The 53,110-nt window shown below is 45.7% G+C and overlaps 1 protein-coding gene across 1 annotated transcript; it reads right to left on the reverse strand.

Annotated features, from left to right (window-relative positions):
• Positions 1–11,749: 11,749 nt before the first annotated feature.
• Positions 11,750–37,694, reverse strand: LOC149328909 (venom metalloproteinase antarease-like TpachMP_A). Its single transcript, XM_089559135.1, has 9 exons — positions 37,614–37,694; positions 35,613–35,684; positions 34,141–34,262; positions 30,898–31,010; positions 27,978–28,086; positions 25,781–25,948; positions 21,403–21,538; positions 12,953–13,084; positions 11,750–11,980 (listed from the first exon to the last, which is right to left on the reverse strand). Exons 1-9 carry the CDS (start codon positions 37,692–37,694, stop codon positions 11,879–11,881), a joined length of 1,035 nt encoding a protein of 344 aa, XP_089415261.1. The 3' UTR covers positions 11,750–11,878.
• Between the last annotated feature and the right edge of the window lie 15,416 nt (positions 37,695–53,110).

The following is a 53,110-nucleotide window of genomic DNA, read 5'->3' on the forward strand; positions in this document are numbered from 1 at the left end:
CTCGACCTTCTCAAAAGAAGGATTTGGAGGCGCCACAGGGTAGAGTATACCAGGCGCATGCCTACCAGGTAGGCATATTTGGCAATGAGACGTTCTGATTGGTGGCGTGTGATAAAGGCCGTGCTCAAGTTTTTGTGTGAAACAGGCCTGGATACTCGTCTGTGACCGCCTGTGCACTACCTACATGGTTAATGACATTATCGGTGTTTGTGTTGCAGACACCAGTTTTATGTGCGTCTACTAACCGCGATGCGAGTGCCAGCGTGTGTGTGTGTGTGTGTGTGTGTGTGTGTGAGTGCGTGTGCGTGTGCGTGTGTGTGCGTGTCTGTGTGCGTGTCTGTGTGTGTGTGTGTGTGTGCGTGTGTGTGTGTGTGCGTGTGCGTGTGCGTGTGCGTGTGCGCGCGCGCGTGTGTGTGTGTGTGTGTGTGTGTGTGTGTGTAGACATCACCCGTGACACTCATTGTAGAGTATTATGCCTTCATCAACCTTCATTCACACTTTCCTTTTCCCCTGTGTCGAGTAGCAGGCCAGGGCCATGTTACCACCGGCCGACCTCTCCACCTTTTCCTCATTAAAATTCCTTTCTCTCTTTGACCATTTAGATTATTCATTTGAATAGTAACGTATTCCATATTTGATTCGATCCAAATACTTGGTATCCGGAAATTCGAAGCATTTTCTAGAATGATTAGCGTTTCTGGATTAGTTGCTGCGTGTGATTTCGGTTAAGGGTACCCCCTCCGGTATGGCACCTCGGCACGCGCCGCATGCTTGTGCTCGCACGGTTAAGCCGGAGCCGGTCTGCACATGCTCGCGGCAACAGACGCCAGCAGTCTGAAAAGCGACGGACATGCTTCGGTACGGCGGCGTAAATGAGTAGACAGAATTAGCATAGCACGACCCGATTCTGCGCGCCGCCAGTGCGCAAACGCTGACTGGTCTCAACGAGGCAGGCGTGCGAACAGCTGACCGCCGCCTTGTGGCGTTGTCAAGGAGATTTGCGCATGCGCAGCAGCTCACCGCAGACGCTTATTGTGCTATGCTAATCTCTCTAATCGGAAGACGCGCGCCTCTTTTGAGTTCCGCGGAACGAGTCTTTGCTGATTGCAGATAGCTTAGCTGCCCTTCCCAGCATGAAGTTCACTAAACAAGCGCTACGGCACGAGCATGCAGGGAGCTAGCATGAGACACATTGAGATGGGTGCCCATTTCCGACCCCTGACGCGGGGTTGCACTGGGCATGGAGTCATGGAGTCTCTGCTTTAAAGCAACAGCCGCGCAATGACGCCATTTCAGTTAAGAGCTGTACTTAGAGGCCCCACAAGTAGATCTCATACCCCACAGACACGTCGTATCTAGTGAAGCAGCGCAACGGCACAGGGCCAAGAGAAGAAAGGGACAAACACAGCGCTGAACTGAAAACCAATGTTTATTCCGGATGCTAACAGCATATATATACACTTTAGCACGTCAGAAGAAACAAAAGAGACCGAGAAGAGCGTAAAGTTTCAAACCCAGTCACTATGCGCATGGAGCTGTATTAAGTGCACATCGACCATTTGATATCAGGTAGTTGTGCTCTTTCACCGAGATGGCAACGGAAGGAGTGCTGGTGCGAATTTTATCAGCACTCCTTCCGTTGCCATCTCCTTCCGTTGCCACAGAATTTCTCCTCCAAAGAAATTCAACCGCCGCGGCCGGGTTCGAACCCGCGTCTTTCGGGTCAGCAGCCGAATAGGAAAACGATTAACTTAAAAGCAAAGCTTGCCCAGATAACATCCTAAAATAAAAAAAAAACAAATTTTACGTCCGATACTTCAATGGGATGTCCGATTCAGGCTTTGCTTTAAGCCCTGTTTAGTGAAGGATACACACTGTGCATGTAGCATTAAACACAGCGCATGGACTAGCGGAGCTGTTTGTGCGCCGAGGTGTTTGCGCAAGTAAATATCATCTGTTTACTTCATGAACTTATATGTGACGTTGTACGTGACATTTCGCTTGGCTGAAAATAGCAAAGGTATAGAAGATCTGATCACAGGCAGGAGTCGTTCTAGACTTATTACTTAAGGATTGTCTATTGTTCTCTTCGCGAGAACTGGAACCGGCAATCTGTTAAAGTCACTCGAGACCAGCACAGAAGAAACGCCAGAGCGCTGAGAATGACAACTGATGATGGAATATCCGCCAAAAAGTAAACAAATATACGGGCTCGTGGCAAGCTCTTCTCTGGAATAAAAATTCGCGTACGTTAAAACTAGTGGGAGGAGAGAGAATTGTATTGCTTGCTGTCACCAGCATTGGTGGAAAAGCATTCATAATTTAATCATATGCAGGAAGGCTCGCACAACTTAGCAGGGGAAGCATGCTGCGTCTGGTGTTTTTCGGCTTCATGGCACAGGTTTTGAAATCGGCTGTGTACCAAATCTTCATCATCATCATCATCATCATCATCATCATCAGACTACGCCCACTGCCGGGCAAAGGCTACTCCCATGTCTCTCCAAACAAACCTGTCCGTTTCCAGTTGTAGCCCCCTTAACCCCGCAAACCTCTTAACCTCCTTCGCTCAGCTAACATTCTGCCACCCCCCTTCCCCCCGCTTGGCTTGCCTTTTCTTGGAATGCATTCCATTACCATTAATGACAACCGATTATCTTGCCTTCGCATTACATACCCGGCCAAAGCCCGTGTTTTGCTCTTGATTTCGAGTAGGATGTCATTAACCCGCGTTTGTTCCCTCACACGCGGGAACAAACGCGGGCTTTCCATCGCTCGTCACGTTTCCTTGTCTTAAACTGAACCCTCTTCGTTAGCCTATAGGTTTCTACCCCATAGCTGAGTACTTGTAAGATACAGCTGTTGTATACTTTACTCTTGAGGTGTATAGGTAAACTTCCATACTTGATCTCTGAGAACCTGCCATATGCGGTGCACCCCATTCCTTAGGTGTCACACGTACGCGAGGCTCTCACATTAGCAAGAAGCATTTCCACACTTGGACTATAATCATAATGCACACCTCGGCAACATATTCCAGTCGCCGTTTTCAGCGATGGATAAGTGTATGCGGTGATATTGCTTGACTGTTTAGAATGTCGCGCTTCTAACGGAACTCATTTTACATAACACAGAAGTTGCTGTTCAGAAGATATGGCAGTTTTATTGCTCAACTGTCTTGTAGAACGAAAGAGGAAAAAGGTTCACCCCCAAGGAGTCTGTGTGAGAAAATCTTCAGATGAGATGGACGCTTACGTAGTCTTTACTCTTAAGATGATCAGGTATATTTCTTGTTACCCAACATAAAAATTCTGCAATAAATTGGCGCGATCTTCTAACTTTGAAGCTTCTAACCTATGAGCTAAAGAAATCATCAGCCCTGACGATTTAACGTTGGACGACGGAAAAACACTCAAATATCTGGCATTACAACTATGCCAATTGTTTACCAAGACCTCACTAGAATTCCTTTTAATGTAATCTCCTTCACTTATCATTTACACAAGGCGTGGTATAAGTGCTGTTTACACTCTTGAAATTTTTTATTATATTCATCCCTGACATTAATTGATGGACCTGTGTTGCTAGATGACTCATCGAAATATTTTACCATACCCAACGATTCTGGATAAAAGCATTCTTGAGCGGGAAAAATAGATTAGCGCAATTTCTTCGTATATTGTAACCTTTGACCATAAGAACAAATAAATCCGCTGATCTGCCATGTGCAGGCTTAATTTTTTTTTTGCTGTGAACGTTTTTGTTCCCGTCAAAAGCGTTCCCCATTTCTTTTCTATGACAGTCTTAACTGCTCGATGTGTGCGATTGACACATAATAAAAGAAATATTTTCTTAGATACCGAAAGAAACAACTATTACTTCAACTATTCTTGTGCTATTATCTTAAAGTTTTTCAATTCTTCGAAAATTTTGATCATCAATGTTAGACATGTACAGGAATCTGCTCGATTATATTACAGACCTTTAGGACCTTCAGGCAATTCTTTAAAGTGAATCAGAGGAGACCGCGTGGAATTTCATTGTGCCAACTGTCCGTGTAATCGCCTGCAGGCTAGTGCTTCACTAAGCGGCCCCGCAATCGAAGAAACGATTGAGCCGCTTACACTCTATCACTCAGCATGCAACCTAGCCTTACTCAGTTCGGAAAAAGCAGAAAAAATACCTTTTCTGTGCATTTCCAAGGAAAAAAAAAATAGAATCATGAATGTGGGAAGGATTGTAATCTACGCGCGAGGGCACTATCCAGTACATTTAGCAAAGCGTGTTGCCGGGTTGGTTGAGCTTTACTTCTCAACGCGACGAATGATTCAGTTAAAGCACGAGACAGTTGTACATGCGCACGCTCAATCGTCTGCCTTTCCTTGCTAGACCCCAGTCGATGCTTGGCGGTGCTTACCAAGAGTTGTTTATGTGTCATCTGTGTGTTATATCTACAGGTTGCCGACGCCGCACCTTCCACTATTCAAGGGCGCTTGTTCATGTGTTGCAGTAGTGCGAGCGAGCGCGCGGAAAAGGGAAACCTAGATATTTCCCACCAAGGCACAGTAATCCCTCTAGCTGCAAGTGTCTCTTCTCCGTATGTGGCCTGCATTCGGAGGTAGGGTCTTCGCAGTCCTTGTCAGGAGTTCGCGAGTTTCACCAGAATCGACAACTCCGTAACCCTTCCTGCATCTAACAAAAACCAAGGTATGAGTGGTGAAAAGGGTAAGTATAATCGGCCAACAGTTTGTTGGTTGGTTTAGGTTGGTTTATGGGGTTTAACGTCCCAAAGCGACTAAGGCTATGAGAGACGCCGCAGTGGAGGGCTCCGGAAATTTCGACCACCTGGGGTTCTTTAACGTGCACTGACATCGCACAATACACGGGCCTCTAGAATTTCTCCTCCAAAGAAATTCAGCCGCCGCGGCCGGGATCGAACCCGCGTCTTTCGGGCCAGCAGCCGAGCACCATAGCCACTGAGCCACCGCGGCGGCGCGGCCAACAGTTTGTGATGCTCCAGCTATTACTGCGGTCAGTCGTGCAACAGTATCGTCTACCCCCCCTCCCCCCCCCCCCTTTCTCTTAAGTCTAGTGGAGGTACACTCCATGAAGTACTTCTGGTTGAAAATAACGGAATGCACCATCACGTCCTGCAGTACACCCCTCCGAACTAACAAGATATCCATTGTTCAGTCTACAGAACTACGTGGCTGGTTGAGTTGAAAGACAATCTTTCTCCTCATTCAGAGCGGCTCGAAATGGATCGAAGTGCTCATCGCATCATTCACCTCCCCTTCTCTCTTCTTGAAGGAGCTGAGAAGAATTTTTGCCGCTCAGGGAATACCGCATGATGCTCTGTGACAACAAACCCGACTTCGTGTTTGATAATTTGTAGCTTTTTCTTTATCGTAACAAGATTTTTCAAGCTTAAATTGCACCTTTTAACCCAATGTGAGGTCATGTATTTGGCGTGTTCAATAAACGACAAAAACCCTACAACGGTTAGGTGAAGATGACGTAGAAGTGAGCCTCTCACGCTTCCTTTTGCTGGGATATTTTCTTCCAAGCACTCATACAGGAAGGTCCATCAGAGCTTATGTTCGGATGAAAGCTAAATATGAAGTCAACCTATTGCACCCGGAAGAGTTTGAGGGGCTGTTAAACAGGCAATTCGCAACCACAATGACGGAAAGAAAACAGCGCGCTTTTTAGCCCGCAGACAGCGTCGCTATAAGAAACGTTGCCCACGAAGGGTATGCTGGTTATCTGGAGTAGCCGCTGTTAACTATGAATTTTTGTTACAGGAAATGAAGAGAGCTAACGGCTAACTCTGGAAGAGACAAGTGGAGCTTATCATGAAGAGCCCTTAAGACCTGGAGAACCTACCTGCTTCATCATACTGCCGTCACTACCAATCGACTCCGGTTTTGATGCACACGGGAGCTAGTGATATTGGACGCCCAACTGCTGCCGCATCGTCGAAACAAAATACATGTGAGGCAATCAGTTAGGCTAATTCTCCTTTATCTTCTGTACCTCTGTGCTATAAATTAGCCACCTAGAGCACGAAATGTTCAACAATGGCCACTGTAACCACTGATAACTTAACAAGCCTATCATCACTAGAACCCAGTCTCTATCAAACGTCATTAAATGCCATTTTAAAGTTGCTATCATTAAGTTGTTTCATTAGGAATGTGCTTTATTCTAGCCAAAGTATCCTGACAGCCGGTCTTTCATTATAGAGAGTGGTTTGCTCTATCCGAAGATGTAGTAGGTGGTAGGTGGAAAGCTCTCGCTGCGCCTACACCCCCCGTCACCTGGCTTCGTTTCCATGTGGAGGCTTCACACAGACGAACATATCTGAAATTTTTCGCATTCATGGCCCAGCCTCCTAATGCTCTCGTTTATGCATTAGGCAAACAGCCCTCGGAAGGAAACCGTTCAAAGGTAGTGTTTTTGCGGATTTCACTTCGGGGCCATTGGTGTGCCCTATACTTTCTAGCCTTTCTATAGATGGACCCTAATTTGACTCCGTTGGTGATAGTGCAAAAAAAAATGTTCTTTTTTTGCACAATATATGATGCGCTGTTCGCTGCGCGAAAGGGTCAGCCTCCAGACATTTTCATATGATTTAACTTTAATCACACGTAAATGTGCGTTCCTAACTTTTCCTAACTGTAGAGTTTTACGTGTCCTCCTCATCGAATTTAAACGAATGGTCAAAATATCTAAATATAAGAGGAAATATTAAGAAGCAACTTCGCCGAGTGGCGCGCACCGTTTTAGTATGCTATCTCGCCTCAGTTCAGTGGCACGCAATCCACTGCTACACTTGGCGCTAGCCATGACCCATTGGTGATCAGTCCAGAAACGTGAATTTTACACTGGGTTTCGCCTCTCTGACGACTACCATGACTTCAGAAGAGACTTTTATTTAAATAAAAGCCGCTCGTCCACCTCTCCTCGCTTGCGAGTGTCCTGCTGGCAAAAGGCAAGCACAAGGGCCTGTTTAGCCACTCGACAAAGTATATTGTGCCACCGCAGATGAAAAGAAGTTACACAGGTGCTCAGAGCTTTGACGAGAAAGTAACACGGGACATAAGCATACCGCATGTCGATTGTGCTCATCCTTCTCTGCGGGATCAATAAGTGAAGCCTTTTCGACACACAACGACCCGCATGTGTAGCAAGGTTTGTACGTGTGTGGTATGCGATATAGCAAGACTAGAAGTGCTCGTCGTTTGCTAAAGCTTTTGATCTTCGTTTCTTTTTTCATTGTTACTAAAGTTGTCTTGTTGTCTGCGACATGGCATTCTTTCTGAGCTCTCTCCATTAGGAGCATTCACACTGGTACCTTCAGCAAACGGCTGTGGAATTTTTGTCCTAACGAGCCACGAAGCAATGTTTGTGATGATGAATTTGGCCTTCATTCCCGCATGCTTCATGCATTTGCTTGTTTTTTGTAGTGAAAGGTTGGAATGCAGAACTGCCTAATCTGTACGAGTTCTCAACTTCAAAATGAGGGCAGTCTTACAGAAATAAGCCAGAATAGCACTCTGTTTCAGTTAGCACTACTCGCAGAAGCCTTTTCAGCAATGTCCATCCTAGTCGCAGAACGAAACAACAACGGCAAAGAGACGTTACACAGAACAATCGTCATAAGAGGGCTGCAATTGACAGGGAGAGCTATGGGACGTTTCGTGCCTCAAGGACGTGCTGTTAACGACACCGCTCAGTATTGTTTTTCTATGATAGTCTGCAGCGCACGATGCCAGAGGCAACAGTGATATGTGCTAGTGAAGCATGCTACAACATACATAAAATGTTTTATTATACAAAGTTTAGTGCCTTTTAACATTTTATTCTGTGATCGCGGGAATGGCCTTGTGATGATGCATGTACTAGTCAGAAGGGGTGCAGGGGAGGTGCAAGGAATAGTGTGACAGCACATTGCTCCGTCTGCTTAAGCGTTTCTCTCTTGCTACTGCCGACCGTCGGTCGGAGCGCAAACAGCGCGTACGTGGCCTGTCATAATGACGTAATGGTTACAGTGATTGGCGATGCGGGACCAAAATCATGTCACTGGCGGCCCCGTTTCTTGGGGCCATGTAAAACACGACCGTCTGCAATGCGTTATCCGTTGAAGTAGTGAATTTCTGGTGGCCGTAATTAACCTGAAGCACTTAAACGGATGATCTTTTCTTTCACAGCCATCTGGGCCCCTTCTTTCATTGTGCGATAGTGAAGCTCTAACTGTGGCTTTCCATTTCTCAAGCAAGTTGCTTGCGCATCATTAGAACATCAAGATCAAAACTGCGAGACGGTGGCCATTGGGTCTCATGCGGAACGGACGGCTTTTGCGAGGTGTTGTTGAAGAGAAACAAAAGAAGGCGGCGCTTGTGTCTGTTCTGTCAATATTTCGCAATGAGCGCTGTAACTAACAGATGAGCATTTTTAGCTCTGCCGAAAGGACCTCTAATGTGCAATAGTTATCGCCCCTCATGAATACCAGTGACGTTGCCAGTAAAAAAAAATTGGAAGTAGGCTACAGAAAACAACCCTTGTGAGTTTCTTGCTGCCTCATTTTCTCCATATACGTGCATGTAAATAGCTTTAGAGAATTGTGGAGCCGTATATCGGTTTTACACAGATGTACTGCTCAAAACAAGAGAACATGCCCGTGGCGGATTGAAAGTTGAAAATCTGATGCCAGGACGTTGCAGAGTTGCAATCCAAGATGTTCAATAGTTCATCAGTAGCTAACCACACGTATGCATGATCTGGTTATTACGCACAACTGCGTCGCAAAACTCCAAGATATTAAGCCTGGCTCATCCGGTGGGACTGATGGAATTTATTCCTATGTCCTGCGGGCATGCTTCGATATGATTGCCCATTATTTGGTTATTTTGTTTAATAAATCACTAAGGACAAGCGTTGTTCCTGATGAGTGGAAACTAGCGAACGTACTTCCGATTCACCAAGGTGGCTCAAGAAATAGTGTCGCGAATTACAGGCCTATCTCGGTCATGTGTAGTTGTAAAATAATGAAGCACATGATCTACAGTTCACTCATTAAGCACTTAGAATATAATAAATTCTTTACAGACTCCCAACATGGTTTTAGGGCTGGCCGTTCATCCACAACATAGTTAATTAAATTGAGCCATATCTTTTCTGTCACTTCGACTACCACGAGCAGATAGACTGCATTTTCCTGGATTTCAAAAAGGCATTTGATACAGTTCATCACTTCCTGTTGCTCCATAAACTCTCCTTTCTTTGTATAACAAACGATGTATGTAAATGGATTAAAAATTGTCTTGAAGGGCGCAAGCCAAGCGTCTTGGTCAACGGTTGTCACCGTGTATGGCGACAGTCACTTCTGGAGTTCCGCAGGGGTCTGTGTTAGGGCCATTGCTGTTTTAATTTATGTCCATGACATAGTAGAGATGCTAATTGCCGGGTGCGGTTGTACGCCGATGACTGTGTTTTGTATCACTGAATTAAAACGTCATGTGACAAAGATTACCTTCAACAAAACCTAGACCGCATTCAACAATGGTGCGATAAATGGAGCATGTCTTTGAATGGGGCTAAATGCTACTGTGTTTCCTTTACGCGCAGGCGCCCTCCAATTGACTCGGAGTATGTTTTAAATGAGCAGCTTTTATCTAAAATGTCGGATTATAATTATGTTGGTATTTACTTTTCGGTTTACCTTACCTGGAGAAAACGGGTTGGACACATAGCAACAAAGGCATGGAGAATGTTAACTTTTTAAAAAACAATTTTAGGGATGCTCCTCAAGAGGTTAAAGAGCTTTTATGATCAGTAACTTGAGATAAATCATGGAGTATGCCTGTTCTGTATGTGACCCTCATGCCAGAACTCATTGTGCTATTCCGGAGCGAGTTCAAAATCGTGCAGCGCGGTTTGTTAAAAACAGCTATAGTTTTGATGTTCTTAGTAGGAACATTAAGCAGGATTTGGAGTGTAACTCCCTGAAATTACATGTTAAACTAGAATTTCTCTACCACATTTATTGCAATAAAACGGCCACAAACCCTAAAACATATTTGCTGCCAACCTATTTGCGATCATCAATAGAAAAAACGCGAGACGCAATGTCGCAGTGGTGCTTTCAAGCACTCTTTTTTTGCGCATACCACCAATATATAGAATAAGCTGCATCATGCTTTTGTTCGATGTCGGTCTGGGAATACTTTTCGATAACGATTGCGTTATATTTGGATGACAAGACTTACGCTATGCTTCCCGCTACTTTAGAATTCGACGGTTAGGTGCGAGGTCAAATGTTTATTTGTCAGGTTTAAGGAGCTGAAATACAGCCGATTGCACTTCCACTGATATTGTGAATCTTTATGTGCTCTGTGATAAGCACTGAAAGATCTGATATTTGTATGTATTTTAATGTTCACAGCGCCTGCACCATTCATGGTAGTACTCTCATTGCGCACCTATTGTTAAGTACAGTCGGAGCTCTTCATGAAAATACCTGACGTTATTCGCTCAACAGCTAAACTAAGCCCAGAAGGCAATATTTGCCTTCTAGCTGAACGTTTGTCCAAGCACATTGGAAACTCCTAACGTCATACTGTTTGGATAGGCGCTGTTTACAACAAGAGACACAAGCAGAGAATCAAGGAGAAAAATATTTGAAACAGGCCAAGAGTTTTTTTTATGCGTTGATTGGGCACTTGTTAATCGCTTGTTCATCCCTTCTTTTCCGCGTGTTTCAAACAGCAAGGCCCACTCTATAAGAGGCACTCATCAGCGGCCATCTGTTTCGCACGAGATTGATGTAAGCTGATACGATGCATATCGGAGCTCTTGTGTACGCACTAGTGTCGCGTGTCAGTTGAGGTATGCCACATATGTAATAAGTCCATACAAGTCACATTTCCGTAGCGCGTGAACTACTGTATATGCAGCACATGTGTTCATCCGTGACATCTGTGACGCGTATGACCTCGTACGCAGCCTATACGCGTTCATGCGAGACATTTGTGACGCATATGAACTCGTATGAAGCATATGTGCTGATACGAGGCGCATTTGTCGACACATATGGCTCATATGATGCCCATATGAGTCCATACGAGGCACATATGTGGCACATATGAAATCGTATGAAGCCTATATGTGTTCATATGAGGCACATATACTGACACATGTAACTCATATGGGCTGCATACGAGTTCATATGAGGCACATATACTGACACATATAACTCATATGGGCTGCATACGAGTTCATACGAGACACATATCTGACACATATAGCTCGTATGTAACACATTTGGAATGATACGAGACACATACGAATTCATATGAGATTTTTCGATAGGGTATATTTAAAAATCGTGTAAAATTTTAGGTAAAAAGCCCTGTACTGTGGAGGCCCGAGGGCATTATTTGGTCAAACAAGAAGCCTTCCTCATTTTGAACGGAAAAATATCTGATGGTGTACGGATGAAGGCGAAACTCTTTTTAATGGAGCGTTGCAAAACATATGTCACTGCCGGTAAGGCTTACAACAACGCTGCCGCCCAAGCCAGGAACGGCCACCAAAGAGCCGCGCTCTAAAACAAGGGCTGGAGGGAAAGTAGTGGAAACAATGATTATCAAATTAGAAAAAATTTGCGTGTTATTATTTGTTGACGACTTTATTAATTATGATCATTTCTGGCGTTTGTAATTGTAACACTGGGAGTAGGGCAACATCATCATACGTTGATCCACTGCTAGCTGTCATTTACGTATATTTTGCAAGTTCGTCTGTAGCACTGACAAAGAATGTGATGATGTATTTCAGGATTTTATGCTTTTTGTTCGATGATACATTGCTCATTTTAGGGCAGAGCTATGTCGTGTTGTTCTGCCCTCTGGAGCTTCTTCAGAAACCGCGCTGTTGTGTTCCATTCATGACTGGCACAGACACCACGCCTGCATGTCTGTGGAGAAGAAAGAAGAGTAAATAGATTTCGTTAGTTTTATACGTATGGAACGAAAATGTCCTAACATATATCTTGTAAAACTAGCCAGGTACTCGCGAGAAAAAAAAATGACTGTTAGAACCGGCTCAGCTTACGTTCAATGCAATAGAAAAAAAGAGAGGTTTGTATTTTAGCGTAGTGGTAAATGGTTCGACGGATGGGTGGTAGTTTCCTTACTGAGCAAGGACCGCTGGAGCGAGAAGAAGCAAGGTGATCCTTTCATTATTCCATGTTTCGAGCCTGGCCGCGGCGGCCGCGTTTCGATGGAGGCGAAACGCGAAGGTGCCTTGTGCTTTGTCATGTCAGTGCACTCTAAAAATCCCTCATAGCCGAAATGATACGGAGTCCTCCTACACGGCACCGCTTTCTTCTTTCACTTCCACTTTTCTTCATTCTCTTACGGCGCGGATCAGGTGTCCACCGTGATGCTAGACACTTACTGAGCAATTTCCTTTCCCTAGAAACCATTTAAAAACTAATTTTTCTTTGCGTTATAACTACAATCTCCATTGCTGGTCAAAATAGAGGGTGGCCTCCTCTGTACAGGTCTGACCTCATACTCGGCATATCGAAAAAAAAAAACAAAAACATGTGTTGATGATGAATTCTGCCGCTGAGGTCATGAAAACAATCCGAAACAAAGCAATCAGGAAAGAATCCACGTTCCCGCCATTACTTCCAGCCGTTAGCGTAGTTTATTTAACTTCGATTTTTGACAGGGGCAGATCGCTAGATTTTATTGCACGGTTTCTTTGAGAGATAACCCGACTCGTGGGATCAGAGTTCTTTTCGTCAGGCAGGTAGCCGGCTGGCTACATTTAGAGCGTCCGTTCGCGCCGTTTTTCATTACAAAACCTGCTTCAGAACAGCACAGAAACCGCTACTAGAAAACGCTGATAGAAAACGTGAGAACAGTCAACTGAGGCTCACTTTTCCACGCTCGCATGGTAGTCCATCCGCCATGTAGCGTAACCGGCAATAGGGCACGACAAATCCCAGATAGTCATCGTCTTCTTTCCAACAGCACTTGACTTCGCACCTCTTGTGACGTTTGTGACGCTTCTGTTGAGATGCAAATATGACATATCCATGATTTAGCACTGCACAATAAACAGAACAGTTGAGCAATGTATGCCTTTTATGCATCTACACTACGTATAGTGTCCCAAATTAAAGAAAAATAGGTTTGATATATATGCTTATTTTGCGAGTGTGACCAACTTAGTGCGTTTATAAAGCGTGGCGACATTTTGTGTATTTTGGGAAGAAAAGCTATTTTAACAGTGGACTGGGGTTCTGGGGCGGTTGTTTCAATGGCATACTAGGGGCAGACATCGAGCCAACGTGGTTCCTACAAGGAGCAGTACGGAGAGCTCGGGAGAAATCGGGGAATTCGACAGAACGTCAACGTGACTAGGAATTTCCAGTGCAGCGTGCACGCAGGAAATTGTCTGGAATGCTTGCTACTTCTCCATCCGCGGCTTGAGAGTCCTCGCATGGTGATCTGCATGGCTACGGGCCGGCCCGAAAGCCCTTGGCCGGACCTGCCCATGGGCCGAGCTCGAGTTACTTGTAAGTGCTCTGACTCATTCTTTCCCTGGACCACGACCACGATATCGGCAGGATGTTTGAGTGACTTGCATTTTCAATGAAATTGACTTTAAAAAAAAATAGGCTTGCAATTTAGTGCTATTGATATGCACGGCATATTGTATGAAAGCATACTTTTTTGCAGGTTCACACCATCGCCACAAATCTGCAAACGTGAATGAGGTGTCCAATGACCCTGAGAACGACTTATGCGCGCCGTCAACTTTTCCATCCTCAATGCCAATTTACCGAATGTACCAGCTGCATATGCTCCAGAGCCGCATTTGTGCATAAATTTTGTCAACTTCAGCACGTATTGCTCTAGTGCCGTTTTTCTGGAACAACGTTGTCTACGTCAACGCATGCAGCGCACATCTCTTTCACTATCGGTGCTTACCTAAAAGGCCGAATATTTGTTTTATAGTAGCATTAGTTGACGAAAGAGACGATCTGCAATGCACAGCGCTATAACATGTTCGAGTTTAACGCGAGACGTGTTCGAATGCGGCGAGAGCATAGTGTTCTCATCAAGTGGGCTGCGAGGCTGATCTGTTAGTGCCCCCGAGGTTTCGAATTGTAGTCGAAGCGGTATTTGTTTTATTTATTTATATATGGTTGGCCCAAATTCACCCTCATGGTCAATCTTAGACAAACCAGTCAGCCGGTTTGATTTGGGGAAGTTGTGCTTTTGCAGTAGAATACATTTTTGGGGGAATAATTGTCCTCGGCAATCATGACTGTGGCTAAGACGAGAGTAATAAAACAGGCTCCAAATAATAATGAGCTTACTCAGTAAACCGAAGGTATTAAATTGCTGTCTAATTAGGGCAGTTAGGTGTTTGCTTTTAGAGAGGAAATTGAAGGGGATCATCTGTGCAACCGATATATTCATTAGTTCTGAGGAAACGAAATTACTTGGGGAGCTACGCTGCTTTCAGATGCGCACACCGGGAGTTCGGCGCCGCTCTTCGATCGCATGACATAATGGCGGGCTGCATACGTCACACGCATCTCAAGCTGTTTCTTGGGTTCGAGTGATGCTAAGCCGTGTTCCGTGACCAAAGCCTGACGCAACCTCCCAGCCCTTCGAAATGTGACCACTCATCATCAGCAATTAGCGCGGCCGCTACCGGCGAAAGAATCACGCGGCACGAAAGCGCTTACTTTGTGGTATAGTGATGTCGATGAAGTCTTCTTATACCTTTCGACTACTGATTTTTTACTTGTAGCACCTGGAAACTCTCGCCTCACAAGCGTGTCTGCTACTAACCCGGGGAATATATATATATATATATTTATTTCATTTGAGTAGGCCTTCTCCTTTACGCCACGAGTCAGCTGTTGCAGAAAACTAGTGTTCACCACCGAACTTACTATACCGTTAGCTGTACTAAATGCCGCTTTTCAAAGGCATATTCCGAGAACCGTTTTATGGGTTACGTGCTGAGGATAATGGTAAACGATTTGGCAGAACGCGAACAAATCTAATACTTTGGCCTACGTTGTGAAACTACTACTTTTGGAAGAACGATAAGGGCTACAGCACTTTCTAAAAATAGTGGTCTTGCATGCCAATACACATCACTTTATGGTCTTTAATTGCACGTCCAGAGTGGAAATCCTTGCCGTCTGATACACTGCCCACCTCTGTAGCAATTCTTTCCTTTAAATTGTGAGGCCTGTGGGCGCTGTGTGGTGAAACTAATTTTTAACATAGCCCTAAAGAAAAAGTCCACATAAGCGAAGTCTGGTAACGTCGAAGCGCGTGCAAATGGCCCGCTGCACACAAGTTTACAAAAGAAAGCTCACATCAGGATAATTCACAGCATCGGAAGTGGAATGTGGGGGCGTTCCATAGTGTTGGCACCTAATCGGCGCAAACGCTGAGAGCATGCTCCGACGCAAAGTCCGCTAGTAGAATCTTTAAATGTAATCTGTGCAGCGCTCTCCTGTCAGGCTTTAACTGGACAGCGTTATGGTGAGATTGCAGGTCTTATTTTCAACAAACACCAAAGTACAAACAATAAACGAGGCGGCTTTTAACGGAAAGGAAACCAATTACAATATGAGCGAGAAGAAAGGAAAGGAACAAGAGAACAACACAACAATACACGGGAAAAACACACGGGGGAACAGAACAAAGTGCTTATGATAAATGCAGGAAAAAGAGTCAAAGAGGAAAGTTCACACTACTTGTCTTATTCGAGCAACGAGCGGGGAGGACTGGCTGGGTGTCGGGCAGTCAAGGAGTCTCTTGGCGTTCCAACGTCGATGAAACGCTACCGCAGCGTCAGCGTTCGTGGGCTCCCGGCACGGTTCCCAGGTCTGGTATCCCGGAAAAAGGTCACGTAGGCGCCAGAGGCGGCCTGTGTGGAGCAGCTGACGGATGGACGGAGAAGAGTGGCGCCTGGGCCTGGTGGTTGAGGCTCTCGACGATGGATGTCCAGGTCTGGTGGCCCGGACGTCTGCGGCTAAGGCCCAAGCCCGGAACTCGGGGAGCCAGCAGAACTCGTCCACGTCCGTCGCCCACCGCGCTCTTCTCTTCTCTGCCACGTAATCCTGTTCGACCTGCCCCGCGTTCCCCTCCGCACGCGCTCCTCGTGCTTTGTCTTCTCCTCACGAACGCCGCTGGGTGGCGCTATCTCCTTACAGAAGGCCCCCTCTTCGGAAGTTTTTTCCAAGGGAAAGAACTCGACTTCAGGAGAGCGACACCAGACGCGTTCGATGATCGCAACACAGAACACCGCACCACAGCGCGCACACTACACACCACACACAATACAACGGTCGTCAATGTTCGAAGCGTTCACAGACCTTCGCACACACAGCACAGAGAGCACATGGAAAGTCAACGTAAAGCGTCCATAGAGGGCGAAGAAACACGGAAGGCATAAAAAGTAGATAGCCGACACTCAGAAACAAACATGAACAAACAAAAACAATTCCAACAAGAACAGGTGTGGGCTACATTCTTCCGTATTCCATTGTTCACATCAAACCACTTCACCGTTGCGAAAACTTTTCCGGCTAGTACTTCCGTTTTCCTTTGTGAAACCGTTTTCTCCACACCGACCTCGGTTTCCACCATGATTTTACATGTTCCCGTCCTATGTTATTCACTCTGTTCTCCCTTGCCTTCGACACAGTCTGCTGACACATGTCACACGATCTGACATAACTCTTAATGTCAGCCTGTACACCGGGCCAGTAAAACTCAGTGAGCACCCTAGCTATTGTTTGCCGTATTCCATGATGGCCGGATAATGCACTCTTATGCGCCAACTTAAGAACTTGCGTGCGTAAGCCCTTCGGTACCACCGCTTGCTCAACGACCTGGCCGGGACACACTTGGTACGTCCGGAAAAGAACACCGTCATCTGTATCAAAGGAGTGGGCGGTCTGTCCCTTGCCATGAAATATTTGCCCCAACTTCCTGCGACACACCTCTAAGCTCGGGTCTTCTTCCTGTTTGAGGCGAAACTCCGGCCGTGACAAGTGGAGTGTGTTCAGAGTGGGGCTTTTACTACTCTCTGAAACCTTTGCTGTCACCATAAGGGAAGGAACATCGACCGCACCCGTCATGGCAAGCGAAACTGCCTGATCAGTTAGAACTGGCGGGTCAACCGGGAATGGAGGTTTCGCCCCGGGGACATTGCCTATTATAATGTCGTATAAGGGTGTGGCCAAGCAGCGCGCGATGGCCTTACCCGAGAAGTATGGAGAAGAAATCACCACCTCCGCTTCCGGAACTTCTACACGGGTCCCATTGGCCAAGAATAATGTGGCCTGTTTCCCTGTAAGCGCCGCTGCCGGTACAAGGGACTCACGCACAACAATGCCGGTGCTGCCCGTATCCCGTAAAACCGAACCATGCTGGCCGAACACCTCACCGTGCGCCACGGGCATAGCAGTTTCCACCGGGTTGGAAGGACAGACCATCTCCCCCAACTGGCCCTCTACGCGCGTTACCACTCCAGTGCTATCGGGATGTGAATATCGAGGTGTCATGCAACAGGCGGACTCCTCACGGTCTCCTGGCCTCTTAGCTTTGCATGACTGGGCATCATGTCCTACCTCGCGGCACCAGGTGCAATACAATTGCTTCGGCTTCGTCCGACAATCCGACGCCTTGTGCCCAGTCTTGTCACAAAGAAAACACCGAAGGCGAGACTGTGGACCTGAAATCACGTCTTTGGCTTTAACTATCGTGTGCTCACCCTCCTCTTTAAAGAACAACAAGTTATTTTGCCGCTGTGCTTCAAGAAAATGATCGGCAGCCTCCGCCAGCTTGGCAACTGTCTTGCCCTCCCGCTCACGTAAGAAAAGGGCTAAACGAGAATGACAGTTGTTCAGAAATTGTTCGCTCACGACCATCTCGCGAACCACCTCAAAAGTGCGGCCTGCTCCCCGCATCTCGACCCAACGGTCAAAGAAGCTAAACAACCTGGCAGCATATTGCGAGGCCGTTTCTCCATCCTGGGGCTTGCTCTGGCGAAACTTCTCTCGGTAACCTTCCGCGGTGAACCTAAACCTCTGAAGCAAGGCAAGCTTCGCTTTGTCATAATCCACGGAATCCTCAGGCGAGAGCCGACCGAAGACCCTAAGTGCTTCGCCGCCAAGGCACAAGCTCAACGCCGTTGCCCACTTTTCTTTTGGCCAACCCTGCCCCGTGGCCACATGCTCAAACCTCTTTAAGTAGGCATCGAGGTCATCCCGCGCCTCATTGAACTGTGGTATGAGGCTGTGCGGGTTAATGGAGCTGGTCGATGAGACGCTACGCTCTCCACGGTCACTCGGAGGATTTGCGCCACCCTCCTTGAGCTTTATTTGTAGCTGCAAGTTCTGCGCCTCTAACTCCAAACGTTCCTTCGCAGCTTCACGCCCCGTCTCCAAATTCCGTGCCTCTAACTCCAAATTCCGTGCCTCTAACTCCAGCTTCTGCTTCGCAGCTTCACGCTCAGCGGCTCTCTCTTCCCGTGCCTTACGAAGCTCGTCCTCCACCCATGCTCGTAACTCCGCGCCGCACAAGCCCATGCGCTCGCCCAAAGCAACCAAATCTGAAGCGCTCATATGGTTCCTAAATTAACACAACAGGCAAATAAATAAAAACCGACCTCGTCCTGTCGTAGTGGACGCCAAATTTGTGAGGACTCTGTGAGATTGCAGGTCTTATTTTCAACAAACACCAAAGTACAAACAATAAACGAGGCGGCTTTTAACGGAAAGGAAACCAATTACAATATGAGCGAGAAGAAAGGAAAGGAACAAGAGAACAACACAACAATACACGGGAAAAACACACGGGGGAACAGAACAAAGTGCTTATGATAAATGCAGGAAAAAGAGTCAAAGAGGAAAGTTCACACTACTTGTCTTATTCGAGCAACGAGCGGGGAGGACTGGCTGGGTGTCGGGCAGTCAAGGAGTCTCTTGGCGTTCCAACGTCGATGAAACGCTACCGCAGCGTCAGCGTTCGTGGGCTCCCGGCACGGTTCCCAGGTCTGGTATCCCGGAAAAAGGTCACGTAGGCGCCAGAGGCGGCCTGTGTGGAGCAGCTGACGGATGGACGGAGAAGAGTGGCGCCTGGGCCTGGTGGTTGAGGCTCTCGACGATGGATGTCCAGGTCTGGTGGCCCGGACGTCTGCGGCTAAGGCCCAAGCCCGGAACTCGGGGAGCCAGCAGAACTCGTCCACGTCCGTCGCCCACCGCGCTCTTCTCTTCTCTGCCACGTAATCCTGTTCGACCTGCCCCGCGTTCCCCTCCGCACGCGCTCCTCGTGCTTTGTCTTCTCCTCACGAACGCCGCTGGGTGGCGCTATCTCCTTACATATGGGTTCTGTTCACCAGAAACTCTCCATCTTCGTCGACGGAAAAGAAACCAGAGTCAACTGGCTCTATGACGTCATCGTAACCTGCCCACAGGAATGTTAGAAAATTGCCAATCGTGGCAGGTGGTAAATAATTTTTTCATTTGTAGCGAAACGCAGCTCTAAAAGATCAACCTGGGTCACACAATCACCACCAGCTGCTGTGTTTGAAACAGCGACATGCCGGGCCAGTGGTGCATCGCTTAACCACTCCAGCACAATGCCAGAAATGATGTGAGGACTTCCAGAGATCTAAAATGTAGAGTAGAAATCTACCGGTTCCGCTTATATGGGCAGTAACCCATTACTGGAATTGCGCCATAACATTTAGGCTGAGCTTAAGTGTACGTTCTAGTTTTCAAGATAGTTTTGCCCAACTCTATAGCTGCGAAGAATTCCACACCACACTTTGCAGACCATTGCTGCCAGTGCCTTTCCTGTCTTCTAAGGGTTCATTCTGGCCACAGACCAACCCCTTTCTCAGAGCTTGATTAAGCGCAGTTTGGGAAAGCATGGAAGTCCCTTTCAAAAATGCTTTTCTCGCTTAGAGAATATTGTCCTCTCCGGATAGCAGTTGGAGAACCGAACGAAACTTCAGCGCTGCCAGATTCATAAATTCAGAATGCAGGAACCCGCCCTTTCCTCAAACCTTTGTAAACGGAAAACTTTTTTGCCTATTAGGTTTGAATGAGAGTAATATTCATGGGCTTTTTCCCTACATATACACACATATTTCACCTAAAACATGAGAGCTCAAGGAGTATAGGTACTTTCAAGAAGCTGATTTTCATACATTTGTTCCTTTTTAAGCCGTCGCTTCTTACAAACTCAGCCGGGTCAGGCCTTAACTCATAACCAAGGGCCAGGTCTGCCTTTGGGGGCTGAGGGTGCTTCAGCGCGGGGTGGGGCTGGGCCTCCTCTCGGTACCGTAGGACCCAGCTCGGGCGCTAAGAAACAATCGCGGCCCATGCACAACTTTACCACTGTCCAGCTCCGGCCGAAGTACGAATGTTCCAACCGCAAATACTAGGCCACTACTCCCCGCCATATTTAGGCTCCCTTTCGCGGAGTGGTTAAAACGCTCCGGACCTAAGATTTGTATTCACTATGAGAAAGACTGCGCAATAGGAATCTTGTTACAGATACCCCAGCGGAGTGACTTCTTGGGCCAGCCACAACTTTTGAAATCACTCGTTCCTATTCAAGAGTAATATACCAGGCTAGCATTGGCCACGCAGTGCACAGCTGACCTTGTAGACCGCTATGTAGCATTCACACTAACGCGTGTCGGTGGCCATTACCGCTTCCTTCTGCTTGGCTTCAGGTCTTCAAGCATTTCGTCATCACAACTACGTGGAAATATTTCAGAACTACCTTACTTAGTAATGAATAACAATTTACCCAGGCGGGATGGCAGAGTTGCTGAAGCCTAAGTTGCACTACGGACTTCAGACCTAGACTCAGCCGGAGCGCATAGAAAGCAATGTCTTTTTGTTAGATCGATTATTTAATTCCTGAAATTTGCACAGCGGCGACTTGATACCCTGTAATGGAGAGTTCAGGATTTATTTCTAGCTCAACTGTTTTTTAGTTTAATTTTATCGGACGCATTCTTATAGAATTCACTAGGGGAATTGCTTATAGGAAGGATGTCAAGTTCGAAAATTAGAATGTCTTCGTATGTTCTGAAGGGAATTCTTGAAAAAAGTGATAAACGTAAAAAAAAGAAAAATTCTCCCATTGCATTTTTTTTTTCATCTGGCAGTCGCTACATTTAAAAAAGAGGCTACACCATCGGATCATACGCAAAGCTTGTATTCCATTCCTAAAGCGACATACTGGCCCTGAAAGGGCCGCTATTATTAATGTCAAGCTCGACAAGAACAAGCTTTCAGTCTTTGATAATGGTCCATAAATGACATACATTTTCTGGCTTTGCACCGTCGAATCCTCTCTGGACCATTTCACAAAATCTTCTTCGTGTCATATTCCGGGCGGGATATATTTCGCTTGTATAGTTCAGTTTTTTTTTAACTTCAATGCAAGACCTTGATATATTTCTGCGAAAAAAAAAAAGTGGCAGCCACTGGTACTGTATGGAGTGCGAGCGCTCTATATGAACGAGATTATTGCTATGGTGAGGCTAATAAAAAAACCAAAAAATAAAAGTCCCTCAATGGCTTTACGAGCAGCTGTAGCAGTTAGAAAAATAATGCATATAGCGTACAAATGATGGGCTTATTTCGCATAAAATGTGATTCGCTTCCCTTGCTGTGTGTAGAAGTAATATATAATTAGACCTTCAAGGCAGGCGTCATTTATATTACCAAACGAGCCTACACTCTAATTGGCGTAAGGACCAAAAGAAATTATCAGGCGCTTAAGACTACTTACGTGCGGTAAAGGCAAAAACATTAGTAGATTTATTTTTATATTTTTATCATTCCATTCTAATGACACAACTACCAATAGCATACAGTCGTAAGCAACTCACTCGTTGGTTCGCTTCTATTCGCCCAGACGCTACGAGGTTTCGTGGCCTATGAGTTTCGTGACCGCTTCGCAATGCAAAAAAGGTACTTGGTTAATTTCACTGCGCCTTCCAAAACCCCGCTCTTTTTCTTTGCTGATGACTTGACACAAATTTCCTGTGGCTACTTTCGCGACCAACGCAGACAATGCATTGGCTGATTGTTGATGAGCCATAAGACGTTTTCTCGATATACCTGCTACAGTCTGCTGCGCTGTATGCGCCACTGGGTTCTTTTTCGCCAGCACATTACCGGGATTCACTTTGTCAAAAACCTTAAAGGCAACCATGACAAAGAGGGCGCGCTTTTGCCGTGTGGCGGATGGTGTCAGTGCTTCCCTGTACCAAGAATGCGCCAGGCAATGAGGCTTCTCCGTCTTGCTTTCGTGCCCTTGCTGATATCTCTCTAGGGTGTCAGAGGAAATGGCCCAGTGCAGGTTGGAGTGCAGTGCAACAGTTTGCGTTTACATATAATCCACTGGCTACCCTCCCACGTCGGTATCTTCGGCAACGCCGGCATCTCCAACAACCCTGCCAAAGATGCGCGCAGCCCTCTTATACCTCTGATGAAAATAGTAGCAGTTTTTTAATGAGCATGCATAGGAAGTGGAGATGTAGCGAAAAGGAGGCGTGCGCAACATTTTAAATGTGTCTTAAAAATAAGCCACCGCAATGTTGCTGTGCAAACGAAAGGAGAGACACCACAGACTTCTAGCATGGCACCTCATGCGACAAATGACTCGATGCAGAGAGGCCGCTATCCGCTACGCTAGTGGCTGCCAGCAAAAGCACGCGTGGGACGTAACGGTAGCTGTAAAAGCTTGGGGCATAAGAGGTACTAGACAGGTGGACACTTTCGCATGCATTGCCGCCACATCTCGCACAGCCGTCCCTGCCCAATTTGTAGAAAATGGCCATCACTGCCGCAAACGCAGGATGTACCCGCTAACACAAGCACGGATAGCTCCCGCTGCCACAGCGCATGGATGCGACGCGCACCCATCGTCCTAAAAATCCAAAGCAGCGATACAGTGTCGAAGACCGCCTAGAAGACAACAGTTGAAGGGAGTCACAAAGACTATGCGGAAATTGGACGGAGCGAGGGACAAGCTTACCTACTATTTGCACTTCTCCCGATAGGTAATGTCTGAACACAAAGATGAGCGCAGTCACTGCAAGGATAGGACTCGGGCGGCTCAGAGCAGTCCGCTGGGAATCTCTGCAAAACAGATGCGCGACAGGGAACCCGAGTACCACCGGATACGCCCGGTGGTTGTTGCAGCCGCAGAGCAGGGTAGCCCTGCAGGGGCGGGGGTGAAGCCGCTGCGGACAGGGCCCCTAATAAATGCTCTCCGAAGACTGCCAAAACAGGCAAGCTAAGTTGATGCTACGCTGGGGCTTTTAGTATGCCATGCCAGTGCCATGGGTGGTGCGGGCAGGCGCGCCGCAGGACAAGATAGCAGGGGCCTCCTACCGCTTGCCGGCCGGCTAACGAGAGCCCGAGACAAGAAACACAGGTCATCTAGCTTTTCCATCACGCGTCCTTCCGAACGAGGCTGTATTTGACAAGTGCACCCACCGCCTACGACCTTCCCGGACTCGCCATTTGCATGGCGAGTCCGGGCTCTCGCATGGTGGAAGGAAATCATCCTGGGTCTGTTTCTACCCGTGAGTTCGGCCGATCTGCTCGAACTGTTTTTCTCCGAGTACAAATGAGTGAATGGCGACGCTAGAATGCTGGCCCTGCATTCGCGGAAAGCAATGGCCTGTGTGTTCATTATTAGGGTTGTGAAGCGACAGAACACTTTCTATGGACATGCCGCCAGTCTATAATGCCTGTGTTTCTTTCCACCGAGGCTTAAGATAGCTGGGGCTCCTTTCTGCAACGTCGGAGGGCCTTCTTAGTGCTGCAGGCTTTCGGCAAACCTGGCGCGACGCACACTGCAATTTCGAGTTCAGTTTCTGAATGAGGCAAACATGACTGCTCGCTTTCAGCACTCGCCCCTGCTGTGTAACTGCGTCTCGCCCTGCACTGTACGGTTACGCGTGGTTGAGCTGCTGCGTTGCTCCTCCCCCTTTTCTTTCGCCCCGACCGCCCTTCTATCTTCCCTTAAATCGCCCAGCCCTTAGCGAAGTCTATCGCTGTCAGAGATAGAGAAAGCGGCATTCTGGCAGCGCCGCTTGTAGCAAACGCGCACCTCGGCCTGCACGTGGGCCGTAAACGAGCAAGGGCCAAGGCGACCCGACGCCAGTATATGACCTACATGCCTTTGGCGCCATCGAGGCCGGCCACCCGCCCGGCATTTGCGCAATGTGTGTATCCGCTACGGAGGTTACGGGTTCAACAACAATGACGGCCATCGTTTGGGGGTCAAGCTCGATTGGGATAGTGGAAGTGGTGGCTAAGCACTCCTCCTGACAGGGATATACCAGCTGCAATTACAACTATCCACGAAGGTCGGGAAGCCTCCCTCACTAGCACTCGGCAGCCACACCAAACTACACGACCTTCACTGACTCGCAAAAGGAGTGCCGAACTTGAGCCACCTACGCAAAATCTGCACCGGCAGTTCGCACGACCTCTGAACACCTCCGCGAAATTGTAACCTGTGTACATATCGTGTGGACGGGCGACTCTTCACATATTGGCAACGAGAGCGCTCGCACACTCACCCGAGCAGCAACTTCCTGTGCACTACCAGCGGGTATTATGCAGCTGGACCGGCCTTTCCGAAATCATCGAAGAGAGAGCAAAGGCGGCAGCAAAGCTGCTCTTTACACCTACATCCAAATAACAATTCACTATCGTACACAAAAAAGTGCTCTCACCTTCCTCCCTATCCCGTACTGACACCTCCTCCTCGACAAAATGCATAATCGCAAGCGCAGTGTGCAGACATGTTCCATTCTGAAGCAAGTACCTGAGTCCAGCGACACTGCATCATTGGGCACGTTCGGCTATGCGGAAGGCTTTGGTTGCATGCCGATTTCAACAATTTACGTCGTGTCTCTTGCGGTGCCTCTGGACACAGCGGTAGTACAAGCAGTCAGAAATCTATATCTATTCGATTTCTCAGTGTATGAGAAAAAATATCAGATAATGCTTCCCAGAACAGCATCGGCCCACTAATGATAATACTGATTCTTTCGAAACATTTATGCTTTTCTGTCGGTTTCATGTAGTATTTTGCATAGACTGCAATGCGTTTTACTAGTTGGAAATGTTTTCAGTCAGGTTGTCCCCTCTTCAAGCCCCTCTTTTTTTTTCTCAAAACAAATGGGATCAATACTTTGAAAAGGTATCGCTGTAACGCCAGCTGCGAGGTAAATCGTGGCAGCTCTGTTTGAAATAGTTAAATTAAAAAAATTCTTGTATTGAAAACTTTTAATTTTAAGTGCAGAAGTTAGCAGAATCCGTAGGCTGGGGTCCTAGGGTTAACCGCGTAGTGGTGCCGTTAAGCAGCAAGGGAAGACTTTGGAAGATGATGGCTTCGACAAAATTACGCCCTCTAAAGCACACCAAATCAGGCTGCTGCGATGTACTCAAAAACAGTGGCATCTCATGAACTAGACTAACCCCAAAACATTCTGCCTCGTTTATCCAACCAAAAATCTACCTGTATAGTTGTTAGATTAATTATTTAAATATAAATAGCACACTGGACATTCATTCCGGCACAAAAAATAAAATAGAATAAATATACATCGGACAAAGTTCGAAGACAAACAACCTCTATGAACGCTCAAAAGCACGTAAAAAAGAATTTCCTACTTGTACATAAATTGTATTTGTTGCTTGGAGCAGTTTGATAGCCTGTATCTGTTCCTGGGGTGGTCGTAGTAGGCCATTAGGAACCCGTCTTGCCAGGCACAGGTCTCCGATCCTGGGTAACCCGATATGTTAAGACTAGCGCTGCTATTGTCATGATCCGCTCCCAATCTAGAAGAGATGATGAGAAAGTTGTCGCACAATACGGTAAAGAAAATCGCGTGATTAAAGAATGCATTAGGACATCAGTCATGGTTGGTCACTTTTCCTGCAGAAATTGGCAGTACTGCACGGACTATAAACTTTTCCTTCTGCTAAATGTTATGCATAAAATTGCGTACAGAACTCCTCGCATTCCGGTAGACTTTCTAACTATGTCGTGGTTCAAAGCCATGACTGTTTCGTTACCAATTCACCATTTCTCAGATCTTTTTATTTCCTAACGTGGCGTTACCACGGAGAAAGGATTGTAAAGAATGCGGCTTATGGCGGCACCTTGGAATATACCAGGAGCCTCCCAACAATAGTCCCCTGCAACTGTCAAAAAGCCAATTGTCCGCAGCGGTGGCTCAGTGGTTATGGTGCTCAGCTCCTGACCCGAAAGACGCGGGTTCGATCCCTGCCGCGGCGGTCGAATTTCTATGGAGGCGAAATTCTAGAGGCCCGTGTACTGTGCGATGTCAGTGCACGATAAAGAAACCCAGGTAGTCGAAATTTCAAGAGCCCTTCACTACGGCGTCTCTCGTAGCCTGAGTCGCTCTGAGAAGTTAAACCCCATAAACCAAAAAACAAATTGCCGGATGCAATTTGCCGCTGCTGAAAGCAATATTTACATACATGATGCTGCTGTTCAATAAATACAGTAATAAACGCGAATGAATGTAATGCTAAACATTGTTGCTTTCTACATATGCAAGCAGAACGGTGTCTGAAAACGGCAGTATCTAGGAGTGGTCGGTTGTTGGCCTTGATGACGATATTCTAGTTTTGGCTAACCCCCGGCTTTAGAAGCGCTGCCAAATATATTGAAAGTAATTTCTACAGAAGGTTTAGATATAACTGAGTCACCATCGCTTTCCCCTGCTTGCGACGTGTATGTGATAAAAGCAGATGGCTTGGAAGCATTACTTCGCTGGCATGCTTAATGCATGACTATCATTTCATGTCAGGGTGCTCATTTAGAGTGTACCCATATTTTACGGAGGACATGAGGCGTCATTTTCTCAAACTATAGGAAGCTTCTCTTATCACCTACCGATTCCGTGTCGCTATTTTCGACTGCATTACGTTCTGTGGGTCTCATAAGGGGAGGATACATTTTGGCTTTTCCTCGTTACGTCCGTAGATAGGGTAGTTGTCATTAACAAGCCCGCCAAAAGGCAGCTGTGAGACACCTTTCTGGCCCTATCTACGACGGTCCAATTCCTGCGGCGTTAGCTGTTTGTAGCCTTTTAGTCAATGGTCTATCAAAGGAGTCGCCGCTTATTAAACTTGTGCTAACGGATTTGAAGTGTATGAAGTGTTGACCATGAGAATGCCGCGCCAGGGACATCTTTAAGCTGGATTATGTGGATTAATCAGTAGCGCACCTTATGCAATTTTCACCGTTCCTCTTTGGTTCCGTTGCCTTTCTCATGTCTAAAACAAATTATGTCCCCGTAGTCTATACCGCTGTTACTCTCATACTGGACTCCCAAAAAATCTGCGAAAATGTCAATACTGCGCTCATTATCGCTGCGTATTGTGTGTAAAATTTTAAGCGCTGAAAATTAGGCAGGAATTAGGTTCAATAACTGGATACAGTCATTGCCAGGTATGACTTTACTAACAAACCAAACCCACTATTCAGCACGGCATCCCTACTCGAGATATTAGTCAACAACTTTTATCGTAAACCCACGGGTACAACTCGCAGAGCTGCCCACAATTCCATCCAAAGATAGTGCAGCTAGAGTTTAGTCTGCCGCAACTGACAGCAACTACAGTACTTAGCTACAATCACTACCACGACAGATCATGCAACCTTTTGAGACCAGGCGTGGCTTCCATATAATTACGCTCACTTCCAGGGGTGTTTCCATCCAGCTTTGGCGCCTTAGAGTGCAGAAAATGAAATATTAAAAAAAAACTCAACCTTACAACGACGCGTCCAGCTCAAAACGGTTGAGCTAAGTGAAATTGATCTTCATTTCAGACTTACAAATGTGCCATCTCGTGCGCAAGCATATGCGCTCCCTCGAATGTGTAAGGCTGGTCTTCACCGACTCCAACTCTGGCTTCTCCGCATACACCACCAAGTACAGCGACACCTGAAAAATGGCTCGGCATGACAAGTATATGAGCCATGCTCGCCATTTACTAACTGTGCAGTGAGCAGCTTGTTTGTTTTCTCTGATCAGTTAAATTGATTTGAAGGACAAACACAATTTGTAACAATTGCAGGATGTTGCCAAATAAAGCAAAATTTAGCAGTTTGGGGAGTAATTGGTAAAAAATATTTCAACACGTGTAAAATAAGAATTTTTCTATCAGTCGGAAGTTTAAACTATGTTTTACTTCAAATTTGTGGTTGCGGCGACTTCCATTCATATAGTGCAATGAAGTTTTTTACGAGACGCCTGAACCGTCCTATGGGCAACATAAACATTGACTTCCGGTTCGTTCACAATCGTTGGGTAAAAATACCAACAGCTACACATAGTGCAATGAAGATTTTTAAGAGACGCCTGAACTGTCCTATGGGCAACATAACGTGGAGTTCGGGGTTGCTCACAATCATTGGGTAAAAATACCAACAGCCAGGAGAAATTTAAGCTTCATCTGGAGTTGTGGTGGGCTCAATCGTTTTAAACATACTGGCAGCCAATAGCCACCATGAAATGCTTTCAATAAAACTGTATCAGTGGCTTCGCTGTTCAGCTGCTGGTCATAAACTCGCGAGATCTGTCCCGGCCACGGGCGCTGTTTTCTGATAGAGACAAAAAATAAAACATCTCTGTGATGCGCAATATCAATATGTGTTAGAGAACTTCGGATGATGAGAATTAATTCGAAGCACTCCACTATGACTTTCCTTCATCATCATCATCAGCCTGACTACACCCACTGCAGGGCAAAGGCCTCTCCCATGTCTCTCCAATTAACCCTGTCCTTCGCCAGTTTCGGCCACTGTATCCCCGCAAACTTCTTAATCTCATCCGCCCACCTAACTTTCTGCCGTCCCCTGCTACGTTTGCTTTCTCTTGGAATTCACTCCGTTACCCTTAAGGACCAGCGGTTATCTTCTCTTCGCATTACATGCCCTGCCCAAGCCCATTTCTTCCTCTTGATTTCAACTTTCCTTATTGCCCATCTATCCCGTAGGTACGTCAAAGCCAAAAAAAGAGAGATTTTAAATATCTTCCAGAACTCTCAAGTTATCGGCATAACACAGGCACACCATGATTTTTAGAAAGCATGGGATATCAGAAAATGGTTTCATTATGTAGCTACTCGCCGGCTAAACATTCAAAAATCAGTTGCACACGCACAGCTTTATTTTAACAAGTTAAGGAAAGAAATCCGCTATTCATAGGCAGAGAAAACACACAAATAAGAAATCACCCAGTCCCCTCCTCGGACCAATATCGAGGAGCTATTCTCCTTTTAAAATGCTGCCCTCTTGCACGTATCCTGCGGCTATGGGGTTTTTGGCTTGCTACGGCGTAAAGTGGGAACAGAGGCAAGTGCTTCCACAGCTAAGAGCAAATGACAGCGCTCGTAGTTTGAGCGCCACCGCTATTTCCTTTCGGGCGGCCCTCCAATAGATGCTGCTGCGGTAGCCTCCTAGGCAACCTCCCCATCGTGGTGACCCGGAGAATCGCCCCTTCTTTCCAGCGGCGTTCCAGGAAGGTGGGCTAGCAGGACCCGGCTCCCGACCTGCCGCTTCCAGCATTCCGGCCATAAGGTATTGGTGGGTGGTTCGCACAATTGCAGGCTGCGCTGTGCATGAATGGAGTCACTGTCCAGCCGTTCAAACACACATTCCTTTGCGGCATTCTCTCGCTCGACCTGGTGCGCCGACTGACGTACCCTGCCTTGGATTCCGGACAATACGACGAGCTGCGCACGGCCGTCGTGGCCGACTTCAGAGTAGGCGACGTTCCACTGCAGCCCTACGACGGTGCATACCCGCTTTCGCCACAGCCAGCATCTGGCCATGCACCAGCCTCAATCTTCCCCTCGCAGGCTCCGTCAGAACACAGCTCGCCTCGACAGCCCCTGGACGCCTCCCCGCCACTCCGGCCCAACGTCTCCGGCCCGGCCGCCCCATTCCACGACACGCCAGGAAGGCGTAACGCGAGGTTTACGACACGTCCTGCTCAAATAACTGTCCTCTGTGCGCCTTTTGACCTGCCTCCTTGCGGGCGTTCCTGTCTGCCCGCGACCATGCGGAAGGATGCCACTGCGACGCCTCATTGCGTTAGTTCCCACATAGAGACAAATTCTACCTTGTCCCCAGCGCATACCTCTTCATTGATGTTGTCGCCAGCGCCTGCTGAAGCCAAGGAATGCTCTGCAGCAGCAGTCGTGCCGCGAATTTGTGCATGTGTGGCCACGTCAAAGCAACCAACAGATCGACAGGACTCTCCAGCTACGTAGAAGCCGCGGCCAAGTGATGCTAAAAAGTCCTCGGCAACCCATGTCTGCAGCCACCCCCGGCCATTCAAAAGGTCTGCAGAGCGCTATATGTCATCAGGAGCAGGATGAGAAGGCCAAACTGGGTGACAGCAGTAACAAGCATGGCGGTAGTCACCAGCCCTACTTTGTCTCACTAGGACCCTGAACCGTGCTAGTGCCTCTCTTCATGCCCAACTAGGCCACTGATGTGGGCGATTCTTGTTTCCTACCTGATTTAGAATCTAAACATAAGGCTATCGCCACTTTCTCGACCACCACCAAACGCAAGCTCGACGGGAGGCTATCGCACACAACGTCTAGTCCACATCAGATTCAGTTTCCAACGCCGCTGCAGCTTCATCGGCCATCGCCTAGCAAGATAGCTAGGTTTACCAGGCCAGAAGACTTGCCCCCGGTTGCTGTCGGTGTGCCGAGTGCGCCTCTGATTGCCGGTACCATACCAGCGTCGCCCATTATGAGCGGCTCGGCGCCAGTGGCAAGGGCGCCACTCAGGTGGCCGCCCGCCATGTTCAAGTGAATCAGTCCGCGACTGGCTGTAAGCCTGTTGCAACACCTATATGCAGTCCACCAAAGCCAATCCCTCGCCTCGCACCTCGGTTTGCTATTTCCTCCTAAGAGTAACACATTTGAGCCCTTGTTTCATTGCCTAATATCTGCAGTGGTAAGCACGCCAGGGTGTGCGATGTGCGCACTGAGAATGTTCATGATTAATTTAACAAAGTCCTACAAATATATCATTGCCAAGGCTCTAAGAAATGTTTAAGTTCTTGGCTGCACCGTGATATCATTCAATAGTGTGAATTCTTGAAGCGCTTAAACTTGTGATTGCTGCCAGTGATTCAAAAATTTGATTCAAGCTAGCATACCGAAGTCTTGCTTGTGAGCTCTAAAATATAAATCAAATTTTGGAACTTACCATAGACGCCCGTGACCAACTCGCCATCTCGTGTCACCACAAAATCTTTGCTGCCGAAATGGGCATAAAATTGAAAAACAACTTCATTACTGGAACCATCAAAGCTGTCTTAAGTCATTCCTGCAACCTTAACAAAAAACTCGCCACGAGGCTGGGGCTCAGATCGGCATTAATACTCCTAGAAAAGTTAATAGTGAGTCATTTTTGCTGCAAACATTTTAAGCAGAAACAGACTTTCTTGATTATTAAAATGCTACAGTACCAAGCTCCATACGAAACATTCAACGAAACAAATCTAGAGACGTCATATTAGTTGGACAATAATCACTGGCAAACCATGTTTTGCGCTTGTATTAAGTCCACGTAATCAATTATTATTCCAACCAAAATGAAGCACCTCCTATATATAGAGACTACGAGTATAGCCGCCGCGTATCAAACTCCTACAGAATTACACCACTGTAGCTAACTAAAAACGTGCTAAGTATAGACCGAAAATCTCGCTTTGCCCACTTTTCATAAAAAGAACCAATTTTGCATTTTCTACGCAAATAGGTTTTACCGACAAGTCTATACACGGTATGTTCTGTTATACACTTCAGTACTTATTAGTCTATAAGATTACAAGCAAACTAGTCTGGGTTAAGATATTTTGTCAACCATTTAAATTCGTCTCATCCTTATGGTCTTATTAAAGGTTTCTTATCATAACACTAAATAGTGCGAAACTGAGTTGCCCAGTACATCCCAAGAGTTTATAGCTAAAACCTGTTCTTCTCAGCTTAAATATTACAACAATATCCGACCGCTCAAAGCCCGTCGCTTTGTTGCAATTCTCTGTTTATTCTATAACTCTGTCCACACTCGTACCTCCCTTCTGTCTGTGGCAAACCTCCTTGCACTTCACTGTACTTATATATTTATTGTAGCATCGACCGCATTAAGAAAAAACACTATCAACCAATTTTTATGTGCTACCTCGAGCAATTAAACCTCCAAATCGTTTCCTCTTCTTTCATTTCCATGTGTGAGGGCGTCGAGCTCAGAAAGCACCTCATAATGCGTTTGTCTGCTTGACATTGCGTAAAATGCGTTTCTTCTGTATTACTGTCTCGATCTTTTTTCAACACTGTTTGCGTCTTGTGGATAGATTAATGCTGGCATTAGTTCCCGACTACCCATTAATTATTTTGTTTTTGTTATTTCTTTTTTCGCTCTCAGTACAGATTGTATATATCGTATATTTGCCTTTCGCAGCGTCGATGTTGCTGCTAGCGTGATTACAAAACTTTTTGCGACCTTTTTAGAATGCTCCATCAGCCTATTTTCACCAGGGCCTGTGAGGTATTAATTAATAAATAAATGCACTGCCGGGCTGTCTTCTGACCTCTCGGTGTCTGACTTCGCTGTCACCAAGCTTCCCAGGCAAGTGTGACACATTCACCGGCGTTTAGGGGAAGCGTGATAATGTTAACGTTTTGTTCTTCATCTAGGAAAGTAGGCAGTCGGACAAACCCTAAGTCATACTGTGGCCTTCGGCTTCTAAGCTGGGGCCACCCATGCCGACCAAAGTTTGTAATCATACCTTCCTACTTTCTTCTCAGCCGCCCTCAGATACCCTTCCTTACCTTATAATCTCTTCCAATAGACTAAGATACCGTCGGCTGCACGTCGCACAAGGAATTTATCTCCGTGAACTTCATTCCTTCCTCTTGACTGTTTTCTACTTATCGCTGCTATAGCTGCCTCGTAACATCGTCTCTAAAGTTATTTTTTTTAACCGGCACGCGGCCGTCAGTTTAAGTTGAAGCCTTTTCTTTAGCCTTCATGCTTTGCGCCATTAGTGCCGACTGCCAACCTACAGTTTTAACACAGTTACCATTTGAGGAGCATTGTCCTCGGAACCAACCATTCCCAATCAATATTCTTTAGGTCAATTTTTTGGAACATTCCGAAAAAAAAACAAATATGGTTACAAAACCCAAAAGATTCGTATACAGATGCTTTTCGGCAAGCCTTCTGATCTCTCTTTGGTTATTTCACGCTATTTTTTTCACAGTCTGTCCTGAGCATTTGTGTTTAGAGATTTCCGCATTTTTAGAGAGAAAGAAAGATGAAAACGTTCCTCAGAAACGGCATGGTTTACTAGCGTCACAAAGGAACTGCTACTTATGTCCTTTTTTTCGGAAAGAAGGAATAGCTTATTTTCGTCAATGATGGCACTGTGGCTACACAAGTAGAGGCCGACAAAAAAATCAAATACAGCATGTTTTTTCAAGCCCTGCCAGCACTGCTCCCTAGATAAAAATAAAAAAGTGCAGTTTCCTCCCGTGTTTTGGCTTGTCCAGTTCAAAAATTCCTGTTTCATGTTCCTTTAGTGTTATGCATTTGAAGTGTTGACCAATGTTGCACCATTCTATTTTTCAGTAGGCTGCTGCCGGTTTTATGAATTACGTTTGGTGACTACGTGTCATTCACTGCAACCCTAATGTTTAGCAAGAAGTTCGTGACAGGCAACAGTAAAAAATAAGGACATTAAGAATCACCTGTTTTCGAACAAGACCTACTGAACCTTAGTTGGCTAGAAAACCTCTTTCTAGTTTGCTTTATTTTGCGGTACTAGGAATGAAACCTATTTTACTGCAGTAACATAACCAAATTCCTACTTTAAGAAGGCTTACTTAACTTGTTCGAGCAGCGCGAACAAATCGGTAACTATTCCGCGAAAAGTCGTTATGTCAACAGCTGCATTTTGAGTTCTTCTTACCTTGATACGAAGAAAGCAATGTCACATCGATTGAAGGCACCCTGGTATGAGAGATTTTTCATATTGTTTAACGTCCTCATTATATCCGGTTGATCTTCAGTACTGTTAATTATTTGATCGCTCTGGAGGAGTGAAAATAAATTCAATGAATGAATACAAACGTGAATAAAAAAAACAAATTGTCGGCTTTTGACGTAGTCAAACTGAACAGACTTGCGAAAGCCTATGTTTAAACTCAATGGCTCATGGTCTTTCTTTGCTCGCTCGTCGGCATGTCTGTCGACGTTATTAGACTCAGGGTAAGTTATGCTCGGATAACGTTAATCCGAACGCAAGCGTGGCACGGGGTGCCAGAAAGCTAGGTGAGCGTATGAAATTAAGAAGTTTGCGGAGATACGGTGGCTGCCGCTAGCAAAGGACAGGATTAATTGGAGAGAACTGGGAGAGGCCTTTCCCCTGCAGTTGGCGTAGTCAGGTTTATTGTGGTGATGATGTTCTGATCGATCTAATCGCGCCGCAGATTGAAGTTGATGAAGGTGACTTAAAATGTCTACTGAGGTAAACAAAAACAACAGCAACACAGCTCGGCAGTGTGGTGCAGTTTAACACGAGTTGTGTTCGGCTGCTGCGAGCTGCCTGAATGGATTCCATTGTTGATTGATCTGGAAAACATGAAACGTGTTGAGTCTTAGCGCAGCCTCAACTGCGACTGTTAGTTTGAATATTATTGTATTGTTATCGGTATTTTTTCCTTGTTACCGCGAACAGGAATTAAAGAAAAAAGAGCGATAGCCAAGTGCTCTTGTGCAGCGGCCTTTGAAGCTGGTATGTTCGCGCCGCCTCTGATTCTTCTCCCAATTTCGGGTGTTTATGTGATTTCCTTTTAATCCTGCTAACTTCGCGACGCTATTGCTAGGCAATGGCGCAAGATCCAACGATGAAAAAATTCTTGGCCGGTGATGGCGAGCATGTGAGTGCTTTCGTAATAAAACTTTTCTTGCACAGAAACAATCTAGGATACGTGGGTTGTTCAGAAAACCCTTGTAGTGCGTGGCGCAGAACATTATAAATCTTATTACTATAAATAGCGACTCAACATATCAGAGAAAGGATAAGATTTGAACATCACCAATTTAGCAATACGGCACTCGTTTTTCAGCGCAGAAGACTGGAATGGATTATGAGTGGCAATTTAACTTTAACGAAACAGAACACACGATATAACTTCAGTAAAGCTTGTCATTTGCAGTAGGCTGCAGGGAGGGGGTTATATATAAAATATTTTTGTAATTTTGGTGCACAGAACTGCATTGCGTTTCCATTCGCTGACGTAATTCGTAAGGCAGGTTATGTGTATATGAAAAAGCTCACTGAAACAATCTTTCAAACATATATATATATATATATATATATATATATATATGGCTTAATTGAGACAGTATAATTTTTTTTGTTTTGGCGGTTGCACTTACCATATTTGTAAAGACTTCGTTAAGTTGAAATCGTATTTTGGGATTCTTCAAATCGATGAATCTAAGGCCAGCCTTTATGCAAGAAGAAAACAAGGATCATTACCACATTTTCAGAGGTAGTGCACGTCACCAATAAACGTTTTAACAAAATGTTTAAAACCAGAGTAGCAGGAAAGACTGCGGCAGACACTATGACTCAATATTCTCAGGGTATAAAAGCAGGTGCAATAAATTTCGCAATAAAATTTTGAATGCAATAACATAACATTTTCATTCACAAGAAAAATGGACGCACGAACGAAAACAGTTATATATATATATATATATACATATATATATATATATATATATATATATATATATATATATATATATATATATATATATATATATATATATATATATATATATATCAAAAATGATATCCTGGTAGCTGATTGATGAATATAAAATAAAGTCGTCAGAAATTGAAAAACATCCTGTTATGTTTTTCAATGTCTGGTTACTTTATCTTATATATATATATATATATATATATATATATATATAGGTTGCTAGAGCATGAAGTACTTGACTGCTTACAGGAGTATATAGCGCAGTATACGCTTCGTTAAAGGAAACATTTATTTGACTCAATGTTTCGATCGGAATAGCGATCTTCTTCAAAAGATCGGTCTTCTTGATCGACATATAGAAGCAGATCGATATATATGTAGGTGGCAGTGTTCATGTACTTATTTACAGTGAGAGCTTGTTCGGGAAGAGGAGCCTTTGTCTCAAAAGCCCACCCGGCGTCAGCACCTGCTCTCTCAGTTGAGTTGCACGCCGCTTGCCCCTACACTTGCGCCAGGAATGGTGCGACGATCCCCAGTGATCCATGAATGTAAATTAGGGAATCATCAATTCCGTACAAAAGATAATTAACCCAATATCGTTATCCGAATGTCTACTACCCGACAACACCGGTAGCGAAGAGAAAATTGAAGTGCTAGCGCATATGATTTTCATTTGGCCTGACTACGCAAATCGTCCTAAATGTTTTCTGTAAAATCGATGGTTATCATGTATTAGCAAAGAAATATATAAGTGAATAAATTAAACTATTTCTGCAAGCAATAAAGCAGGTTCTTTCCTTTATAATAGATGGAGAAGTCGCCCCAATGCCTAAACATTGTGTTATGAGGATCATATAATGCTAATCTGCAGCAGGTTTGATTATGCAGCATCAAGAAGTACTGCGCTTGCCTTTGGTCACCTTGTTAACGTATGCAAAATAATGGAGCCGCCTTCAGTTGAGTATTCCGAAATGGCACCGACGCCCACAGCACACTTAATGATGTTATTGGTAATGCAACTTATGTTAACGAATTTAGCCGCAGAAATTACTTTGCCGACGTGACACGCCTTTTAAGTTTTTGATTCCTGCAGACATCAGCACCACTTCATACACATCTTTTTTTTTTTAATGTAGGCAGTGAAACAAAAAAATCTAATGCGTACGTTCACGCAGTATCGATACGGAGGACAAACAAACGTAGGAAGTCTCTACTATCCAGTAAATCTTTTTTCTAGGCTTCATTTCAAGCTTAGCGACATATTTTCAAATCTTTTTAGTCCACACTCAATTTCTGAGCCGATACTACGTTGAAAAGTGAGTTTATGCTTGGGCATAGTACTAAACGCGCTGAGATAAAGCAATCATAAGACCGTGATGCTTTCAGTGTTATAGAATTTGCGCACTAACAGACCTTTAAAACATCTGCGCAGTCCATTACATGCAATTTACTGATGCCCAAATTTTTTTCAGCATGATTCTGTCGTGTTACCACATGACCAATTATAGACGGTGGTACACGTATGCACAGCACAAGAAATAAGTGCCAATTTTTCCCCCTCATTAAGAATCGTTCGCTCGAGCTTTCTGCTAGCACTTTGTGCTCATAATGTTGTTTGCAAGTAAAAACAAGTCCAGATCTGAAGTAGACAATTAAATATACGCACCGCATTCAACATGATAGCCAAATACTGGACAAGGTCTTCGGTTGAATTAAATTCCTTCGAGTATTCTTCGCTTGTAACCATGCATACTTCGACGATGAACCTATTTGGGCGTTCTTTTCGTGTCTTATTTCGAAAACCTGGAAAAATGTTGGTTGTTTGGCTTAAGTTTAATGCTGAATTTTTTTACAGAGATAACTGTGATGGCTTTGCTTCAGCCATATTCCCCTATATCCAGAGCGTCTGCGAAAAGCCCTTAATTACATAGTGATATATTTTCACGCGAAAGCGTTAAGGACCTCATCAGGTGGAGAAACTGGCGTCAGCGTCACCCCATTCTAAAGCCGCCGCGGCTCCATCGGGTCGTTTGTTGTGAAAATCCCAGAAGCGCCAGCTGCAGAGGCCTGGGCAGCAGCTCCGCGCGCCCATGGTCGTCGGCCTTAGGCTCAAGGTGACCTCTGTGCTAGAACCTTTGCAGGCCAGTGCGCATCTGATCCTCTTCTCATCTCTTTCATCGTGACGGCAAGCCCTACAGTCTTCTGTTTTCATCCCGCCTGTTACACCCATTGACACGTCTTAAGCTTCATCGTCACTGCTATTCTTATAGGTCGCGCGATCGGAATGGATGGATGGATGGATGGATGGATAAAAATAGCTTTATTTCAGGCAAATTTAAAGTGTTCTCGACCCCTTACGGCTCGTGGGGCGCCGTGGTCGACCCTTGATCAAAGATGCCGCACTTGACTGCCGCCATTGTGGCTCGGCGTACAAGAAATCGTTGCGCTTCCTAGTCCTCGCTGGCCAGCAAATGCTCCCACTGCGTCACACTCTGGTGGTCTATTCTGGGCTCTAAGTCTGCCTTAGGGCAGGTCCAGGTGACATGCACTAGTGTGGGTTTACCCTGACACCACGGACATTCGTGTACATATTGTGTAGGGAAAATCTTCTGCAGTTTGTGCAGGTGCGGAGAGGTACACGTTTGTAGTCTGCGCAAGTCTACCGCCTCCCCTTTGATAGACCTTTTGTGTGGTCCTGCAGTTTGTGCAGGTGCGGGTAGGTACCGGTTTGTAATCTGCGCAAGTCTACCGCCTCCTCTTTGATAGGCGTTCTGTGTGGGGCTGGGTAACGTTTCCGCTGACCCCTGCAATGATCGAGTAGGACTGAGTACGGGGGGGTAACAGGATCAAAGGTGCCCGTGGTGCAAAGTGTGGAGTCTGCTCGTTTGGCGTACCCTCGAGCTAACTCGTCTGCTGCTACATCGTCCGTCGTCCCCTCCTGTCCCGGAACCCACACTATACTATGTTTAGTGTTTGTGTGTCTTCTCGTCGTGTGTAGAATATGATTGGCAATGCTGTCAATCCTGCCTCTTGTGTAGTTTCTGCATGCTTGTTTGGAGTCCGTTACCATAGTGAGGTCTGTTCTTATTGCGTTGCCGTGCGATATTTCCAGAGTATGGCAGTTTCTTCAGCTGCTTCTATGCTTGGTTTGTTTATTGTTGCACTGGCCATTTCCTTCCCTCCTTCGTCTGTTATAAAGGTGATCGTTTTGCGTTTTTATCACTGCTTTACTGCGTCCGTGTAGACAACACTGGGATTGTCGCTGGATTCCCTGCTGATTGCTCGGAGTCCGGCTTGTCGTCTTTGAAGGTGTATATTGGAGTCCATTTGTCTGGGTATGGGTCTTACCTGGATGTCATTTCTGTCTTCATTATTAATCTGTTCCTTGTCTTTTTGTGTGGGAAGGGGTAGCCCTAATTTCTCCATTAGGTGTCTCCCGTTCTGGTTTGAGTGAGTCTGTCTAGTTGCGCACTACGTTGCGCTTTTCGTAGTTAGTCGAAGCTGTTCGATACTCCTAATGTCATTAGCTTTTCGGTTGGTGTTGACATTCGAAGTTTGAGCACCGTTTTGTGTGATTTTCGTAGTATGGTGTCGATTTGTAGAGCCTCTTGCTTGTTTAGTTCGTGGTAGGGAAGGGTGTATGTTACCCTGCTCAAGATGAGGCTACCTATGAATCTTGCAGTGTCCTGTTCTCTTCTGCCCTTCTTTTTACTGCTGACTCTTCGCACGATTCTGGCGGCTTGCTCTGTTGTATTCTTATAAGAGGCGATGTTTTTTGCTACATCGTTCATTGTTTTGCAGCCACATTCCAAGCACTCTGACTTCCGTTTTCTCAGGTCTTGTCTCGTTTCAGACTTTCAGGGTAATTTTGGAGTCGTATTTTCATGTACCTTTTGTGATTCTTACGTATTCCGATTTTTCTGCTGAGCACGATAGTCCTCTTGCCCTGGCGTGTTGTTCAGTACGGTCGATCGCTCTTTGCAGCCGCACTTCTTCTGCTGCTAGGGAGCCTGTGGCTGTCCATACTGTTATGCCATTTGCATACATTGCCTAGCTGATGTTTTCTATTTCGTCGAGTACTTTCGTGAGCCCTATCATTGCTACGTTGAATGGTGGTGGCGATATTACTGAGCCTTGCGGGGTACCCTTGTTTTGCACCGTGAAGCTCTCAGATTTTGTGTTTCTGATGCCTATCGTAGCCGTTCGTTCCGTCAAGAAACTGGCATATCGAAAGGCTCTGTTTCCGCAGTTAATGTTATTGAGACCTCGGTGCCGCGGGTAGTGTCACAGAGTAGGAGACGAGAAAGTCGGCAGTGGCGCAGCATGGAGAGCTCGCGCTCGGTCCACCGCCATTAAATAATTTCATCGCTATCTATCATGTAGGCCTGCCTTCATCCGCTTGTCGTCAATAACAATGTTATCTTGCTTCTGCGGGAACTACGCAATATTGGCACATTCCGAGGTAAGTCAGAAAAGTGTGACGTACGCAACGTGTTTCTTCCCAAGGGTCGACTGTAGCAAGGCTCTTTTAAGAAAGAGCACCTTCTGCGTTGCTGTGCTGGTTGCTTTCGGCACTTACGGTCTGCGGATAGGTCAGAGGAAATTATTACTCACAGACATTGATGTTTAGCAGCGCTACATATTGCTGTGTTGTTAATCGTCTACGAAAAATCTAATTTCTGCGGCTCCAGAGTATTCATCGACTCCGCTTCTCGATGTTGCCTTCGGTGCTTTCGCAGGAGTGCAGTCATTAGGACATGTGCCTGACCATGAAAAGGGTTTCTGCTCTTACCAGGAAGCTTCCCAGCAGCCCCTGGCGGTGTCGGCAAGGCCAAAGCCTCCAACAAAGCCTCAGGGGTTCGCATTCCTCGTTGACATGCACTGGAGCCTCGAAACTAGCGGCGACGCACGGCCTGGCCCCTACACGCATCAGCGTTATGTGTGGCCGGCTGCACCGTAGGATCTTCCTTTCGTGTACTCTTTCAGCCTCAAAGATGAGTGCACCGACTAGCGCGAACCTCTAATCTCATTTTCCTCCGGATGCTGTCCTGAGGTTTCATGTCTGCTGCGACCCTGTTCGAAAAAATGCGCCGCTAAACAAAGCGCTTGACGCTTTTCACGTTATCTTCGGCTCGGGCGTCCCTTCAGCTGCGATCACAGCCCACGTGCGTGTCCCTGGTGTTGGCAGTGCGGAAAAGCGCGACGCGTCATAAGCGTGGTCGCTTCGCAGATTGCTTCTGATGCAGCGCTGTTGCTGCAAAAAATTTAGGCCAATGACTCTCTTAAAGCATGGAAAGCTCTCAAAATTTACAGTGCCTCAATTTTTCTTCTTAGCTGGTCTAAATATATTTCGTGCCCTTTCGGGACGACTGGACGCCTCTCTGCCTGATGAAGCACTTGCGTGCGCAGAAAACTTGGAGCCTTAATTATCGCCAGAATGTTATGGGGATGAAGCTTCTATGTATCACACGTGGCTGTCTCTGATCGTCTGTTATTGTGACGAGCAGAAAAAGGGCATACACTCCGTTTACTCACCAGCAGTTGAATTTATCTGGTTTCCAAGTTCCGACGAGCTGGAATTCGTTTCTTCAGCTTCAGGTAGGTCTTCTTCAGCTAGGAAATCATTCACCTTGTGTAAGTATGTTGATGTTAAAGCACAATTACCCACTCCTAATACCAAAGCCAAGTTCACTTTATCTTACTCTTCACCCGAAAGACGCGGGTTCGATCCACTCCTAATAACAAAGCCAAGTTCACTTTATCTTACTCTTCACCCGAAAGACGCGGGTTCGATCCCGGCCGCGGCGGTTGAATTTCTTTGGAGGAGAAATTTAGAGGCCCGTGTACTGTGCGATGTCAGTGCACGTTAAAGAACCCCAGGTGGTCGAAATTTCCGGAGCCCTCCACTACGGCGTCTCTCATAGCCTTAGTCGCTTTGGGACGTTAAACCCCATAGCCCCAACCAAACCAAACCAACTTTATCTTACTCTTCATTTTTAGAAACCATTCACTGCAGGCGGCATCCGTTACTTTCTCTCGTCTTTTTGTGAAGGAGCTGATACAAGGACAGAAAATGAGAGCCACTGCAGCACATCTTGTACCTTCAAGTTGCGATGGCATTATTCGTACCAGACGATCGATGTCAGTGTGCTACTCTGCATGCTGACGACAACCGCGGCTACTGCTATTTCTGCTGCAAAAACCTATCGCTTGCATAAGAAGTTGCCAAGCCACCACATTGCCCACATGCGATGCGCACCTGGAATTTTCGGCTATTCAGTGATATGAAGTCTTGAGGAGAAAACTGTGCCCACAGAACACGAAAGGCGATATTCATGCGCTACATTTACTCAAAGTCAACACCAATCGTTACCGAGGCTTGCATTCCAGAACTTCTGTGCACAAACAGATGGAAGATGTTTTCAATATTTATTAGGATTGGCCATTTTATTACTATTTTGAAATTGCGGTGTTCTTGCAGCCGTTGTATAGACTGAAGAAAAATATTTCCACGCTTTCAAATCTATAAATCAGAATATTTCAGCAGCAACATGTTCCCAAGTTACAAATGTCACTCCTACCTAATAATTATTGTCAGCTTTCATTGTGCTATCACTATTACCATTATAGCTTCAAGATTCAGCCTTCCTTAACATGCATACCTACAAATATAAAACATACCAATAGAGGGAGACTAGAACATCAGTCTTTAAAATATATTTCGTGCTTCCAGGAAGTTGTTACAATAACTCCATTTTTGTTCTCTGCGTTACCTTTTACCTCGCACTGATAGACGCTTTCCTGAAATAAAGCGCTGTATTCTGCAATTATCTGCTAAAATATGATTAAACAATAAAGACAGTGTGTGTTTTGCGAGTAACTAATGGCACCGAGCTTCATCCCAGTGCTCAATTTTAGCTATTGCCGCCTTAACTTGTTTGTTTCAATGAAAACGATCTTTTGAAACAGCAGTTTTCATGCTAAAAAATAAGTTCGTTCCTGCATCACGAACGCATTAGATAAAAAAAAGAAAAATTCGAACTTTTAGGAGACTTGAAACCGTTTAAACGCTGTCCTTGATTATGTTTTTTTAAGTATGAATGTTTACCCCGTGCTCATTACAAGAAATTGTCATCCATTTTTTGTTGGCTAAACAACAAAAAGAAATGAAGGGTAAAATAGATAAAAAGTCTTTAAACTCCACAGAATATTGCTGACAGGATACAGAAACGCGCTTTTTGCTAGCCTAAATATTCATCAGCCTATAGCAACGGCGCATTCCGAAGGAATTATGCATTGAATCAAACCAGATTTGCTTTAATCCCAAAGTTTTTGACAACGACTACGCATGATCATTTATGCTATCAAAGTATCGAAGCACTGCTCAGCTTTAATGCAAGCACGCAGGGTTAAGTATTGTAACCACTCAACTTCCTCAGCTTAATATTAATACCTGAGGACAGCATATCGCAGGGGATCGTTGGTGTGTATACGAATACCGCCGCCGTTGGCAACACCTCTTCATGGAATGGAATAGCTATGCATTAGGATAGTAAATGTGCATTGCGCATTGCATTTCATGGTTTTCACAGAAAGTTCAGCCTTACATTATACAGTAAAGTAGGCACAATGTTGGAAACATAGAAGGATACAGAGTTTTACTTCAGTTAGGGTAACGTTGAACATTTTTGCTTGGCTAGGATGTATTGAAGACGAAATGACTCCTTTAAAATCTGGGTGATTGATTTGTAAATATACAAAAAACATGCTTTGCAGATACTCACACGAAGCTTCTGAAAAGTCAATTTCTTCTGATATCGCATAGTCAATACTTGTATTGGCTAAAAAAATGAAGAAATGAAATAAATGAAATGAAATAATATCTTGCTTTCTAAGTCTACACCTGGCAAAATAAGGGATAGTTATCGTTATAGCAACGTACGCTTGCACGTAAGTGAACAATAATATTTTTTATCACTGATATCAACTGCGGTAGAGAATCGAATAAGTCGAAAATCGAAAACTGATGACATCTGCAACTGTTTATAGTTTGATATATTTGTACCGATGCATCATTCCTGGAACATTTTTTTTGCAAAAAATGTTATTGAGTGCGTAACACTTGCTATTCTTTAGAAGGTATAAACCAACATTGAAAAATATTGGAGGCTTATCAAGGTTAAGCCCCGTGGATGCGAAAGATGTCCTTAGCGTTTGGAGGCATCTTGACCGCATACACGCCCGGCGCAAAGACGCTGGCGCGGTTGCGGGCACAGAGACTGACGAGACGGCGGGCGCGCGCCACCTCATCCCTGACGTGACGTCACATATCACGTGATGCAGCGATGGTGGCGCCGCCGCCGCGTCGCGCGCACCGGCGCGAACCGAAGCGTGGAGGCCTCCGCCGGACGACGTCCGACAGCGCGATATGAGGCCCCATCTGCAGCCGGTGTGACGTCATCACGTGACGTCAATTCATGTGATCTCACTTCTAGGTCAATGGTGGCCACCGCCGGGAGGCGATCGACGGCGCGATATCAGGCCCCATCTGCAGCCGGTGTGACGTCATCACGTAACGTCATGTCACGTGACCTACTTGAAGGTCACTTGAAGGTCAATGGTGGCCACCGACGGGCGTCACGCGAAGGCCCGAAACCTACGTTAATATGCTTCGCATAAAAGCGGAGCGGTGGCCTAGTCGTCAGAGCACCCGCCTCGCAAGCGGGAGGTGCGGGGTTTAATCTGCAGTGTCGCCGTGTATCCACCGGTGATACAATGGTTACAGGCTTTCCGTTGGTGTGGTGCTCGCCTTGTTTAGAGCAAAATGACAGAGAAACGGCTCCTTGAGTAGAAGATAACACATTGTGCAATAAAAATCCATCATCATTACTGAAGTAGGCTTCATGCTAAAAATGCAATAGATTTGGCTCCGATGCCCATTTCTTTCACAAATAGCAGTTTGTTCTTGCTCCCATGGTCCTGATGATATATTTCATGAGTCTCTAACACGAATGCATAAGGGGACAGGGAAGCCCTATATTTGCAGTGTATTTTAGGGCAGGTTTTCGTGCACTTTTGTCAACAGCCACTTGAGGTAGTGCCTACTGGTTTATATCATTTTGTTGCCGCTTTATTCTCTTTTCACTGAACCAAAACTATGTAACACGACCAAAAAACAAATTTTGATGACATTTTTCTCTCGAGGACTAGGTTTAAGTCCGCTTTTGGCGTTATTTCTCCCTATAAAATAAAAACAGATCCTTGCACTTGCCTAATTTTGCCTCAGCATGTCCCCACATGCTCATATAAAGCACAGCAAAATAATTGGCCTTCTTCCTAATATTGTTTCCGAACAGATGGTACCGTCGTAACAAAAAACTTGTTTTGAGATAAATGAGTTTTAAGTAGAAAGTAACTTTATTACCTAGTTTTTTGCTTTGCCAAGTTTTGCTGACCAATTAATTTCATAGGCACGACCTCCATAGTAATTCTTCAATTTATCGTAGGCTTTTTCTACCGGTCGTTTGGCTTACTTGGCTTCGTTTTTTTACTTGCTACGCTGTTCAGCTAGCTGAGGAAACTTGTCACCAGACAATTTTTCTCAGCTGGCGGAGACTGTTACTGCTTCAGAATAGCCAAAAGGGCTCCAGTGCCTTTGCTCTTGCTATTTTGCCGCCGTTGAATTCTATGAGAGTATCTTCTGTGTCCCTCCTTAGTGCCCCTGGTGCTAAAGTGGCTTTTTATTAGCTTTCCCCCAGGTGATACGAATGAAGGACTAAAATGCTAGCATAGAGCTTAAGAGCTCCAAGAGTATTCCTAAATATGTTTTTACTCCAACTGAATCAAGAAGCATGCAGTTCGAGTCCTGGAATCATATATCGAATGGCTGCAAAGACATTGCCTCTAGAAACAATGTGCCCTTGCCACTCGCTTCCTCAATTTCAAAGCTATTGTTTAAAGGGAAATATAAAATGCAGGAGCAAGTGCGATACTGGGAAAAATGCAGAAAAGAATGTGCTACCAGTAATTAAACAGAAGTAAAAATTGAAGTTTCTTAGAGTTTTTCCTTAGCCTGTCCCCGTAAGTGACAAATTGAAGCCCTGCCTTTCAAATGCTTACCCGAAGCTTCAGCAGCGACCTCTTTGCTCGCTGTTTGCTCGATGTTGCCGCCCTCCGTTTCTCTATCTCCACCTAGCGAAAAAAGAAATGCTTTTGTTATGGCACTCTACCCCGGCAGTTTAGTGAATATCAATATTTACCACGTGCAATATCAACAGCAGTAGATATTCAAAATATTTTGGATTTTACCTGAACCCTTACCAGTTTTTGACAATCAATAGTTTTATGAACAACCACTGAGAGATCAAAAAAGCGCCGCTTTTTTTGGCTGATTGGCTGTTTGTTGCAAAAATACACAAGTTATGTGTTTTTGTTTTTCTTATTGCTGAAGAGTGCTTATTTCGCGCATGTTTCAAAGCGGGCATTAAATGGAAATAGACTGAGTCATACTGTTCACAACGTTACGCCATGGCAAGCGAAAGAAAATGACAGCATGATGCAAAAGTTAGATGTGCTTTAATGGCCAGCGGGCATAGCGCGAACACTGCGCCCTGCGCCACAGACCACTTTGTTATTGTTGGAGTGCTGATAGCACACAGTCTAGAAAGCAGACTAGCAGAGTAGCGTCAAACTTTAACACAGTTTATTGGGTAATATTGAGCTACCACAGAGAAATAACTCGGCGGCCGTTGATAACAGCGCTTTTGGCAGTTGACGAAGAACAGATTCGCCATCTCTCTCGACTCTCCTCAATTTAAAAGTCCTGTTAAACGTCAGTCTTAAAAGTCACAGCATCCGTTGACCCTGTCTTCAATCGCTCCAGAGAAGGCCGATCATTTCTCGCGTCACAACCAAGTGACAGGTGCGCGTGCTGCCGAATTGCAGCATAGAAAAAAGGCATTACACAGCTTTGCCGCATTAGCATTCTCGGAAAGAAGCCTCATCGCTTTGCTTAAAATTAAACGAAAGGTTGCCCAATTAAACACTGAAATAAAGAAACGTTTGTGCCCATTAAGTTTCGTAGGGGTTGTTTTATCTCACGACATGCAACAAGTCTGGAAATCTTGGCGTCACCAGGACGCTCTTGCTCAGTCAGAAATGATTTCGCAGTCGAATTATGGAAAATCAACGATGGTACGTATACGTATCTACCACCTTTGCCAAAATAAACCTAGCACTCGTGACGGCAGCCGGAATGGCCTCACGGCCGAGAAACGGTGCTGCGGTCCCCGGCGCTGGCACCTGCTCCCCGGCTTAGGGTGCAAGTTGGCTGACGTAAACCTGCGCCATCACTCTCCTTTATTCGATGATATGATTTAAGAGGGCAGCTTGTGCGACTAGCGATTTCTCTCTTTCCCAGCACTGCCGTTATGAGCGAGGGCAGAGGCTAACCTCGTCCAGTTTACACTCGAAGCCGGGGAGGCCAGCGTCAGAGACCACAGCGCCGCCATCTTGATGCAAGCTTGATTCGGCAGCTGGCGCGGCTGCTCGGTTTCTTTTGGCATAGACGGTACCATCCTAAGAAGGGGAGCAATTTTGTAGCGAGAGCTACACTGGCTACAGTTGCGTTGTTTCGCGTAAAACCAACAGGTGCAGTCTGCGCATGCGCGAGGAGCCGAGTGGCGCCCGTGCGCGCGCCGCCGCCTCGCCAGCTGTGCGTATGCACGGCGCGCGCTACTGCGCATGCGGAAGGAGGCTGCGTCGCCGTATAAATGCAGGCTGGTACAGCCGCGGGCTATAGCCGGTTTCCATGGAGAAGGGGAGTCGGGCCGCTGCCGAGCGGCGCTGGAGACTGGAGAATCTCAACTCGTCCGACCCCGAAGTTGCGTCTTGGCAGCCGACCGTCGAAAACAGAAAGAACGAACGGGCGCAAAGCCAAGAGATTGAGAAAGCAGATCTAAACAATTACACGCTACCAGGTAACCAGAGGGAGGACCCATAGCTAAACTACCAGATGTAACCGTATCAAACCTGTACCTCTCGCTACGTAATCCTGTCATAACTGAGCTAGGCAAATGCCAATTTTTTCAAACAACGTGCGGTGGCAAAATGCCGTCGAAAACATGGACTCTGTCGAAGGGGCCGTATTCTATAAGTATTCTTCATTCATTTTACATTTCTATTTGGCTTGATGTAACCGTGAGAGTAGGATCACAAAAAAACCACAAGGAAAAAATCATAACCGTGACAGGGTAGCGGGATCCCAACGTCGAAGATAGCTGTCACAATATTGTGGGCGGGTTGTTGGTCCTTTGGTGAGCCACCGCGGCGGCCCTAGATTATAAATTAAAAACACTTTCTTCGACTTGCCTAATTTTGGTTCAGCATGTCCCCGCATGTTCATAAAAAGCACATACGAAGAATTGGCCTTCTGTCTCTTATTGTTTTGAAGATAATGGTACCATCGCAACAAAAAACTTGCTTTCAGATGAATAAAGTTTAAAGTACAAAGTAACTTAATTAAATCGTTTTTTTTAATTTGCATTGCTGACCAATTGATTTCATAGGCACAACCTCCATAGTCACTATTCAACTTACTTTATGCTTTTTCTATGTACTTTAGCTTCCTTGGCTTGATTTTTTTTTACTTGCTATGCTGCTGAGCCAGCAGAGGAAACTTGTCACCAGTCAACTTCACTCAGCTGGTGGGGACTGTTACTGTTTCAGAATTGCCAAATCGGCTTCAGTACCTTTACTCTAGTTGTTTTACCGCCGTTTAATGCTATTAGAGCATCTGCTGACCACCATCTTAGTGAACCTTGTACTAAAGTGGCTTTTTCTGGAGCTTTTCCCCAGATGATGCGAATTAAGCACTAAAATGCTGCAACAGAGCTTAACAGCTCCAAGATTATTCCTAAATATGTTTTACTCTAACTGAACTAAGAAGCATGCCGTTCAAGTCCTGGAATCGTATTTTAAATTCGTGTTAAGACATTTCCTCTACAAAAATGTCTCCTGGCCATTCGCTTCCTGATTTTCAAAGCTGTTGTTTAAAGGGAACTACACAATGCAGGAACAAGTGCGATGGTGGAAAAGAAGCAGCATAGAATGCACTACCAAAAATTAAGCAAAAGTAAAAATCGAAATTTTTTGGATATTCTGCTTACCCTGCCCCCGTGAGTGACAATCTGAAGCCTTGCCTTTCAAATCCTTACCCGAATCTGCAACAGCGACATCTTCTCTCTCTAGGTCACTCTCTTCCGTTTCGGGTCCTGGATGTAGAAAAAAAAAGAAATTCTTTTGTTATGGCGCTCTACCCCCGCAGGTCATTGAATATCAATATTTACTACGCGCATTATAAACAGCGGTAGAATATTCAACAAAAATTCTGGCTTTTATGTGAACCCTTTCTAATTTTTCAAAAATCAGTCATTTCATAAATAACCTCCCACAGATCAAAAAAGTGCAACTTACATCGGCTGATTGGCTGCTTGCTGCAGAAATACATAATTTTTTTTTGTTGTTGCTGAAATGTGCTTAGTTCGCGCATGTTTCAAAACAGGAAATAAATCGAAATAGACTAAGGCATACCCTTCACATTGCTACGCGGGGCAAGCGAAAGAAAATGACAGCATGATGCCAGGGGTAGATGTACTTTAATGGCCAGCGGGCTTAGCGCGAACACTGCGTCCCGCACCACTGACCGCTTTATTATTGTTGGATTGACATACCACGCAGTCTAGAAAGCAGTCTAGCAGAGTAGCGTGAAACTTTAACACAGTTAATTGGGTAACATTGAGCTACCACAGAGGTATAACTCGGCAACCGTTGATAACAGCGCTTTTTGCAGTTGACGAAGAACATAATCGCCATCTCTCTCGACTGTCCTCATTTTGAAAGTCGTAATGAAAGTCAATCTTGAACGTCGCAGCATCCTCTGACCCCGCCTTCAATCTCGCCAGAGAAGACCGATCGTTTCTCGCCTCACAAACAGAGACAGATGCGCGTGCCGCCGATTTGCAGCATGGAAAAAAAGCATTACAAAGCTTTGCGGCATTAGCTTTCTCCAATAGAAGCCTCGTCGCTATGATTGAAATTAAACAAAGGTAGCCAAATTATACAGTGAAAAAAGAACCGGTAGCATCGATTAGTGTTAATAGGAGGGTTTTAAACCACGACTTGCAACAAGTCGGGGTACTCCTGCAGTCACTACTACGGTCACGCTGAGTCAGCAATGACGTCCTAGACGAATTGTGGAAAATGTGCGATGCCAGTGCACGTTAGAGAACCTCAGGTTGTAGAAATTTCCGGAGCCGTTCACTACCGCATCTCTTATATCATGAGTCGCTTTGGGACGTTAAACCCCTACAAACCAATAAACCAAACCAATTGTCGAAAACAACGGAGGTATATTTACCGCCTTTGTAAAAATAAACCGAGCACTCGTGACGGCGGCGGGAGTGACCTCGCGGCCGAGAAACGGTGCTACGGTCCCCGGCGCTGGCTCCTGTTCCCGGCTTCGAGTGCAAACTGGCTGACGTAAACCTGCGCAATCACACTCCTTCATTCGATGATATGAATTAAGCGAGAAGCCAGTCCAACTGGAGATTTCTCGCCCTCGCAGCACTGCCGTAATGAGCAAGAGTACAGGCTTATGTCACCCAGTTTACACTCGAAGCAAGGGAGACCAGCGCCGGGGACCACAGGGCCGCCATCACGCTGCAAGCCCGTTTCGGCCGTCGCTGTGGCTGCTCGGTTACTTTTGGCAAATACGGTACCATCCTAAGAAGGGGCACTCGTTTTCAAAAATCACTCGGTGCCAATTGGTCGTCCAACACATGGACGCTGTCGTAGTGGCCGTATTCTATAAGTATTCATTATCGATTTGACATTTTTATTTGGCGTGATAGTAGGATCACGCAAGAACAGCAAGGGGAAAATCACAACAACGGTAGGGTAGCGGGCCCGAACGTCGACGACAGCTGTCAGGATATTGTGCGCGGCTTGATGGTTCTTTGGTGGCGAAATTATAATGATTCGGAACAACCTGTCCACCGCTGCACTCTGCTGTAAGTATGGAGGGGGCAGAGCGAAAATCTTCTCCACCCCGCGTGCGAAAGATTAGGACTGCTGACCGGCGATAGGGGCCATTCCTGATTAGCCGCTTACTGGCGGCATGAGGCGAACTGAAAGGAAATGCATCCTCTCCTGGTGACACCGACAAACGAATTTTTTCTGGTGAGGCGGCCGCATAGAGCGCAAAAAAAGATGACAGTGCCAGGTAGAGGGTTTTTCCGGGAAGCTAAACACATGTGTTCATTGCTGCGTTGGTGCGAAAATAAACTGTGTTAGAGGAGTTTATTCTGTGTGGTTGAAAAAAGAAGTGATCACTTCCAAATCGCGTCAACTTGTATGCCGCAAAACGTTGTCATAAAGCGACGCAAAAGAACACATGAGATAAAGCTCATTAAGCACCTGCGGTTATCTCGAGCGACGTAGAAACATTTGGCAGCGGCTCAAAGTTGCATACTGAAAAAATTGTGCAAAAAAAACGAGGACAAAGCAAAGACAAGACAACGACGAGCGCTAACTCACAACCAACTGAAGATTTATTCCGAAACACTCAATTCCGGGCGCTCAAAGTTGCGCACGAAATCTGGTGGCTTTTCGCGTCACAAAGAAACAATTGCGCGTGCTGGCGGCTCCGACCATGAACAAATATTGTCAAGCTTCACCGCAACATCTTGTACACGAAGTGCCCATCGGCAAAAAAAAAATGTGTGTTTCATTTTAAAAATTGTGTCACACAGTTCTGACAGCCCGATTGGATGGAAACATTATGAAGAGAGTCATCGACACGTTCCATGCGAGAGCCAGATTTTAGCATTTGTTTTCTCCCCACCTCCCACGCCTGTATTCGACAAGCGTGACCCGCTGGCTCGAAAAGCTTTATGCGCTAAAGTTCTTTAACAAGAACGGCATTTTCGCAATGCACAGACATGTTTTACACGCAAGCAGGGAATAGTTTGAAGGAAATTAGAAACCTACTTTCGTCCGAGAAAGCTTGTCGTCTTTGATGCAGTTTGGTAACCTCGTGCTGGATGACGCCATCGTCGGATCTGAGGGCACCAGCAACAGGAGCAATCCTCATGTCGTGGCTAAGGAGCCCTCTCTGAAAACAGAAGAGACCATTGCGATTTGTTGGCATACATCAATTCTGGAGTAATTCGAAGTAGTATCAAAACTGAATCATTTTCAAGGTAGATTACTGATGTTCCGCTTCTCAGTGCATTCTTGTTGGCACTGTAGTCTGGCAAAAGTTAGGGAAACTAATTCACCATAGTTGGTGAGTTAACATACCGAAATTTAACCCTGTCCGCCACAATGCTTTGGTCAAGGTAGACCTCTCATCTGATCAAAGGCGAACCTCTGAAACTTCATTCTGTGACCTTCTGTTCATTCAGCCCAGCTAGCGTCTGTTCATATGCCGAATTTTTATTGAAAGGTGCCTAAAGCGGCGCTGGCGAAGAAGTGTAGTTCGCGGGTGTGAATAGAATAACGCTTCCTAATACGACAAAAATTGCTTGCAACTGAAAATGTAGCCTTCGTTAGCTAGAAATAACAAGTAAATTAGTGCTACGCATCTCCACCACCAGCCGTGTTCACGTCGAAACTGTGAATAAGTAAAACTTCTTGTGCGAAGGCACTATTTTGATGCGTAAATCCTGAGGAAGGGGCTGCGATATTTGTGGGTTTCCAATGTTTCCAATTGAAATAAATAACTCAAATAAATATCCTTCACTGGGATTTGAACCAGCGGTGGTGCGAGGAGATCATCTTCGCTAGCCATGGCGCGAGAGCCCTAAGCTTTCGTTACAGCCGAACATGCATCGTGTTAAATTGCAACAACCTGGCACTGTGCATTGCACATCGTCTTCTTTGACTAGCACTGCTATGACACGATATTGGCGCTTTGTATTATTTGGCAATAGGGACAGAGAGATGCGTTGGAGTGGGCAACGCCGTGGCAGAAACACGGTACTAGAGCAATACTCGTTGTATAATGGTAAACATGCAGAGTGACTGCCTTTTAAGAAACGACCTATTTTCTATTGCACACAGAAAGAAACAGCTCACAGTTTTGTAAACTGACAAGTCCGACAA

This window comes from Amblyomma mixtum, chromosome 9, assembly GCF_055824585.1.
Source record: "Amblyomma mixtum isolate Tamu chromosome 9, ASM5582458v1, whole genome shotgun sequence".
Lineage (NCBI taxonomy): Eukaryota > Metazoa > Arthropoda > Arachnida > Ixodida > Ixodidae > Amblyomma > Amblyomma mixtum.

Coding starts and splice junctions, on each gene's coding strand:
- LOC149328909 (XM_089559135.1), bottom strand. CDS start 37,694: ATGGTTACAAGCGAAGAATACTCGAAGGAATTTAATTCAACCGAAGAC. Junction 35,685..37,613: donor TGGCTATCATGTTGAATGCG/GTGCGTATATTT, acceptor TCTTGCATAAAG/GCTGGCCTTAGATTCATCGA. Junction 11,981..12,952: donor TACCATGCGAGCGTGGAAAA/GTGAGCCTCAGT, acceptor TCTTCTCCACAG/ACATGCAGGCGTGGTGTCTG.